The 69,215-nt window shown below is 51.6% G+C and overlaps 3 protein-coding genes across 3 annotated transcripts; all 3 read right to left on the bottom strand.

Annotated features, from left to right (window-relative positions):
• Positions 1 to 8,656: 8,656 nt before the first annotated feature.
• LOC111157422 (C-C motif chemokine ligand 17) lies at positions 8,657 to 10,996 on the bottom strand. The gene is made up of 3 exons (XM_022518808.1): positions 10,881 to 10,996; positions 9,604 to 9,721; positions 8,657 to 8,983 (listed from the first exon to the last, which is right to left on the bottom strand). Exons 1-3 carry the CDS (start codon positions 10,948 to 10,950, stop codon positions 8,872 to 8,874), a joined length of 300 nt encoding a protein of 99 aa, XP_022374516.1. The 5' UTR covers positions 10,951 to 10,996; the 3' UTR covers positions 8,657 to 8,871.
• Positions 10,997 to 26,889: 15,893 nt separating this feature from the next.
• LOC111157376 (C-X3-C motif chemokine ligand 1) lies at positions 26,890 to 38,300 on the bottom strand. The gene is made up of 3 exons (XM_022518738.1): positions 38,017 to 38,300; positions 31,754 to 31,874; positions 26,890 to 30,009 (listed from the first exon to the last, which is right to left on the bottom strand). The coding sequence occupies exons 1-3, from the start codon at positions 38,084 to 38,086 to the stop codon at positions 28,902 to 28,904; spliced, it is 1,299 nt and encodes a 432-aa protein (XP_022374446.1). The 5' UTR covers positions 38,087 to 38,300; the 3' UTR covers positions 26,890 to 28,901.
• A 7,094-nt stretch (positions 38,301 to 45,394) lies between these two features.
• LOC111157393 (C-C motif chemokine ligand 22) lies at positions 45,395 to 51,119 on the bottom strand. Its single transcript, XM_022518759.1, has 3 exons — positions 51,014 to 51,119; positions 49,792 to 49,915; positions 45,395 to 47,100 (listed from the first exon to the last, which is right to left on the bottom strand). The coding sequence occupies exons 1-3, from the start codon at positions 51,084 to 51,086 to the stop codon at positions 47,016 to 47,018; spliced, it is 282 nt and encodes a 93-aa protein (XP_022374467.1). The 5' UTR covers positions 51,087 to 51,119; the 3' UTR covers positions 45,395 to 47,015.
• Between the last annotated feature and the right edge of the window lie 18,096 nt (positions 51,120 to 69,215).

The raw sequence follows: 69,215 nt of genomic DNA, 5'->3' as shown, positions 1-69,215 counted from the left end.
CTTGGTGTCACCCCAGTGGGGTCAGTCCTAACTTTAGGGTCAGGGCCTCTCTTTATCTACTTAAGAGACCAGGGTGATAAGGATTTAAAGGAAAGCAGGACAGAAATCTGAAACAATAAATCTCTCTGACCAGGAGACCTCTCGTTCTCTTTGTTTCTCACTCACATAGACAGGAACTGATTTCGCCAAATAGTTGGAGAGTTTGTATGGATTTAAGAGACCAGGATGGGCGGGGGTGGGGGGTGCTGGCTGGCTCAGTCAGTAGAACATGTGTCTCTCGATCTCAGGGTCCTGAACTTGAGCCCCATGTCGGGCATAAAGATGACTTAAAAAAAAGAGAGACCAGGACTGGTATATTTTACCAATAAGTGGAAGTGAATGCTCATTGGTATTTGTCCTTGAAACTTGGCTCGATTCTCTTAAGTCTGCTTTTGCTTATCTGGCCCCTGCTGGTGGGCTTTCTGGGCGTGGCTGAGTTCTGTTTGACCTCCAAGCCCCTGTGGTAGGCAGGGTTCCAAGATGACCCCAATCCCCAACCCCTTGTGTCATCCCCTGCCCCTGAGTGAGACACCGACCCCCCTCATGTGAGCACGACGGGACATCACTGCTGGGATTGGGTTACATCGTATGGCAAAAGTAAAAGGATTTGGCAGATATAATTCAAGTCCCTAATGGGCTTCAGTTCAAAGGGAGCTTACCCTGAGTAGGCTGCCCTAATCAGGTGATCCTTTAAAAGAACCAGAGAACCAAGAGTTTCTCCTGCTGGGTCTAAAGCTACCATGTGGAGAAAAGGTCCTAGAGGGGCCCCTGGAGCTGAGAGCAGCCCCTGTCAGCCAGCCAGGAGAAGGGGCCCTCAGCCCTGCAGCTAGGGAGGCCCGGGGCAAGAGCCCAGCCTCACAACATCTGGAGTCCTGAGCCACAGAATCTTCAAGGGTAAATGTGTATGGTTTTAAGTCCCTAGATCTGTGGTAATCTGTGATGCCACAAGAGCAAACAAATTCAGCCCCAGACTACATTTCACATTTACAGATACTTATAACCAGTATTTACTGAGAATGGCTGGGATGCTGTTCGTTGCCTCCATTGCAGTTGCCAAAGTGAAGGACAAAAATCTCTTAACTTTCAGGTTGAGGACAGGAGATTCTGAACCAAAGACCTTCTTGGGTTGGGTATAGCAGAGCCTGGGGCAACTGTCACCAGCCCTTACTGACCTGATTCTTGATCTGCCTTCCTGTTGCTGCTGGCAAGAAGGATGACACTAGGTCCTGTCTGCTACATTTGGCATAGTTAAAGGTCCCTTGTTGGCAGCTGCTGGGCCACCCCCATGAAGGCTCAGAGTTGGGCCAGCAGGCTGGAGAGAGGCCTTGCCAATCAGCGGCACACACCTGTCCTTGGAGCTCGGCACAGCGAGCAGACACCGGCGGGGATCGCTAGTCACACCTTGTGACTTTGGAAGGCAACACTTCTGAAGGAGGTTTTAGAGCCAGAAACAGACTCAGATATCACTGACTGCAACCTCGGTTTACATCTGAGAACACTGGGTGGGACAGAAAGTGACCCGCCACCAGCCGGGGACCTTTAAAGCTGCAGGTGCCTGATACCCCTGGGCGTTCTGGGTCAGTCATGAGTCTTGAGATGGTGCTGGGAAATCATTTTTTTTTTTTTTAAACCCTGTAAGGTCTTTTGCTTAGAACTTCCTTCTCTCCCTGAAGTCACTCTAAAGCACAAAGAGGGAAGGACAGTGGAGCAAACCACACCTTCCTTGGTTGTCACGGGCTTCCAGAGCGCTGGGAGAGAGTGGGGCCGAAGGAAGAATCCCACAGAGAAGCCTCATGAGCAGGAAGCACGGGCTGTTGGGCAGAAGAGGGGTTTTGCTTTGTGACCATCCTACAGGCACCCGTCTGTTGTATGGGGAGGAAGGCGGGGCTACACACGGAACCCTTACCAAGAATCCATGAAGGTGCGCCCAGTTGAGGCCATTGGTTTGGACAGTCATGCCCTAGCGTGTCAGTTTCAACTCTGCTCGTAGGTTAGCATCCCTTGGGTGGCTTCAAAAAACCAACAAAACACCTATGTTTGGGACCCCTCCTTGCCAAAGACCAAACAAGTCAGTCTTTTCAAATCGGGCTAAGGGTGTCAGCGTCTTTGCAAAGCTTTCCCAGGTACTCATTTCTAAAGTGCCTCCAGGATTGAGAATCCCTGCCCTAGAAAAGTTCTTTTCCGCACACACCAGAAGACAAGCTCAAAAGTGGTCAAAGCAGCACTAACTGTAACAGCAAGAACCTGGAAATGGTCCAAATGGCCTTTAACAAGAGGACGGATGAACGAGTCATGTCATCGCACAGTGGAAAGTGGCGTGCTGTGGCCATGCATGTCAGCGGGAAGGGTCTCCCACGATAGCCACAAGAGCAAGTCACGGGAGAGCGTGTGTACACAGTGTCACCCCTCCCATAGAGCACAAGGTTTGAAAACACAAAATGCATCAATGGGAGGGATGTATATTATATATACTGTGTATACACACACATATGTGACAAACAAGAGGAAATCAAGGAGAATGATACAATTCAGCCACATTATTGTCTCTGGAGGTTGATGGGAAGATTACATTCTATAAAGAGAGGAAATGGGGCTTCTAAGCAGAAGGAAGTTTCTGTTTATTGAGCTGGCTGGTAATTATTCTATTATCGGTTTATATACCTTACATATATTATTACCTATTTTTGTATTTATAAGAAATTTCATTTAAAAAAAAAAAAACTAGGAAGGGTTTCCTGGGTGGCTCAGTTAGTTAGGTGACCCACTTGGTTTCGGCTCAGGTCATGATCTCAGGGTTGAGCCCCTGATCGAGCCCCACATCAGGCTCTGAGCTGGGCCTGGAATCTGCTTAAGATTCTCTCTCTCTGTGCCCCTCCCCCCACCTCTCTCTAAAAAACAAACAAACAAACAAAAAACCCAAAACAAAAACAAAAAACTAGGAAAACCCACACATAAAACCCTGGGGTTTAAGGAAAATGCCTGCCAGCCCAGAACACAGTCCTGCACCTCTCTAATGCAAACCTCCAGGAAATATTTGGCACAGTTAAAATTCCTTTCAAAATTGTAAATGTAGAACCAACGCTAACCTTAATCACAAAGCAGATGAATATTATCCGTGACCAAAAGAACTTGCTGCAGGTCATACGTGGATGGAATACAGTGCAGACATAAGAGCGAAAGGCGATGATTGACAAGGCTTAAAGAGGGAGGGATTCCTGCGGCAGAGCCCCGAAATGTCAGAGCTCAGGCAAGACTCAAAGAAACATAAAACCACGGAGGGGAAGCAGCCGTGGGGAAGAGCGCTAGAAAGAATGGAGAGTGCTAAAAACAGGGTCGGTGAGGACAGGAATAAGAGAACTAACCAAAACGAAATGGACATGAAGAGAGAAGGATCAGGAGACAAGAATAAGTCACAGAAGGTAAAAGAAACACAGTATCTCAGAATCATCTCATGAAAGAGACAATTCCAAAAAGTTTCCAGAAAGCAAGAGTAGACTCTATGTTGAAGGCAAAAGTAGTACAGAATGTTCAAGTCTAAAAATAATGGCTTTCTGGGGTGCCTGGACGGCTCAGTCAGTGGAGCTGCAGACACTTGATTTTGGCTCAGGTCCTGATCTCAGGGTCCTGAGATCGAGCCCCACCCAATAGGCTCCATGCTCAGCAGGGAGTCTGCCAGATTTTCTCTCCCTCTCTCTTCTCTCTCTCTTTCTCTGCCCCTCCCCCTACTCGTGCTCATGCACAATCAACCAATCAATCAAAATATTTTTTAAAAAGTACGTTTTCTTAGCTGTGGTGCCTGGACCTGTGCAGGCCGAGTCCCCTTACCTCTGAAACAAGGTGACACTCTGTGTAAGTAAGTGCAATGAAGATTTTTGTGGTCTCGAAAAGTTGCTGGCTTGTGCTCGTGTTATCTTCTCAGTTCCCTCCGTCTGTCCTTGCTTCTGTGGCTGTCCCGTCACAGTGACAGACCTGGCGGGCACTGGGGGAGAGCGATGGGGACAGCACCAGCTCTCTCTTCTCTCGCTGGACAGCGAGCTACGGACCCAAGTCTCCGCTGGGCCCTTGGCGGCCTCACTTCCAGGTGGTGCAGGTGTGGACTGAGCGCGGCTCACACCACCCACCGGCTGCTCCCATGAAATCCACACGGCCCCCCCACCCCGCCCCGCCACCCCCAACAACCCGGAAGCTGCGTGAGGCTGTGCGGGGCTCCAAGGCTCTAAGCCCCTCCCTCCCTTTCTCCCTTCTCCCCTGTTGACCACTTAAACATTTTTTCTTGTACATTACCGCGGTTTTTCAAATAGAGTTAGATATACTGGAATACAGGTGGATTCATTGTTTTCATTAAAATCAACTCTACTCTTTAATACATGAAGGGTTACAGCTGCTTATGCCTTTCCTTCCCTCCTCCGCCCTCCCCAGAGGGGTTCTCTCACCTGAAGCTGATGCCCAGCACACCCCCGCCTCTTCTATAGTGTTTCTCTGCAGAAAAGAGTTTATGTGATGCTTGTCCCCCCCTCTTTTTTCTGAGGTCAAATTGACATAACATAAAATGAGCCTTTTTTTTTTAAGTTTTTTTTTTGTTTTGTTTTTTGTTTTTTGTTTTTTGACAGAGATCACAAGCAGGCAGAGAGGCAGGTAGAGAGAGAGGAGAAAGCAGGCTCTCCATGGAGCAGAGAGCCCGATGCAGGGCTCGATCCCAGGAACCTGGGACCATGACCCGAGCTGAAGGCAGAGGCTTTAACCCACTGAACCACCCAGGCGCCCCTAAAATGAGCCTTTTTAATGGGAACAATAGTTCGTCAACAATGTTGTGCAACTCTCACTTTTGTCTAGTTCCAAATGTTTCCATCACCCCCAAAGGCAGCCCTGAACCTGTCCAGGAGCTGGGCTTTCTCCCCCATCTCCCCAGGCATCGAGCAATGCCCATCTGCAGTCTGTCTCTGGAGACTTGCCTATTCTGGGTGTTTGGTATGAATGGAAGCATACAGTGTGTGACCTTCTGTGTGTGGCTTCTCTCTGTGTATTTTCAAAGTTCATCCACCTGTAACACGTATCAGTTACTCCTTTTTGTAGCTGAATAATATTCCATTGTACGCATGAGCCACTATGTATCCATTCATTTCCCGGTGGGCATTGGGGCTACTTCGGTCTTGGCTTCCACCTTGGCTGTGGAGGATCGAGCTGCTATGATCACGGGCGTGTGTGCACTGAGCATGCCTCCGCCCCTTTTAAAAAAATTATTTATTTGACAGAGAGAGAAGTCATAAGTAGGCAGAGCAGTAGGCAGAGAGAGAGGGGAAAGCAGGCTCCCTGCTGAGCAGAGAGCCCAATGCAGGGCTCGATCCCAGGACCCTGAGACCATGACCTGAGCCCGAAGGCAGAGGCTTAACCAACTGAGCCACCCAGGTGCCCCATCCCCCCCTTTTCTTTAATGACCAAAAAGTTTTATTATAGAACTATCAAACACTTCAGTCTAAGGGGGGAGGGATGAGCAAGGGCTAACACCTAATAAATGAGGGAAACCTATTTGTTACATATGTGAGAGATAAGTAATTAGTCTTGATCAATAGGCAGGTTTACAAATCAATAAAATGTCAGTTCAATTAGGAGGAAACTGCAGGTTTTCTCAGACTCTGATCCTCTGCAGGCAACGTGGGAGCAGAAAAGCAGCAAACTGAGCCCTCATTCTCTTGACAGGGCACATCCTCAAGCCGCTCAGAGAAGGGTCCGATTTCATCATTTTAGGGAGAAACGGGCCCAGGAAGGTGGAGTGATTGTGCCAAGACCCCACAGCCAGTCAGGGGCAGAGCAGATACAGGGCAAGTCCCTGACCCCCATGTTAAAATGTACCTGTGGGGTTTTAGTTTACGGAAGGGACATTGACAGAGAGGTCAGTGCTAGTCTAACTGCTGACATTTCCCAAGAGAAGGGGCCGTGGGCCATCACTCAGGGCAGAGGAAAAGGGAGGAGAAAGCAGAGAGGCCAAAGCTTTTATTGGGGTCCCCATGGGAAAAGCACGGTGGGGGGGGGGTTGCAGGAGAAGCTCCTGAGGGTTAGCTAGTGTGAATAGTTCCGAAAGGCTTTGGGCAGGGGGCTATCCCTAGTGGTCTGGTCCCCGCCACGGGTGATCTGGGGCAGGGGACAGAGTGGTCTGTGGTGTGAGCTACAGAAAGGGGGCGTTTAGGGCAATGAGCTGCAGGTTGCTTGGAGAGTTTGTCGTGTGACTTTTGCTTGCCTTCCAAAGCTGGAACGCAGGGGAGGTGTAACTAGCTTCGGCCATGACTTCGGGCCTGTGATGACTGGAGGCCAAACAGGGAAATACAGAATCTAAGAAGACACAGAGAGAGGAGCCCCGGCGTGGTGCTCCAGGCGCCGGCCACCGCCCGGCTGGAACGCGGGGCACTGTACATCCCAGCAGCGTTTTTGCTTCTTCGTCTTCATCCGGCTAACCCCGGGCAGAGTGTTGGTGGTGCCTGTGCCTCTGCTCTCCTAGCAGGAGGGCTGGCCAGCTGCAGACACCCTCACCCTGGGCCCCTAAGCAGCTACCGTCGGAAGTGGGTAACCGGGTCCCTGGGACGCTTCGGAGGAGGCTGGAGGGCCTCTGTGCTCAGGCACCTCCCGCTCTATCTTTATGGGGGCGCCCTCTGCTGGCCAAGCGCAGAGCAACTCAGTTCTTGGCCACTTAGAGGCCAAGCTTGAAGCCCTTAATGAGGGTGTCCGCTCCTCCGGGATTTTCTCCGTTCGTGCTCCTCGTGAAGTTCAGCCCGGGGCTGGTTGATCAAGATGTGTAAATCGCATGCCCACTATGCGCAAAACACCCCCCCCTTATAAATAAGTCATGTACTGACTTGCCTGACCCAAATACCAGTGCCCGTGAGCTCACTGGCGCGACCAACGTGCAGTAAGTATAGTAAAGGGGGCAGTGTGGTAGAGGTGAGGCTGAGGCCGGAGGGGGTACTTGGCAGAGGGTCAGTGCAACCAAGCTGAGCCCCGAAGGGGGACTGGATTTCAGTCGAAAAAGGGGACGCCCCTTCCAGGTGGAAGGGACAATGTGATGCCAGCACCCCCACTGTTCTCTGTTCTCTGGTCACTGATCGGTCCTCTTTTGTGCCAGTCAGGGGAGTCCCCAAGTCACCGTTCCTTCAGATGGCTCCCTTTCAGAAGGACATGGTGGCTGATCCCATCTCCTGCATCTTGGCCCCTCCCCAATCCTGATGTTAAACATCCTCACAGTTCCCCACGAACTTCCACTCCTCTGAGCTTACAGATGGGCCCCTGAGGAAGATTTCACTCAAAGAGGTTTTGCTTCTTTTAAAATGCTATGCACATGGATGAAATGCGTGTCCTCTTGGGTGTCTTTAAGCTCCAAACTGCAAGAGTGAGGGATCTGGGCCCCCGCCCTTGTTCTCCTTTGCTGTCACAGGGGCTCCTTCTTGCTTCCCTCTATCTGGAAATCATCTTTCCTCCAATCCCCACCCCGCCCCCCACACATGGATCCTGAAGAACTCAGACCCCGGCTGCCCACAGGATTCTGCTTCCAAGGCAGTTATTGGAGGGATACTCCTCGGGTTCAGAGCCGGAGAAGAGCCCAGCTGCGATGCAGGAGACCCTGGGGTCACAGAGAAGCCAGTTCATTATCATCAGCCTCATTATTATTGTTGTTTGTCCTGTTTTATTCCTGCTTCTACTGTAACTGAGCTTGGGTCTGTCATCTGGCCTGTAATAAGATGACTGGCCACAAGGGGGCAACAGGAGGCAAAACTTTACCTGAAAATCACTCCTAATTGCAGCCTTCCCAGACTGTGAATTACAGAATCCTAGGAAGAGAAGGATCCCCACCCCACCCTCCCTCCCGCGTCGTCCCCAGACTGTGTCCCAGAGAGAGAAGCCACAAGGCCATGGCTGGTCAGAAGAGTGAGATAGAACTAGAATCCAAAAACCCTGCTTCCCCCACACCCAGCACACTATGGCTCAGGCCCTGAGGGGGGCTTGCTCAGAGGGGTCTGGGAGGAGGGAGTCCGTAAACTCCCTGTCCCCCATCCGTCTTAGGACTTAGGCTGTGGGGTGCTCAGGGTGGTTCATGGGATTCCCATCTAACGGAGGAGCCAGGACTGACCTACCCACACAGCAGTCTTCTGGGAAAACAACCCCATCACAGCGGGCTGCCCTACAGTTCCTAAGAGCAGGAGGAATCAGAGCAGGAGAGACAGCCCAATGGGCAGCTTCTTGCGGAAGGCCTCCTGGAGGCTGGGCTCATCCCACAGACACCCTCAGCTCCCCGGCCGGGGCTTCTCTCACCAGGAGCTTCTCTCGCCCCTCACATGTGTTCTGCAGTGGCCGTGCCCCCCTCTCAGCCTCAGTTTCCCTTTCTGGCCTGGACAGGACAGGACAGGACCAGATGTTCTTCCACTGTAACAGGCTGGGTGGGCAGAACACGCTGACCCAGACGAAGGTATGAAGAGAGAGATTTTATTTTTTTAAAAGTTTTAAAAAGATTATGTTTATTTACTTGAGAGAATGAACACGAGCAGAGGGAAGAGGCAGAGGGAGAGGGAGAAGCAGGCTCCCCACTGAGCAGGGAGCTCAATATGGGGCTTGATCCCAAGACCCTAGGATTATGACCAGAGCCGAAGGCAGATGCTTAACCAACTGAGCTACCCAGGTCCCCACGAAAAGAGAGACTTGAATCTGGGCTCTTTCTGCTATGATTCCAGTCTAGAAAAGGAGGCAGGGGTCCCCTTTGTCCGTGTAGGGCCTCCCCTGGACTCAGAAAGCTCGGGGCTAGAGTAGTGAACACTGAAGCTAGAGGTCTCCAAATGGTCCCGGCAGAAATCAGGATTGCTGGAGCCCAGGGTTGTGCATGCGTTTTAAATATCTGACTGCCTTCTTCACCCTGGTGTCCTTGGGGTCCGAACAGATGGGCTTGTCCTGGACACTTATAAGCCTACACGAGAGGGAGAGGGAGAAAGTCGTCAGTGGGTGTCAGGGCAAGAAGGACTTCCACAGCCCTGGGATCAGCCTTGCTCTGTAGCGACCAGGCCCCCGAGGCCCCCAAGAGAAGCAAGAGGTTGCCTGAAGTCACACAGCACCTCGGTGACAGATCCGGGACATCAAGTTTGTTGGCAGTGACTCTTGACTCCCAACGCTCCTGACAGTCCCTCCCGGGGAGCCAGGACATTCTGCCCCTCACTTCAGCTGGCTCACTCCCACCGAAAACCTAGAAACTAGGGGTGCCCAGGAGGCGCCCGGCTCAGGTCCAAGCCGTGGGAAGTGACCACAGCGGCCTCTGAGGGCCAGTGTGCCGGGGGGCTGCCCTGTCTCTCGGGGCTTCTGGTTCCCCATCAATTAGAGAAGAGGTCAAACTTCACAGCCCGAGGCCTTTGGGGTCTCACAGGGTGGGGTGCAGGAACCGCCAGGAGGAGCAGGGCTGGGGTGGGAAGGGGGCCATGAAGGCCCCACTCTCTCCTCTCCCCAGTGCCCCTTCTGCAGCCCTAGGGGCTGCCTTTTCCCAGACTCCTAGGAGCAAAGATGGTGGGGGAGGGGAAGGGGGCTGGGCACACTTACACGATGGCTTCCTTGGGACACTCCTTTGAGGTCCTGTACCAGGCTTTGAGCCTTCTGAGAGGAATGGCTCCTTTGAAGTACTCTAGGCAGCACTCCCGGCCCACATTAGTCCCTCGCGCTATGGAGAAAGGAGGCAGGAGTAGGTACGTCTGTGAGTGTCCGTGTGTGTGTGTGTGTGCGCGTGCGTGCGCATGTGTGTATGAACACATTTGTGTGTGTGAGGTCTCTCTGTGTGCTCTGGGGGGCCCTGAGTGTGTGTACATGTGTGCACGCATGTCTCTGTGTGTGTTTGGGGAATCAGTGCGTGTATATTGGTGTGCGTGTAGGTGCAGCTGTGTGTATCTGCATGTGTGTGCCTCTGTGTGTGCACACACTCAAATGCCAGCCGGGGAACCACCCAAGAATGTCCTCTGGACCAGGCTCTGGGCTGAGCCTCTGCCTGCAGGAGCTCATTCAGCCCTCACAGTGCACCCAGAGACAGGCTCCGCCACTACCGTATTTCACCGAGGATTACACAGGAGCCCTGGGCGCGAGGACACTTTCCTGGGCCTCAGCTTCCTTCTCTTGCACAAGAAAAAAGTATCCAGCACTTGCAAATAGGCCAGCTGGTGATGCGTGGCTTTAATCAATGCCACGGCTCACGTGTTTTCTAGGAAGCCCCCAGCTGTCCTCCGGCCATCCCCCAGGGTATAACTCACTGGGTTGGACTAACTCAGAGAGCTAACCCGACCTGCGTTTTGCAGAAGTGAGAGCCACGGGTGAAGGCTAGGGAGCCGTGGCCGAGTGGGGCGCTAGCCAGCTGTGTTCCCACATCGGCCGCCTTTCTCTTCCAGCTGCGGATAGACATCCCTCGATTCACGTGCTCCGGGAACCAGCGCTCCTGCCGGCATGCTGATGCTCTCGGTGTCAAGAAAGACCCGGGAGCAAAACAGACGCTAACCAGTGCTTCCGAGAATAGGTCATTTTCCACTGTCAAAACCCAACCAATGTCATTGCCTCTCAGTCACTGCAGAGAGAGAAGGGCCAGCACTTTGCTCCTCACTGAGCCAATCCCAAGCTCTGGGGTGGCATCTTCCCCACACCCCCCTCCTCCTCATCCTCATGCCTCCCTCAAAATCCTACTGCTGCCAGCCTCCCCCGTCCCTAGAGGAATCACCGGGCTGTCCCTAATGCATAAATAGTGGTCATCGCGGCTAATGCATAAATAGCGGTCATCGCGGCCGTGATCTTGGTGCCCTGCCCCCTCCTGTCCCAGGCCACCTCTCCTTGGCTCTCACCTGCATGCATGACCTGCAGAGAAGCCCCCAGGAGGAGCGTGACCAGGAGCAGCGTCTTCAAGGGGGTCATGGTGCTGCGAGCCCAGGAGAGGACCTGTGAGTGTGGGTCCTTCTGCTCAGGGGGAGGCGAGGATGACAGCCAAGCTTGGAGGTGACCTATTTAACCTCTTTGGGGATCTGCCCCACCTCCTGCCGCCTCCCCCATACATCCTTCCCTACACCCGTGGAGTCTGAAGATTTTGAGATGATTCAGCACAAGTCCAGTCCTGGAATGTTTGTGGCTTTCCAGAGAATGGGCACTCCGTTGGGGACAGAGGTGGGGTGTGTGTGTCCGGGGGCCATGACAGTGACACACTTCTCCTTTCACAGGGACATTTCTTAGTTCCTCTATTAGAAGAACAGAAGAGCCTCCCCTACAGGGGGTTAGCCTCTGCCCCGAGGCTGGTGAGCCTCCTTCATGCACCGTGTCCTGTATGGGTGGGTGGGGGGGGTGGCAGACAGCCAGGTAGGAGCCAGTGGGGCTGCCTAGCCTGTGCCTGGACGGGCTCCTGGGATCCTGGCAGGCCTCCTGGGTTTGGGGGTGTCAGCAGGCTGCATAAGCATGGGGGCATCTTCCCGGGGGTACCCCAGCTCCACTCATTCTGAGAAAGGCCTGAGGCCCAGACGACTTCGGTTGTGGGTGCTTCCCCAAGCTGGGCCCTAAACCACAGGAGACCAGAGCCTGGCAGGTTTTAATCATCATTTAGTCTAAATTGGCCCCCTGTAGATTGGGAAGCCTAGCTCCCCAACATGGGGTCCCTCATCCCGGGCTGCAGAATGGAAGGCAAGGATCTGCAAGGACCCAGTCTGCCATGGACACGTGGTCAGGTTCCAGTGTGAGCCCTGAACAGACTTTCCATGCACCATGGGCCAGAGCATCCCTGCCTCGGGCCCCTCCCCAGCCACCAGAGAAAACGACCAACAGTCTGCTTCGGGTTCCCCTGGGCCAAGTGGCAGGAGCCCCTTCCTGGGAGGAGAATCCTGGGCCCACTTCCAGGTGGCAGCATCTCAGCAGGGTGACCCCAAGCCCCGCTCTGCTCTGTCCCTGAGTGAACAGGAGCTCAGATGACACCCGGGCCCACACCATGGGACACACGTCTTCCCCTCCCCACAGCCGGCTCTGTGTTAGCCTGACACCACTGTGGCATCTTATTAGCAGGGATGATAACGGCAGCAGGTGCTGTCTGTGGAAACCCAACCCACGGAGGGGGAGGGGCAGTGCTTGCTGCCACCTTGCCAGTCCTCGCAGGGCATCTGGGAGAAGAAGCTATGCATTGGACAGGGGCGCTGCAAGACCGTGCTCCTCCTCCTCCCCTCGCCCCCACCCCAGGGCCACCTTGGCAGGCTGGTGCCACTTTGCATCCTGGTCAGGGAGGGGTGGGGCACGCCTGGTCCATGGCAGGATGTCTCCTGAGCAGGGTCCTCTGTCGTCACCTTGTTGTGTGACTTTGGGCAGCTCACAGACCCTCTCTGGGCCTCACAGCATCACCCATCAAGGGACGTCTGGACTGTCCCAGGGGCCTCACCAAAACAGCCAATCCGAGCCAACTGGGGTCCTCTCAGTGGATCTCACACCAGTTTTCCTTTGCTTCTCAGGTCACATCACCCACTCCTCAAGCCACCACCCGGGGGGTTCTTTGTCCTCAGCTTGTCTGGCTGGGCCCTTCCTCCTTTCTCTGGGACAGGCTGTAATTTGCACATGCAGCAGGGGTCCTCCTGCCTGTCGTCATCTTTGGCATCAGCTTCCTGCACAAGGTGGGGACAACCTCCACCCCAAACAGAGGCTAACCGAGCAGTCTCCATCCTGCGGAGTCAGAGGAGGCCAGCCTGGGCTGGGGAAGGGATGCTGGTGCCCTCGGTGAGCCCCCCTGGGAGAGGGCCACTTTGACCTGGAGAAGAGTCTGGGCTCGGAGGAAATGCAAACACCCCGAGGGGCTTGGGGGGTGCCTGGGTCCCGTGAGGGGCAGAGGTGGTCTCTGCTGATGCTGCCCCTCGTGGGTGGAGTGTCTCCTGACCCTCTCATCCTCATGCCCTCTGCCCAGTGGCTTCACCACCGGCCACAGGGGTCACGGAATGCTCTCCTGTGTTGGACAAGAGGGGACTGTAAGGATGATGATTAGCAACTTTACTAACAGCCAGACTGCCCGGCCCCTACTGCTGGGGAAAGTCCCTGACGGGGCTTTGAGTCCCCCTTGTTCTGCTGCAGACTCAGAACTTTTCTCCAGAAGGACCCAAATTCCCCTGTTCCTTCTAGGGAATTGGTTGTGACAGCAAGAGCAGAAGGTTCTGGACTAGCTCTGGGCTGGTGTGGGATGCCTGGCAAGGGAGGGAACAGAGGAGCAAACATGCTGTGCCCAGGGCTGTGGTGGGAGAGGAACAGGGCCCAACCCTGACGTAGGAATGTGCACGTGAGATAAAGGGCTGTCAGACCTAGAGCAGGGAGAGGTTCCTTCTGGCTGAGAGACCTTGGAAGGCTTCCTGGAGGTGGTGGCTAGGAATGGGTCCTTGTGACTGGGAGGATTCACACCAAGAGAAGGAGTGGTGGGAACTTCACAGAAGGGAAGCACTTAGCATGGGCACAGAGGAGGGAATGTGCAGATAAATGAGAGAAACAGGGGCACCTGGGTGGCTCAGTGGGTTAAGCCTCTGCCTGCAGCTCAGGTCATGATCTCAGGGTCCTGGGATCAAGCCCAGCATCGGGCTCTCTGCTCAGCAGGGAGCCTGCTTCCCCTCTCTCTCTGCCTGCTGCTCTGCCTACTTGTGATCTCTCTCTGTGTCAAATAAATAAATAAAACCTTTATTAAAAAAATGAGAGAAGCAGTGCAGAACTCTGGTGGGGGACACTGTTCTGATGTGACAGGGAGACTGTAAACTCCGTGAGGACAGGGAAACATCTGCCACCATGTGTGTCCCTAGCATCTCCACACTGTGGGGCTTTCCATGAGACTTGACCAAAACAGAGGGGACGGGACGAAGGACAAGGACAAGGAGCCCGAATCTGGGGAGAAGCACTGGAGTGAAGAGCCCACCTCTCCACCTCTCTTTGGAGGCAACACAGACCAGGGACATTTTTGAGGTGGTTTCCTTGCCAGGGGTTAACTGGTTCATTCCTCCTCAGGTCTCCCAGCTATGAAATGGGTTCCCAGGGACCTTCCAGATGGGATGTCCTGAGACTATGAGTCTGGGACTATGCTAAGGGCCTCAAGAGACCTTTACGGTGTTGTGCAGACTCTAGAGCTCAGAGGTCGGGCTGGGAAATCAGGAATGCTCCCTGGCGGAGGCAGTGGTGAGGCAGAGCTCTACAGAGGGCAACAGAGGAGAGGGTGGCCAGAGGAAGGGCAAGGTCACGGGTGGGAAAACAGGCCAGATGCAGGCCTAGTAGGACCATGGAGTTAAAGGGGAATTGGACCAGAGTGGGAGAGAGAGGTTGAGTGACTGCTTGTCTCAACACCTCTGACTCAAGCTGACCAGATATGCCACCCATGCGGAGGCCACCCTTGCTGCCCCGGGGCCAAGACCACAGCCGTGGGGAGTCCTTAAGGACTAGAGAAGATCAACATTTCCCCCACCATTGCTTGAAGCGGGTCTGCCAGCCAGATTCTGGGTACCTCGCCCTGAAAGAGAGGGAGGAATTTCTTCTGTCCTACCTCTGGCTCTGTTGTGGGCTGGGGCAGAATCAGCGATGCTGTTGTCACAACCCCAAGAACTTAGCCCTAAGCCATGGAACTGCACATGACAGTCATCCCTGAGGTGGCAGCCCACGTCAGCTGAGGCTCCAGGAGGAGAAGGACTTGCTGGGAGCATCCCAGTGAAGTTCTAGCATTTTGTCCACAGAAATCTGTCCTCTGACAGCTGAAACTAGACTTGTCTTATCCTACCCATGGTGGCTAAGATGTGAAGGTCCCAAATGTTATCTGCAGCCCCCAATCCCAAAATACATCCCACTGCCCTGTCCCGAGGGCCTGATGGGCTCACTGATGGGTTAGCCTTCCCTGACAGGTCGTCAGTCTGCTTGAGTCCAGGGGTCAGTAAAACAGGGGTATCCTTACCATGGGCTTTCCGTCCCCTCCCATGGTCAATGGGAAAGACTTGTTCAGCAGGCCGCCTGCATGTGTCTTGAACCAATCCCCTTGTCACCATCCACATGGCCAACCATCTCCATCTCCCTGCTGGACCCCAGCCCCACGCTCATCTCCCAGCCCCCAGCCTTGCCACTCCAATCTACCCTCCTCTCTAAAGCTCCGAGGTCTTTCCAAAACACAAATCTGAGCAAGGCTCTCCCCTCCCTCAAAAATCCTTCCATACTACCCCATCGTCCTTAGGACGAAGTCCAGATTCTCATTGACCATTCCAGCCTCAACTTCTGCCTCCGGCCCCACCATCTATCTCCTTTCTTTATTCTAGCCACATGGACCTTCTTTCAGTTCCTTGAAAATGCCAGGCTCTTTGTATAGTTCTTCCCCCTGTCTGGAACTCTCTCTCCTGCTCCCCCACAGCCCACTTCCTTCCACTCCTACCCTCCTCAGATCACAGCTTAAACCCTCGCTTCCTTCCTTCAGACCTCACCTTCCTCTGTGTCCTCACAGGTCCCTGGCTTCCCTCTCCTGCTCTCATCACATTACACTGCGATCACTGGTTTGTTTGCAGGGTCTTACATGGAAGATTGTGAACTCCTTGAAAACAGGATTTCTTCTGTGTTCCAACTTGCAGCTCTAGGATTTAGCACCCAGTAGGTCCTCAATAAAATATGTTTATTGAATGGGTAAGTGGTGGATGGTTGGATGGATGGATGGGTGGGTGAATGAATGAGTGGATGATGGATGAAGGATGGGTAAATGGATGGATGGGTGGATGGATGGATGGACAGATGGATGGACACATGGATGGATGGAAGAATATGCAGATGAATGAACGGATGGATGGATGGACACTTACTAATTTCTGAACTACAGCTTGGGCACAGCTTACATTCTAACCCAGGGCCTCCTTCACTCCAGAACAAATTATTTTTGTCAAGGGTGTCTCACCAGTGTCTCAGTATCATGAGACACACCTGAATTCTCCTGTCATGAATGAGGCAGAAGAGTCCAACCAAGGCACTCATTGACTCTTGCCCCATCTAGTTTATAACCTCCTTGTGGGTTGTGGCCATTTCCTACCTTCCGTCAAACCTGGATTTCTTTGACTGTGGCTTTGCTCTCATTCCTTCTTCATCCCAGGAGGTTCTCCTTCTCTCAGTTCCACGCCCACCTCCTAGCTCTTTGTGTTCTCCCTTCCCATGGCACCCTCCCCTCTGCTGACCACATGAGCTAGGGTCTCTGCTTCTGTAAAACCCTCTTTGACCCACTCCCTCAACACACTGTCCTTCTATTTCTCCTTTTATTCATGACCAAACTTCTCCAGTGTGTGGTCTGCACCTCCCACTACCATTTCCTCTCTGTTCGTGGGTGATTTAATTCTCAGCGCTATGGCCCTCACATTCTGGGGAAGCCACTTTGTCGGTGCCTCTCAGCTACCCATGGCCACTCTCTGAACTTCCCATCCCCTCACAAAGGGCAGTATGGGACAGTGGTTACCCACAGATGTTCTGAAAGCATTCTCCACAGCCCTGGGTCCCAGTCCCTCTTCCACGGCTTCCTTACTGTGTGATCATGAACAACTCTATGATCCTCACTGTCCTCATCGGAAAAATGGGCTTGTTGATAGATGCTCCCCCGTGACATTGCTGGGAAAATGAACTGAGATGATACGGGAAAACTTCCTGGTCTCCCAATGGGTTGATGATCTCCTTGTCATCACTAGGAACCTTTTCTCTTTGTGACATTCCTTCCCATTGGGATTTGGGAGAGGGTTCTTCCCTGAGCCTTCTGTGGGTTCCTTTTCTTGGTAACATTTCCAAGCTCTCACCACGGGGCTGGGCAGAGTTCTCAGCAATTACCCCTATTAGTTTACTTTGTTCTCACAATAACCCAAGGAGATAAGAATTATTATTGTCTACATTTTACAGATGAGGAAACTGGGGACCAACCACAGTGGTTAAGAAACTGGTCCGAGGGTCCACAAGGCTGGCAAGTGGCTGAAGCGTGCATGGGGCTCTGTCCTAGGGTTTGTTTTTGTCTCAAGCAACCCTTTCTCCCTCCTTTGACCTTGAGGTCAATGCTTCCTAAATCTCTCTCTCCAGCCTCTTTGGACCTCGCCCCATCCTCTGGCCTCCTCTTGTGCCTAGCCATTCTGGACTGTGGGCTCTTAAGAAGCAGAAATCTGTCCCTTTGTGGCTCGCTCAGTTCAAGAAAAGAAAGGCAGCACCAAGTTCCTCTCAACCAACTTCCCCCACCCCCCCTCTTTTTTTTTTTTTTTTTGGTTCAGGCTGGCGTCATTCTCCACCTCCCATCTGCCCCTCTGGTCTGAAATTGTACCCTTGACTCATCTCTCACCTGCAGGCCCCATGGTGCATCAGGCAGAGACCATGCCCAGCAATGTCTTCAGGGGGCACTCAGCGTCTTGACCCCCTCCTCATTCCCACTGGCTGGGAACCAGAATCCTTCCCACCAGGACGGTATTGACAACTTCCAGACCTATTTCCTCCTCTCTGGTCCTCCTGCATGCCTACCTCGGATGGGTCTTTCTCAAGGGCTGCTCTGACTACGTACAGCCTAAAAGAACCATCAGTGGTTCCCTAGTCCCTGAACCTTCCACTCAAAACTCTTCTGGCCAGTCTTTAAGCCCTATCATCCCTCCAGATCAGTCTCACCTTGAGGATCGTGGTGCTCAGGTTCTGGGAACATTGAAGGGTGCCCTCACTGGGGGACTTGGTTTGCTATGCCCTCCTCTTTTCCGGATCACCCACCTCCCTGAGCCAAATTATACCCACTTCTCATATAGGACATGCCATCAAAGATTAAACGGGGGGGGGGGTCCCCGGGGAAGGGAGGGGTTAGGAGCTATGACTCTTGGTCGGGTAACCCGGGTTTGAATTCAGCTCTGCCATCCATCAGTTGTGTGATGTGGAGCAAGTGACTTCTCTCCGAGCCTCAGTCTCCCCACCTGCAAAATGGAAATAATAACAGTAGAGTAGGTGAGCAGGTTTTGGTTCACATCCACCGCCTTCGGGCATATATCTGGCAAATAGTACCGTGTTCCTGACTTTAAATATCATCTATACGCCAAAGACGCCTAACTTTTTCTTACAAGCTCCAGACTTGTTGTCAGCTGCCTCCTGAACACGACGAGCCGGCGTCTCAGAACCCTCAAGTCCAAAGCCGACTTCCCGATTCCCATCCGCCCCCACACATGGTCCCCCCACCCCCGCCCCCTTTCTTCCCCAGCCCTTCCTTCCCCGTTACTTGGACCAGAAACCTGGGCACCATCCTGACGCCTCTTCCTCTCCCCCCACTCCTTGCCACCATCTGTCAGCCCCTCTCCTGGCTCCGCTTCAGAATCCCTCTGGAGCCCACCATCCCGCCCCTGGATCCCGACATCGGCTCCTGGCAGAGTCCCTGCCTCCATCCTTGCGGGATATGCTCTATTCTCAGCGCAGTCACTGGGGGAATGTGAACCTCCTGCGCTCACACCCCGCCCGACTCTGCCCTACACCCTGGAGGAAAGGCCAAAGACCCTGGAGCAGCCTCGAGGCCCCGCCTGGCTTAGGGCGCTGTGGCCTCGGGGAGCCTCCACCGTGCCCGACGTCCTCCCTCCTGAGGACGCTCCACAGACCGTTCTTCTGGCCTGGAATATTCTTTCCCCAGATACATGCATGACTCACTCCTTCACCTCCTTCCTTCTCTGCTTAAATGTCACCTTTCAGTGAAGCCTACCCTATTTAAAAACGCAGCCCACCTCACCTCTTCCTCGGCTCTATTTTCTTTTTTTGCGGCAGTCCTCCCCACCCCCTAATAACGACACCGTTGACATGCTTCTTCCACCTGCGGCTTGTTGCCCGTCTCCCCCTGACACCCCCACTGGAACATTAAGTGCCACGGAACCAAGGCCCTGTCTCTTGTGCTTCACATCATCGTGGCACGTGAGAGGCCCCCAGTATACAGGGGTTGATTTCAGTGACTGGACGGCTAAAAGGCTGGTATTGTTCTCGAAGCCAAGTCCATAAACACTTCTCATGGAGTCTCACTCTTATCCGTGGGCTTGTCTCATCTCTCTCTCCCTCTCTCATGTCTGGGGCTCAGCTCCTCCCCCTGGGCCCCCACCTCAGCCCTGTAAATCAATTACTTTCACTCACTGCTAAAGTCCAACTCTCTCTTTCCAGGGAGCCTTTGCCCCTGGATCCAAGTATCTCACCGGCAGGTCTTTGGTTTCCAGACGGCACTGGGACAGTCCAGGGTTGAACTGCCAAAGGCCAGTTCAAGGCTCACCCCTCATGGTGCCAGGATGGACCCTTCCTTTAGATATGAGAGGTCTGCTGCAGCCTGTTCCAAACCTGGCATCCTGCATGGAGGCGGGGGGCGGGGGGAACTTCCTGACACACAGGACCTTCTCTTCTCCCAAGGAAGGTATGTTCGACGCCAGGGTCAGCACCAAGAGCCCAGCATCCTGGAAGCACGCACGTCTAGAAAGGCACCTTTTCTAAGGAGCCTGGTGGATCTGGGTCCTTTAAGAGGCTGAAGCTCTCCCCGCTTTGTCGTCCAGTCTCACGGCAAATAAGCCAGCCCGGGGCCGGGCCAGTAGTATTCAGCCATTTGTGACATGACACAGTCCTACCGGAGCCCAGGGTATGGAAGGGTGTGGCCACTTCTGAGCAAGGTCCAGACCTGGGAAGCAAGTGCCTCTGGAGGCAAATGACTTCCTGCTCTCTTTCTAGAAAGAAGCAGGTGCCTTGGCAGCCCTCCGGACCCAGGCTAGAACAGGCCAGGGCTTGTCCTTCTGCAGGTACGGGCTTTCTTCTTGAGCCCACCTGGCTTAAGGGTGCTCCCTTCTTCCTGCTCTGCCTGGGCTTCGTACGGCAGTCGGGACTTGTTCCTTTTTTTTCCCCCAGTGAAATGAAAACTACCTAATCTAGCTCCAAAAATAATTTGGTGTTTTTATTGGCATCAGGTTGACTCTAGAGACTTCTTGGGGAGCTGTTCTTTCTATCGATTCCCATCTACTCCTTGAAGTCCTTCTCACTTTCCTACCCCTCCCCACCCGCCCACCAGGGACTCCTTATTTAACTGGACCCCACAATGGGCTGCAGGCTGGGAAGCACGGGGACAGGCTCTCTCCATTGACTGAGGTTGGGTTCATTATGGACACACTCCCGGGGGAGGCGGGGAAGAACAGAGGAATGAAGTCAGAGAAGGAAGTGAAGCCCAGTAAAGGTGTGACCTCTGGTTAGTCCCTGGGGGTGGCTTCCTCCTGCCCTCACAGGGGCTCTAGAGCTCCAGTTAGAGGGGTGCTGGGGTGGCTCATGCATCTGACTTTTTTTTTTTTAAGATTTTATTCATTTGTCAGAGAGAGAGAGAGAGACAGCACAAGTAAGGGGAGTCACAGGCAGAGAGAGAAGCAGGCTGCTCCCCAACCAAGGAGTCTGATGCAGGACTTGATCCCAGGACCTTGGTACCTACCATAACCTGAGCTGAAAGCAGATGCTTAACTGACGGAGCCACCCAGGTGCCCCCTAGCGTCTGACTCTTGATCTCGACTTGGTCTTGATCTCAGTGTTTTAAGTTCAGGCCCTGCACTGGGTTCCATGCTCTGCATGGAGCCTACTTAAAAGGGGGGTGGGCACGTGGATGGCATCCTGGGATTAAGCTCTGTGTCAAGCTCCCGGCTCAGCAGGGCGTCTGCTTCTCCCTCTGCTCCCCACCCTGCCTGCCCCTCCTGAGCTCTCTCTCAAGTAAATAAATAAAATCTTAAAAAAAAAAGTGTCGGTACTAAAAGCAGCTGAAGGGAGTGGGCTCTGGGTGGGCCACTCGAATGCACCCAGTACTGGGTTAAACGGTAAATATTACCCTCCCTGAGGCCCATGTGCCTCTCCTAATCCATCCCTCCACAGACTGAAAGACACAGAATTGGGCAGACGTTAATCCCAAGCATTTCTTTATCTTACTAACTGCACGTGCGCGTGAGCGTATGTGTCCTTAAACAATGTACGGCATTGTTTGTGCATGTTCTTAAGATTTATATTAATATTATTAATATTATCGAGAGCATCTTACTTGCCCATTTTGCAATGTTGAACTTAAGAGTCATGTGTGTCTGGAGGAGTCAGCGTATTTCTTTCTGGTCACCATTTATGCGATCCCGTTCAATGACTATACCATACTACAGTTTACTAAAAAAAAAAAAAAAAAAAAAGGTGGGATCTCTAGTGTGGGATTGCCTGATGGCCTAGGCACTTACTAACTCTGTGACAATGGGTAAATTCCCCAGTCCCCCAGCGCCTTGGCACTTCTGTGTGGAAAATGGGACTCCTATGACTAGAACCTATCTTAGAGCTGGGGCAGAAAATTCATTCAAAGGTTCCCGGTGGTGTGTGATAGGGACAGTGACCTGCACGAGGGGAAGTTTAGCGTCTTATTCATCTCTGGCGATAATGGAGTGACTGATTCCTCCCTCTCCCCCTCCTTCCCCGTAGGGACCCACTCCTTTTGCCCTTGATACCTTGGGAAAAGGACTGCACCCCAGTCCTCACGTGGACGGGACCACGATCATGGTCATGACTATATGGAAAAACTGGGAAATGGGCCACATAGGTACAGATGAGTCCCTGGGGGTGGGGAGGAGAAGGGGAGACCCAGGAAGATGTCTAGGGGGGCAGAAGCTCCCACACTCAGAGACCCCGGAGACCCTAGGGCCATAGATTCCCCGTCTGCCTGCTCAGTCCTCTAGAGAATCTGGGGGACCATCAGGGCCGTGACCCAGGCCAGGCTTCCCACGGGTCTTGGCTGGGCCTTGGGAGCAATTTCATGACCAAGATGTGAGGGCGGAGGGTCGGAGGGGTTCAAGGGTGACTTGGATGCACCTTCGCAGAGGACCCCTTTCAGTCTCTGAGACTCCTTTGAGGCAATTCAATATTTTTTGCCAGGAAGTGCCTTAAAATGCAGTGCGCACACACACACACACACACACACACACGCCACAGATCGATGGCTTTCCATCAATCAGAAAGCCATATAGTAGGGGCACCGGGTCAGAAAGTGCCCATGGGACCCAGATGGCAGTGGGTGCCGTCCCTTCCTTACTTTCACGTCTCCTGAGACCACGGTAGTCCCTGGGGCACAACGGGGAACAAGACGCACACATCCTCGTCCTCATGGATCTTACAGAAGCTCCGTGAAGCAAGTAGGCACGCCCAGGTCATGTGAGAGTTACCATGGGTGCAGGTGTTCTGAGTACCCACAGCAGGGAGCCTTCGGGAAACCAAGAAGTTAGGGAAGGCCTCCTTGTTCCAGGCAGGGGACTAGCCAGTGCAATGGCTCAGAGGAACAAGAGTGAAGATTGACTCGAAGATGGAAAAGGATGTGTGGCCAAAGGCATTGCCGTGGGGAGTGGGTAGCAAGACCAGGGGAACTGTATCAAGAGAGCCAGAGGGAGGGCCAGCCAAAGTCCTCCAGGAAAACAAAGACACTGAACACGCCCTGGGTCCCTGTGAGTGTGCAAAAGCAGCCCACTCCTGTGCCAACAGGTCCAGGTTACCCTGGTCGGGCTGCTGGGCTTACAAGGTGCACGGAAGACTGGTTGATCCGTATCCGCTGGCCAACAGCGGGCACTCAGTTATGTTCATACTCTCCCCATTTACTTCCTAATCTGCTGAAGCGATCACTGGCATATCTGAGCCAGGTGAACTCCTAAGCACCAGCATATCTCAGAGAAACTACAAAGCCCTTCTTTCTACCGCCACTGGGAGAGAATTCCAGATAAGCCCAGACAGCTAGCCGGCCACCGTTGACCATCCCCTGGGCGAAGAGAGAGAAGGGAGAGTGGCGAGCTAGATAACTGAAAGGCTGCTTATTCCCCATTAAGGGAATGTTTTCAAGCCTTTAACACCATCACGAGGTGATTGGCAAGTCATTCCTACTCGGCAAGTAAAGACATACTTCTTTTTCCCGATTGCTGTATCCATCAGGATGGGCTAGTTTGTGTTGCAATAACCAATGACCTCGAACTTTCCCTAGGCTTAAAACCACAAAGGTTTGTTTCTTCCATGGAGTTCAGGGGAAGCTTTTCATCACTCTGAGACCCAAGGTAATGAAGTGGTCACTTTCTGGAAAGCTGGAGAGGTCGAGCCAGAAGGATTAAAAGTTCTGGAGAGTCTCTCAGCAATTCAATGTTTGAGTCTAGTGATACGCATGACTTTCCCCTCCCAGCTCACTGGCCAAAATGGGTCATGTGGGCCCATGCACCCTAAGGAGGCAGGAAAAACAGCCCTCCCCTGTGCCCAGCGGGTAGCCAGCCAGAAATATACAGGGACAGGGACAACCCCAGGCCCACAGACTTGAAACTCACTAACTTCTCTTTCTTTCCAAGTGTGAGATCAGATGTCTTGCTAGTCTGGTATCAGTTAATTGGGATTCATGAGTTTTGACCTCATCAAGTTCAAAAACAATTTGTAGGAGAAAAGCTACCTCAACTTGAAAGGCATCTATATAGTTTAGGAAAAAAAAACATGCAAATTATAAATTACTCTTATCTGCTTAATGGCACCATAACATTTCTTCACCTTACTCTCCTGAAAACCAAGAAGACTACTTTTCTTTGCAGGTTCTTATAATTCCACAGTCTTGCTTGGGTCTCCAAGAACAAAAGTGAATAGAAATAAGTTGTTTCAAACCCTATGGAAACACCTACTACGTGATCATAGGTTCTTTTTACCAACAGCTCACTATGGGCCATGGAGAAAACTGAGCCCAGAGAGGTTAAGCAACTTGCCCAAAATCACACAGCCAGAAATCTCCATGCTATATTCTGCTCCTGTATCGGTAAAACAAACAAACAAACAAAACAAAACAAACAAGCAAAAATCCAAGATGTTCATTGCAAATAATTCTCCTCCATCCTTTGGGGGCAAGAAATCCCTTGAATTTAAGAAAGGCGTATCTCTTCCACCAGTTTGGGGAGATTAAGATTGCCCATGGGTCCAACCACTGAAGTTGCAGTCAGTTTAAGAGAGTCAGTCTGGCGCTAGATCTTTTCTTAAATCCCAACAGCTGTAACATTCTTTCTCCAGGAAAGCATATGACTAAGCAGAATTGAATGGGACATGAGTGCTGGTCCCCTTAGCTCCTGCACACATAGGAACAGCAGGGCACACACGCATGGCGCAAACACACACACACACACACACACACACACACACACACACACACACACGCAGAGGAGCAGTTACCAGGCCCCATTATTCAGCCTCACCCTGGAAATTCCCGGCCATTCATTTCTTTGTTTTTCTGCCTGGCCTCACCCATTCGGGGAATGTACAGAGGGTACAGGGGAGGGAAGGGGACTTGTGGTAAAGAAAGGGCAGAGAGTGAGGAGTCTGTAGGTAGCTTCTGCCCACAGGACCCTGCAAGCCTTGTGGGGGATGGAGTGAGTGGGCCTGGTGCAGGGGTGGCAGGGGTAGGGGGGTGTGCTACATGCCAAATCCCTAATTTAGAGGACAGTGCCAGGCAAAGGAGGGTAGACTGGAGAGGAAAGGGGGTGGGGGCAGGGACAGCAGCCTGAAGGTGCAGACCCCCAGCCCTCCCACCCCTGGAGTCTGGGTGCAGTAGCTCTGAAGTGGGATCGGGCATCTATACTTTTAAGAATCTGTGGCTTGGGGTGCCTGGGTGGCTCAGTGGGTTAAGCCTCTGCCTTCTGCTCAGGTCATAATCTCAGGATCCTGGGATGGAGCCCCGAGCCCCACTTTGGGCTCTCTGCTCGGCAGTGAGCCTGCTTCCCCCTCTCTCTCTGCCTGCCTCTCTGCCTACTTGTGATCTCTCTCTCTGTCAAATAGATAAATAAAATCTTAAAAAAAAAGAATCTGTGGCTCATAACTTCAGGAACAGCGGCTAAGATTCAAGTGCTGCGGGGTGCGGTGGATGGGGGGGCTCAGTCGTCAGTTGTTAGGTGTCTGACTCTTGATTTTGGCTCAGGTCATGATCTCGGGGTCCTGGGATGGAGCCTGGGGCTCCCTGCTCAGTGGGAAGCCTGCTGTTCCCTCTCTCCCTCCTCTTGCTTGTGTTCCATCTTTCTTTCTCAAATAAATAAGTAAAGTCTTAAAAAAAAAAATCCAAGTGTTGGAGAAAGACTCCAGGTCACATCCCGTCTGCCATCTCTGCTCTGTGACCCTGGGCAAATCACGTGAGCTTCGAGAGCCTTACTTTCTTCACCGCTAAGATGGGGACGTCCTTGGCAAAGAACGTAGCGCACTGCCAGGCACGGGGTAAACGTTAAATAAGCCTTGACTATTATTATCCGCCGATGGTGCTGATTGCTGATGACAGATCAGAGACCCAACAGCCCAGTTGAATATTTCTGAGTCTTCGGCAAATTCTACGTGAATCGGCATTACCTGGGCTGGAGCTTGGCTCCCTGTAAGCAAGAGAACATGGACCGCTCCAGGATCCCTGGGGAACTGCCCCGACCTGAGCCCACATACAGGTTTCTCCCACTTTCCATCCTCTTGCAGAGCATGAGGAATACAAACCTTAAGGATGCGATAAAAAAAATCAACAGAGGAGAGACACATAATTTCACTGTAAAACCTCTGGTGGTGTTCCAGGGGGATTGGGGAGAAGCTGGAGGCCTGTGACCTCATCTCTGAGCTCCTCGTTGGGGGTGGAAATGGGCAAAAGCAGGAGGAAATGGGCTGGAGGGGGCATGGGGAGAGCTGTGGCTTGCTGCTAAGGAAAATACTAGAATTTACAGCTTACTCAGGGGCAGCAAACTCAGACTCCCACAGGAACCTCAAACCCACGTGTCTATGGGGTTTGGCAGGTAGTAAAATGAAGGAGGAAGCCAGCAGGGTAGAAGCAAAGTCATGTGCCCATCGTGATCTGTTTTCCCTTGTCCTACTTTTGGTGGAGACTTGGACTGAGACAAAAACATCCTTGCTCCAAGACAAACGAGAGAAGGGTGATCATAAATGGCACCTCACATGGCCATAGGCTCCAGGAGCATGAAGGGGTGGAGGGGATGCTAGAGGACGGCGGTCCCATCCCCACCTGGCCCCATCTCCAAAGGCAGCTGCTGCTTGGGGCCCGCCCTGTTGATTAAATTATGACAAGCCTTTGATTGTTAGACAAATCCCAATCCCAAAGATATCCCAATGTGGAAAAAATGCACACCTTTGGATCCACGAAATACTGTAATAAGAGCCTGGACCTGCCTGTGCCCCCTGGTGCAGTTTCCAACCTGTACAACTGTACATAGCAGCTCTTAGGATGCCACCCTGGGACACTGGAGGACTTGGGGACCACCAGGAGGTTAGTGTTTGGGTGTTTGGGTCATATCTATGAACATCCAAGCCCCTTGAGAAATAATCCCTTTTCGATCTTTATCTGGACCAGCAGTGAGTCAAGGCAGCAAAGAGGACAATGTAGCCCAGTTTGCTCCCATGGGTCATCAGATCGTTAATGGTAATACCAAGGCCCCTGAGATGGTGCTTTAGAAGGTATGGGGAAGGGCAGGGGTGGCTTCATACGAGATTCTGATTCCTGTAAGGGGCGGGACCCACTAGGAGAAACCTCACATCTGATTTTACACAGCTCAGAGAGAAAGGCCCTGCTCAGTGTCACACAGCTGGGCTGAACAGAGCCAGGCCAGGGGCTCAATCCTCCTCACCCCATCCCCAGTGCTGCTTCTCCTGCTGACTGTAGAAGTTCCCACCACTTGGCCCCAGGCAGGCTGCACCCAGAGATTCTTGGCCGCTCCTTGTTCCATTACCCGTGAGGCTCCCGTTGCTGAGCCTACCTCAGAAAACCTACGTTATTTGATTCACAAGACTTTTCCATTTTATTAGTAAAATACAAAATGGCACAGACATTGGTGATAGGGTTGGAAAAGCAAAAGGATCAACCAACTCCTTCCGAGGTTCCCCCCCAAATTGTCGATGTCCATGTCCTGCTTGGGAGAACTGATCAAATCCGTGGAAGGGGGACTAGCTGCTCCCAGCTGCTTTCTCACGAAAAGTAGAGGAACCCCGTCATGGGGGCCCCACCCCTTGAAGGCTCTCCCACCAACCTCAAGGAGCCCAAAAAAGTGCATTCAGACCTGCTGCCAGCCCTCTGAGCTGTCGGAAGTGGCCCCCACTAGAGCCAGGCCCCGACATCCCAGTTCATGCCCAGTAGGGGGTGCAGGAGGGCAGGGAGGACCCACGTGGCTGCCCCCCTCTGTGGACCAGAGCTGTGTCTGCTTCCTCTAAGCATCTCTCTGCGGAGTGTCACCCACCCTGGCCTGTGGGAGGCTCCCCGTGTGGAGGAGGGCAAGGTTCACCCACGGGGACCACGGAGGAAGGTGGGGTGCTGCCCCCAGGGACCCTGAGGGGTGAGGCCAGCAGCCAAAAAGGGAACCCTGACTCTGTGCCCACAACTTCCCTCCCCCGAGGATGGCGTGTCTTTCAGAGGTAAACATGAAACCTCAGGTTTCAGTGGTGCATTCTGATCTCGTGGAAAAATGTCCTGGAAATTCCTGGCCCTGCCTGTCGTGGGCAGGAAGGTGAGGGAAGATCCTGGAATGGGGACAGCAGTGTTTTCAGAGAGCGAGAGACGGGGAAGGGGAAGCCAGGTCACAGGAAAGAAACAGCAAACAGGGGGCCCAGGCCCTGACTCGGACATGGGGCTGCTTCCTGCTGCCTCCCCACCCCCCGGGGGCCTTTCCCCCTGAGCACCTCAGCCTTCCTGGCGCCTGGAGGGTCCTCCCTCCTCCTCAGCCTGTCCCATGTCACTTGTCCCACTGTTCTCAGGTCCCTGCGAGCCTGGTGGATGCTGGGAGGGCTGCTCTCCAAGCTGGGCATGGGCCTGCCCCTCAAGCACCCCCCACCCCAGTCCCCACTCAGGGGGGCCCACGGAACTGACACCCTCCCACAGAGCAGGACCTGCGCTTTCAGATCCCTTCCGTGCACACCCCTCGTCCCCCCCCACCCCTGGCAAGGCACAGGGCCCACCAATGTGCCGGGCTCCCCAATGGGTGAAGACAGGCTAAGGTGTTCTTTTGTGAGGCTACAACCCGGGTGTGGGAAACCGGGTCTGGAACAGTGAGTGAGGACCATCAGGGTACAGGTTACTGTCACACATTTGCCAAGTCTCTTTCCTTCTGCAGACGGCAAAGCAGAGGTACGAATGCTTTGCTGGGTTGGTGGCAAACCGGGCACGAGAACCCCAGCCTTCAGACGCACAGCCGAGGTTCCGCCAACGCATGGCATTGGCTGGGGAGAAGAAAACCCACCCAAGCCACCAGGTCACTTCATGTCCCCTTCCCACAATGCCTAACGGAGGGCAGAGTCTTCCCAGGAGCCGTCCCAGGGAACACCACACTAGGCTCATGCAAGAAAAGACAGGTCCCCGGCTGGGTGTGGGCTCTGTACAGGGGAAGGGGGGAGATAGCACCGCAGGTTGCCGGGGTGACTGGCGACTGCAGCGGGTCCAAGAGACAAGAGGAGGTCTGAGGGAGTGGGCAGAGGGGGCCTGGCCTGAGGCTCATTTGTGAGATGGTGTGACCGTGGGCCACCTGGGGACGTACCAGAGGGGCTGGGCGTTTTCCAATAAATAATTGCTCATCGGGTCTGGGACGGTGTCAAAGGGAACCTCTCACCAGCCAGCAGCAGAAGTTTCCTGACTTGGGGACGTTGGGGTGAGTTGCACAGGCCACCACTTCTGTCCCCAGGGGGTCAACAGTGATCAAGAGGGGTCTCCTGGGCTATGCCCAGGAGCCAGGAGCCATTGTGTGTGGAAGATCCTGCCTCCTTGCTCCAATCATCCCAGCTCAGGTCAGGCCCTTGGGGACCAGTGGGTGTGAGGACGGGGGACCCCAGGCAGCTGTCTGAGTCGAACAACTGGAGGCAGGCAGGTGGGCAGCTCACACCGGCACCAGGACATAGGAATTGCTGCCACAGCTCCGGGGGACATAGCGAAGCCCCTCCACCATGTCCCCTGCCAGCTTGCGGGGGCAGCCCTGGAGGCTCTGGTAGGCAAACATGGCCACCCCCAGGCAGAAGAGGAGGCCGAGGAAGGCCAGCAGCCCTACCGCCTGTCTCCGGGTAGCTGCCTGCGAGTCGGGGACAGGAGTGATGAGGACACCCAGCCTCTGGGGGTCCATGGTGGCATGGATGGGCTCCTCCGCCTTGGGGGTCCAGCTACCGGAGGCTACTGGCTCCCTGCTGGGAACCCCTTGAGAGGAGACGGGGACTGTGGAGAAACGGGGAGTGCCTTCAGGCCCCCCAAAATCATCTGTTTGAGCTGAAATAGGACCCATCTCCTCAGGCTCTAGAGGGTTCTCTGGTGTGGGATCGTCTCCCGTGATCCACGCAGGTTGGCTTTCAGGGCCAACACTGTCCTCTGAGGCTCTGTGTGAAACGGTGGGGACGTGGGCAGAGAGAGCCTGGGTAAGGAGGGTCTGGGTGGAGGGGGCCTGGGTGGGGGGGGCCTGGGTGGAGGGGGTCTGGGTGGAGGGGGCCTGGGTGGAGGGGGCCGGGGTGGGGGAGGCCTGGGTGGGGGAGGTCTGGGTGGGGAGGGCCTCAGAGGCCTTTCCCTCAGTCCAGAGGCCTGACCCGGGCTTGTAGGCAGCGGAACTCTGCCAGGATGTTGCGGTGGTGAGGGCAACAGCGTTGAAAAACTCAGTTTTCTGGGACCCAGCTGGTGCTCCTCCATCTGGAGCCTTGGGAGTGGATGGGAACCTGGTCCCCCAGGAATCAGCCACTCCCGCTGGCAGCTCTGGGGAAGTCCCCGAGGCGCTCTGTGTCTCCTGGCCACTGTTTTCCTGGGTGGCTTTGGGCTCTGTGACTGCAGGACTGTCCATTCCCACGGTGGCCGTGGTGGTCCTGGTCTCACCCCCACCGATCTGCATCGCGAACCTGCCGCCATCTCGGATCGGAACAGAAGTCTGGCGATCTAGATGTGTTATGGCTCTCCGAACCCATTCCGCCTCTGGATCGGCACAGAAGATTCTGTTCTTTTTCGTCCTCAAGCTACAAGGAAGGAAAACAGGGACCCAGTGATGCCCAGATGCCACGTGGAGTAGAAGCACCATATATAACGCTCTGCCAGAGAACAGACCCAGCTGGAAACCCGCTCCCACCACTCAGGAGCTGAGAGCTGGTTAGCTCCGGCTGCTTGCCTCCTTGAACTTGGGTGTCCTCACCTGAGAAATCAAGATCGCATACCTACCTCCTGTAGGGTGACCAGCCTCCCCGGAAGAGCTGGGACTGAGCGGGGTGGGGGGGGATCCTCAAGATATAGGATGTCTTGTGAAAGTCCCAGAAAACTGGGCCAAGCTGGTCACCCCACTTCAGTGTTATTGTAAAAAAAAAAAAAAAAATCTGTAAAGCATCTGGCTCAGAGTAACAGCCAAAAATGATAATAATGTTAATAATAATGTCTTCACCATAAGGCAGGGGGCTCTGGCCTGTGTCTTCTGATTGGGGGGAGCTGTCCACTGGTGCTCCCTGCTGGCAGGTGTGTGACTGGTGAGCTCTGGGGGTGGGGGTGGGGCTCCTTTCTCTGGAAGGAACTGACTCAAATGTCCTCTTTCCCACTCCCTCAGTTACAGGCTGCCCACTGGACCTCTGCCTCTTAGTGTGTATCCTCAGGCCAAAAGCACACTGAGTGAGCTCCGGCCACATCTATGGGGGTCCCGCTGGGACCCCGAGTGCCATCCAAATCTCGAGCTTCTTCCGAAGCTGTGTGTGGCTGGCTCTGTGCCGGGAACACAGCTCAGAGCTGACAGGAGCTTATGCTCCACACCGCTGTGTTAGGCATTTTGCCTATTTAAACTTCCCACCCAGGAGAGGTGACTACCACGACCATCCCCATTTTACAGATGAGAAAACCGAGGCTCAGAGAGGTCATGTGAAGGTGCATGGCTCTGGTTCGCTGGGGAAGCCAGAGAAGGGCAGGAAGCAAGCATAACCCTTCAGGCCCCCAGAAGCAAGGTGTAGCCCAGGGTGACGGCCCCCTCCCTGGGGCTCCCCACTTCCTCTTTACCTAGAAAACAGAAGCAAATACATGGGGGAGTCTGGGGGAAGTAAGCCTCAACAGCAAGGGGAGAGGTCAGGGCACTAGCCCCTGAACCCTCTTAGCAGCTGCACCATGGGTGGAATGAAGCACACTTCTTTGCTGAGCCCTGTACTTCGAGAACCTGCTGGCCATTTCCTGATGAGATGACAGGCCTGAAGGCCAGTCTGTAGACTAGCCCAAAGTTTCACACGGATCCTGTTTCCTCCACGGTCAAGTGTGGATAATAATCTCTGCCTTTCCTATTGCAACAGCTCCCAGGCACCCTGACAAGCTGCTTATTTGCATCATCCCCTGTCATCTTCCCAACTACCTATTTCACAGATAAGGAAACTAAGGCTCAGAGGGTAGATAACATCCACAGAGCCACCCCCGCCCCCTGTAAGTGATGAAGCCAGGATTTGCACCACATGGGTTGGAGTCTGGAGCCTGCGCTCCGAGGCCACCATGCTTGACGTCCTCAAGAAATCCAGCAGCTTCGACAATCACCTGAAACACACCCCCTCAGTAGCTGCCCCAGGCCCCAGGCCTTTCAGGAAGCCGCTCCCAACCTTTACCCTGGGGGACAGATATTAAGGTCAGTGAAGGGCCAGGAGGCCAGGAGCAAGAGGAGCAATTTGCTGAGGCCCTTGGCAGGAGCCCAGATGAGGAAGAAGGATGTGGACGGGGATTGGCAGAGGCCCAGAGGCCAGTACCTACATGATGGCAGGCTTGCCGCAGGATTCTTGATTTCGCTGGTAGTGGTCTAGTAAGGCCACGGGGATCTCCGAGGTCATCTTGTTGCAGGTGACGTTGCATTTCTTCACACCATGGTGCTGTCCTGAGCCCACAGAGGCCCCCAGTCAGCAGGACTGTCCAGGGGCATCTGGCTTTCCAGTCCCAGGCCAGCTCGTGCCAGCCACACCATCCAAGCCGCGGCCGCTGCCTTGCACAGCCTGGGTCTTCAAGGCCCTTGACCTCAGCTCCCCTGCCCCACTCCTCAGCAACCCCCACCAAAAACAAAAACAAAAAACAAAAAGACCCCCACAACTCTTTATGCCTCAGTTTCCCCACCTGTACATGAGAGTATCTACCTCATAGGGATGTTATAAAAATTAACGAAAATAGATTCTTATTTAGGAAGTTTCTACTGCCTGGTTAGTAGTGAGGGTTTAATTTTTAAAATTAAGTTGTCATAGTTGGTCAGTTGTACAGAAAGGAGGACAAGCCTGAGAGGGACAGGGATCTGCCCGAGGTCACACAGCCAGCAAGTGAGGAAAAGGGCTCTCCTACCAGGCTGGGCTCTGGTCCCTTCTGGGCCCATGGCTCTATGCACCCCCAACCCTCCCTTTACCCCAGTAAGTCACCTTCTCAACTCTCACGCCCCAAAACCCTCTGCCCACCACATACACACCCCCTTCCTCCCTGTCAGGCTGATGATATTTGTGGATTTCCATGACCTCTGAGACACGTCATGTGCCCCCATGCATCCACATGCACCAACAAACGGAATGGCACATATGTATCCCACCGCCCCCCCCAAAACCACATAAGGCATAAGGAACAGACAAAAAGTATTAAATGTGGAAGTACAGCCACCTTCTGAGGGGGCTGAGGGTGCGGTCTGCTGAGCAGGGGATCCTCCGTTCTGCCGGGGAGAGCCAAGACGAGTTTAGCAGCAGTTGCTGAGGGGAACCAAGGGGGCCATCTGGAGTCCCCTGGGCAAGCTAGGGGGACAGAGGTCAGGAGGAGGGGTGGAGATGGGGCTTGTTCACGGAGGGGGGGCAGAGGAGGATGGCTAGGGGCCTGAGGATGGCACGGAGCCAGACAGAAACCCCAGAACAGGATGGGGGGGTGACTCAACAGACAGTTGAGAACCCAGATTTTTAAAAAAGATTTATTTATTTATGTGAGAGAGAGAGAGAGAGAGAGAGAGAGAAAACAAGTAGGGGGAGAGGCAGAAAAATCTCAAGCAGATGCCCTGCTGAGCCTGACAAGGGGCTCAGTCTCACGACCCTGAGATCAGGACCTGCGCCAAAGTCAAGAGTCAGAGGCTGAACCACCCAGGTGCCCCAAGAACCCAAATATTTCATATAAACATCTGAAGTTGTTTGCATTGCTTTTCCTCCTTCCTCCTTCCCCTAAAATGTCCAGGAAAATGTATTCGACTTGGTGTCAGCTCAAGAGGGGTATGTGAAAAATAAGGAAGAGCTTGAGTTTCAGCTCTGGGTCAAGGTCTTAGCAGCAGAAGCAAGACCCCAGAGGGTTTTGCAAAATTCTAGAGGCCAGGACTTCCAGGGCGGTGGAGTCCAGAGAACTAAATGATCTTCCCCAGCCAGGCAGGGCCTGGGAGGCCCCAACTGATCCTTATGGCTTGTGCACAAGCATTTACATGGATGTGGATGTGCAAACATGCTCTGCCTTCCTGAATACAGGTGCAAGTACACACACACACACACACACACACACACACACCCCTTCTAGAATGTGCCATCTCCTCTGCCATCGCTTCCTCTTAGCCTCAGCCCACTCTGACTATGGAAGTGGGGATCGGGGCCTGCAGGGATCTCTGAGATCTGGGCCATCAGGGGCAGTTCTAGAAGCTCCCATGGTAGGCAGAAGCACTCTGGTGCCTGGTGCCTGAGTCACGGGCTGCCTTTTCTCTCTGAGGAACCAGTATATGAAAGTTACCTTGCTGCCTTTCACCTGCCTGCTCCCCCGGAAGGACTTTGGAAAGACTCAGCTGCACCCTCCCATTGGCCCTACTGAATAGAGCCAGGAAGCCGCCCCTGGATTGGTCTGCAGGAGTTTTAGGCTACCTGGAGCCAGCGGGAGGCTGCCAGTGGGCAGGAGGGGTAGTTAGGCATGGTCAGTCTGCGCTCTCAACTCTATGTTGCAGGGTGGAGAAGGCCACTGCTCACATGCAGGGCTTTAAAGACCCACAAAGGCAGCCTGTCCCCAAAGTCCCACCCTCTGCCATGGTGCCTGCATACCCTTGGCCAGTCTCTGTTCTTGGTTTTGCATGGGGAAGGGCTATGTAACTAACCTGAGGGGGTTTTTCTTTTCTGAAGTTTCTTTTCCGTAATTGGAAATAATGCCTCTAGCCAGCCATTTACTGTCACATGAATTTCAGGAAGGCAGGGCCCTTGTCAGTGTTGGTATCACAGTGCTTCCCAGCACAAAGTGGATACTCAGCAAGTAGTCATTGAGTGAAATAATGTCTCATTCTACTTACCACTTCACCTACCTCTCCATCTACGCATCCATCCACATCCATCCATCCATCCATCCATTGGTCCGTCCATCCATCCATCCATCCATCAGTCCATCCAACCATCCACCCAACCATCCATCCACCCACCCATCCATCCATCCATCCATCCAACCATCCATCCATCCATCCCTTTCCTAATTCAGCCAACACTTGTCTGAATTACCTTTGAGTATCTACAAAGACCCAGGCTCTCTTGTCCTTGACCCTGAGATCTTTCTCCCATTGGTGCTGAGCTTAGGGAGAATACTTCAATCCCAATAAACACCATCAGCTTGCAGTGTTTATTCTGTCAACCAATAAATGCTGATGTTCCCTCTTGCCTGTGCTGGGTGCTATGAGGCATAATGAGATGGAGGTCTGTCTCTGCCCTCAGAAGCTCTCAGCCTGAAGGGCAGCCAAGACAGACCCACAAAGTACCAGAGCTCATCTTATTGAGCATCTACTGTGTACTGGCCTGTATACTTAGCACAGGCACAACTGCTCTCATTAATTCCCAGCGTCCCTGCAAAGGGAGTATTGCTACCTCAATTTAATTGATGCAGAAGCTGAAAATCAGAGAGAAATAAATGACTTGCCCAAGGCCACACAGCTGCTTAATGGCAGATTTTGTTTTCCTCCCAGCCTCTAGGCATCCCAGTGTTCTAAATAGCCTTAAACACCAGGTAAAAACACCATGTTCCAGAATAGACCCCCAAATGTGCTGAGATTTGCACAAGGGAGAGACCACTTCCCACTGCAAATAATCAGGGGAGGCTTCTTGGAGGAAGAATCCTTTAGGCTGGACCTCAAGGGCTGGTAAGAGGCTTACAGGCAGGAGAAGACAAAAATGTTCTGGGTCTCTCCGCAAGGTGACAGAGAGAGGGCTTGAGCCATTGCTCAGGTGTGTGTCCTGGACAAGTCACTCAGACTCTCTGAGCCTCAGCTCCCTTACCTGTAAAATGGACATGATAATATCTGTTTCACAGGGGGGTTGTGAGAATAAAGATTTTTAAATATCTGGACCCTTTGAGTAGGGTTCACTCGACAACAACACCATTGACATTTTGGACCAGATCATTCTTTGTCCTGGGAACTGTCTTGTGCACTGTAGGACGGATGTTTAGCAGAATCCCTGGGCTCTACCCACTAGGTTTCTAAGCATCCCCCCACCAAAACTGATGGGACATCTGTAATAAGAAAAATGTCTCCAGAAATTGGCCAAATGCCCCTGAGAGGCCAAATCACCCACTGAAAACCACTGCCTTCAAGATAGCCACAAGGATCTTCCCTCGCCTCCCTCAATGTCCCTTTCTCCGAGGGCCTTCCCTGACCCTTACTTAAAATCTCAACACCTCCCCCTACAACCTTCTCTCTCCATTCATTTTGTTTTTAAATCACAGCCTGTTTTTCTGTTCTTTCTTTTTTTTTTCCTTAAGATTTTATTTCTTTGTCAGAGAGAGAATGAGAGAGAGCACAAACAGGGGGAGCAACAGGGAGAGGAAGAAGCAGGCTCCCTGCTGAGCCAGGAGCCTAACGCAGGACTCGATCCCAGGACCCCGGGATCATGACCTGAGCCAAAGGCAGTCACCCAAACGACTGAGCCACCCAGGCGTCCCACAGCCTGTTTTTCTAAAAGACCAAAGCATTTACTAATTTATTTTCTGTATTGTCTTGTCTTCCCCAGTTGGTTCTCCACACTCTGAGGTCTGGGATCTTGACGCATCAGCTCCTCCAACAGTGCCAGGCACGTAGCTGATATGTCCACTATTTGTTCAATGAATGAACAAAATGCACAAGGAAGTGCTTTGTGACATGTAAAATGATAACCAAGGAAGGAACAGAGGAATTTTTATTTAAATTCTATGGGGGCCTGGATCTGACGCTGGTGAAGTTCGCCTTCCCTGCCTTCCCCATCCGCCTCCACGGCTGATCAGGGGGCAGACTACAGTATCTTAAAATGGATTTTTTTTTCCCTCTTTCTTGCTGGGGCTTGAGTAGGAGTGAATGCGTCAGTGCTCTAGGAGAAAATTCTCTGCTCTGACTTGTCTCTGCGGGCTGGTTATATAAAGCAGAGGAGCCTCCCGCCTCACACGGCCCCGCAAACCCACATTTGGGGACTGACGCAGCCGCCCTGCACCAGCTAGAACCCCCGCTCCCCCCACCCCCCCCACCCCTGCACCACCACCCCAGGGCCTTGCTGGGGACCGCCCCCTCCTGCAGGGGCTCCCAGGGGGTCTCTCAGAGCCACAAAGGACGCCAAGGTGGGCCTGGCCAAGTGCCAGCAGGAGGAGGCAAAAACTGAAGCTCAGAAAGGCTGAGATAGTGTGAGTATCTTCCAGTGAAGTCAGTGACCAAGATTAGGGCACAAACCTGATATCCTAAAGCCTCAGGCTAATCCACAGAGTGTCCCCCTGCCCCCCCCAAACATCCCCTCTTCATCTTATCATAGAAACCCTTTCCCCCCGCACCCACCGCCAGGTTTCCTATAAGTAATCCTTCTCCTCCTACTTCCAAAATGCCTTCACAGGAGACCCACCGCACCAGTGGCAATGGCTATATTTAAATGTGCAGCACCTGGGACCAAAGAAGGCAAGACCCCACTCAGGGTCATGGTTATGGCAAAGCAACCTCCATCTGACTCCCCGTCTTTTAGTGCTATCTCCAAATACCTCTGGCTTCAGGGTTCAGACCCAGGAGCCCTTGGCCCCTTCTGCAACCCCCTCCACCCCCCGACCTGCTTGCTGGCGTGCTGCTTGGTTTTCCACCCCATAGAGGGACTCAAAAGGCAGTGTGTTCCATGGTGGGGGGGGGTCCTGGAAGCTTGAGACAATTTTCATACTCCCAGACTTGCTGTGTGCCCCAAGGCAGGCTCCTAAGCCTCTCTGAGCCTCAAAATGCGAGACGGTCTGGCTCAAAGAGTTCTCAGAGGCCATGTGGCCCACAGAGGTGGTGAGCACGCACCCAGGCTCCCCCCTGCCCTCCTTGCTGTCTCTGCGTCCTCAGGCAGGTTTCTAGACCTCCCTGGGCCTCCATTTTAATCATGTCAGTGGGATGAACGCACCCTGCCTTACAGGTTCTGGGCTCTGGAGAGCCAGTATCGGGAGGTGAAGCATTTTCTGAGCTGTGCTTGGAGGAGGAGGACGGCAGCATGGTCGAGGTACAGGCAGAGAGACTGGGACTACAAGACCAGAGCAACAGCAACAAGCCCAATCCGTGATCTGCAGTGACCTTGATCTCTACTGGTCCTAGATCCCCTATTGGAAATCAGGGCAGAAGAAAACCCTGACTGTGACTTGAGACTCAGGAGTCAGGGTTTCAGGTTACACATTAACCCCGGGAAGGGAAACCCAGCCCACTGTCAGCCAGGGCCTCCCACCCAGTGCCCAGCAGGAGCCTCCTCAGCCTTCGTGGTCCCCCTCCCCCCAACACCCCCTTTGTGCCTGGCACCCTTGTGCCACCCATACCCCCCTTTGCGCTGCCAAGCAGTAGCCGCCTTGCTCACGGGCCAGGAGGCAGTCCCTGGAGACTGGAAATCTTTCTAGCGGGAGGGGCAGTCCCGAATCTGGGGTCAGGGAAGAGCCCAGCCCCCTCCACCACACTCTTCGGAAGGACCTACTGTGGACCTTACCCAGGTTGGGTCTGGGGGCCCCCTCCCCGGTATCGGGCCGGAGGGCAGGAGTGGGGCCGGAGGCTCCTCGACCTAGCTCATGCAGGAGTCCTCCCCACTCACCGGCCAGCAGCATGGTCAGATGGCAGAGGGCAGCCAGGCGGAGCAGCCACGAGAGGGGCGGAGGAGCCATGGTTCAGGGCGGGCGGAGGTCCGTGCAGGGGTCCAGGCAGGGCCAGGCCGGTGTCTGAGCTAAGTGCTGTCCCCTCACTGCCTTAGCTCTGTCGCTTTTTATAATGGCTTTTTATAATGGGGCTTGCTGCCGCTGCCTCTGCCTCCGCCTCCAGCAGGCAGGCGGGTGGGAGGGGAAAGGAAGGGAGCCAGTGTGCAGCGGCTGGATTCCTCAGGATGTTGCCAAGGAACGGAGCCAGCTCAGGCTCTGGGCTTGGGCCTGTGGGGGGGAGTGGGGGGGTGGAGTCTGGACCAGGCCTGACAGCATTCAGAGAGCCTTCTCTCCCCGCATGTGCATGTACGGGGGCCACCTACCTCGGGAGCTGGCACCTGGGGCCCTAGCCCTATGTGAGCCACAAAACAAAAGGACAGGATAGAGAGTGCTGGCAGCCAGTGAGCCAGGAGGGACTCGGGACCCTGGAGTCTGGGTCTGACAAGCTCTCCTTTGGTCTGGAAGAAGTATCTCTCCCACATCATGAAGGACCCCCCCAACCTTTCCCCCTTGAAGCCCCAGCTCCTAGGGGGACCTCATTCGTCCACGTATCCCTTAGCCCAGCATGGAGCCTGGCAAAACAGTAGAGGCTCGATCCAGTCAACATTTGCTGGAAGAATGATCTGGCCCAATTTCAGAGGGACAGATGGGGAAACTGAGGCCCAGAGAGGGGGTAGGGTCACCTCAGTTCATCCAGATCACCAGGGCAGAGAACAGACTAAAGGCCCACAGGGACGTGTACAGTTTAGGACACAGAAAAGAGCCCTGGCCTCCCGGCCTCCAGCTCCTCTACCTCTCCTTTCCACCTTTGTACCCACAGCAAGCCCTTGCTCTGGCCCCTGCAAGGCATGTCAGGACTGCCAGCCCCACCCTGGGTCACTCGGGGCCTCACAATTTGTCCTTGACTCCACAGGCACCCTAGGGAAAGTCCTGCCTCTCCTGGGTGCCTCAGTTCCCTATCTGCGCAGGAGGGAGTTGGGCTCGTCCACAGGGGAGGGAGAGCTTTGCAGCTCTGACTTCTCAGCTCCTCTCCCTGTTACAGGTATCAGGTTCCCCCTGCCCCCCCCACCACAAGACCAGGCAAGACCAGCCAGTTCCCACCAGACCCGGGGATTCACCTGCAGGGGTTGCAACAGACAGCACAGCCCGCTTTCACGCCGCCTTCCCCAAAGACAGTGGCCACAATCCCTGAGACTCCAGAAGACTCAGCAGTCACCTAGCCCAGTCTAGTGCCCGAGTTAACCATGAACCCACCACTCCCATCTAGGTGTCTATGGCAACACGCCAGCCGGAAACCAGTGTGCCTGTATGCCACTGCTCCAGGCTATGGAGCCAACTGGTTTAGAGCTCCCCAAGGCCAGAGGCTCCCTCTCTAACCCAGCACCAGAGACCTACTGGGGCATGGAGGTGGGAGGCTGGACACTCCTTCTTGATGGGGAGGAACACCCCTGGCATGGGCCAGTTGTATTCAGGCTCAGAGATTCCGTCCCATCCCATGCAAATATAAAGCAGGTGACCTTCACATTGCCGTTGTCCAGCCCCTCATCTTATATCTGGGAAAACTGAGGCCCAGAGAGGGACAAGATGTGATAACACCTGCAGTCCAAGGTTCTTTCTGCTCTGTCCATGGAGGCAGGAGCAGATGAAGAAGGGGGCAGAGGGAAGGGGAGAAAGAAGAGAGGGAGGAAGGGAAGGGAAGGGAAGGGAAGGGAAGTGGGAGAAGAAGGGACAAGGGACAGAAGGGGCTGGGGAGAGGAAGGCGTGCAGGGAAGAGAAGGCGGGAGAGGCAAGGGACAAGTCCTGGGAAGCCCCGCACTTCATGAAGGCCAAGAGCCAGGTCGGGCAGGGATTTGGAGGGTTAAGACCCTTGTTCCTCTGGCCCCAGACTCTGCTCCAAAGAAGTCTAGAAGTTCAGAAAGCAGGGGCTTTGGAATCCGATGGTCCTGGCTCTGGCAATGCTGTGTGACCTTGGGCAGCTTCCCTACCTCTCGGAGTTCACACTTACTCTGAGACAGGCACTATTTTAAGTGCGTTGTGTGATTAACTCGAGTTACTATGACCTGGCGTGTGAATGAAACACCACTATCATGGCCCGTTTTATGGATGGGGAAACTGAGGAACACAAGAGTTAAGTAATTTTCTGAGGATCGCCAGCCAAGAAGTGGGGGAGCCTGAGTTTGCCCCGGCCCGCTGGCCTTGGAGTCTGAGCTCATGACCAGGAGTCGATACCACCTCCCTCCATCCCCACTGTGAGGACGGCTGAGAACGAAGTGAGTTGATGCCAAGAAGATGTCAAAACACCAAGTACAGCTCTGCTTTTCCTTGTTCAGCCCTTGGGGACATCCCCTCCCTCTTCCAGCCCAGCTCCCCACGCCCCTCCCCTGCAAAATTGGAACAGTCAGCCACACTATCTTATCAAGGCATCAAGAACTGAGTTTAGATGATTCAGTTTGGCCATGGTAACTAGGCTTTCAGATCAGTCAAGACCTGGAGGCAAACGTGACCCCACCACTTAGAAGAATCACCTTTGGCAAGTTATTTAACCTCTCTGAGCCTCAGCTTCCCCATCTGTAGAATGGGATGCTAATAGCCATGTCACCAGCTCACTCACTGGGGGAGTTCATAAAAGGAATGACTTTCACAGTGCCGGCTCGCAGGGGCCATTAGTGTTTGCCATTAAGCCCCACTGTGTGCCTGGCGCCATGGTGGGACCGGGGACCCAAAGGCAGATACATCGGTTCTTGCTCTAACGAACCCCAGCTCAACAGGAGAGAGAAGTCCTACCAGAGACTCTGAGGCTGTGGACCTGGGAGAGGGAGAGAGGCCTTTCTTCTTATCCAGGAATCAAGGAAAGCAGGAGTGGAAGATGACATTTTGATCCAAAGAAGGGCAGACTTTTGCTTTCTTTCTTTTACGCTATTGTCTTGAAAATTCTAAACTGAGGTGTCCAGGTGGCTCAGTCAGTTAAGCGTCTGGCTCTTGATTTCAGCTCAGGTCATGATCTCAGGGTCCTGAGGTCAAGCCCCCCGTCAGGCTTCGTGCCGGGTGTGGAGCCTGCTTGAGATCCTCTCTCTCTCATTCTCCCTCTGTCCCTGCTCATGCGCGAGCCCTCTTTCTCCAAAAAAATTAAGAAATAAAAATAAGTTTTTAAAATGATAAACAATAAAGAAGAAGGAATGCAACAAAGACCTTTCATATCTCTGGCACCTAAACTCAATGATTAGCATTTTCCCATATTTGCTTCATTTGTGGAGGGGTTTTTGTCTTCTTGTTTTTTGGTTTTTGGTTTTTTTTGGCCAAGCCATTTCAAAGGTGTCTGAAACTTTGCCCCTAAAGCCTTCAGCATGTATCTCCATAGTATGAAGACGTGCTCTCTCACATAAATATACTATTATCCCACCTAAAAAAATTAACAATAATTCCTATACGTCATGTAACATTCAGTTAATAATTAATTTTCTCCACTGTCCCCTAGATGTATTTTATAGCTTCACCTTCTTTACTCTCCTTCTTCTTTGTGTGTCCTTTCCTTCTCTCCTCTTCTCTTACTTTTATTTTTTGAACCAGGATCCAGTCTGAGCTTTATGCCTTGCAGATGGTATTTCTTTTTGGTCTACAGCGACCCCCTGCTCATTTTTCATGGCATTGACTTTCTAAAGAGCTTCAAGACTATTGTCTTTTTTTTTTTTTTTTCTGGTCCCAGATGTATTGAAGATATTAAAGAACAACAGAAGAGATTTAACTGCTAGGAAAAGACTATTGTCTTATACACTGTTCTCATTCTTAATTTGTGTAAATGGCTTTCTTGTGACATCATCCAAGTCATTCCCCTAACCTGTGCTCTTCCTGTAACCCGGAGTTAGATCTACAGACTCGATTAGACCCTGGCTACATATACTTGGCAAGAACCTGGTATGAGTAATACTGTGTAGTTCACGGTGCACCTTACATCCACCACGGCAAACAGGTTGTCCCGCCGCTCATGGGTAGGTTGATGCACAGCCAACCCTAGATCTCTGGGTGGAGAAGGGTCAGCCCCCTTGTGATTTGTAAGTAACCTGACCTGTGTAGACGGGCTGGATTTTGACATACTGTTCCAGGCACAGGGCAAACCTAACCTACCTTTAACCAAGGTAAAAAGGGAATGGGGAATGGTCTGATGCCATGGGCTCTGAGGGAGACTGTCATTGGACACCTGGAAGCTGGAGTGAGGAACGAGAGTCCTGTTCAGGGGCAGAGGGGAGCTGGGGAGGTTCTGAGCTGAGGACTAATGAGAGCAACAATCAGAACAACCCTGGGCAGCAGGACAAAGCATTTCCTCCGGCACTTAGTAGAGAGTAGGGGTTGGGGCATCTCCGCCCACACCTTTCTTGGGCAATCTGCCAGCCTGCCTGGGTGCCCCAGGGAGTAGGCAAGCCTGCATATTCTTGTGGGACGTGAGGGACTCCCCTAGCCCCTGAAGCAGAACAGAAACAGCTGTGGGGAGCAGGGAAGAGCCCCCAGGACACTCCTGTGGGGCCCCAGGATGGAAAGAGGGACAGGGTGACCAGTGAGATGGCCACCTCATCCCAGAACCCCTGGGGGAACCGTCCTTCCTAATTCTTCCCCGCTTCACCCCACTCTGCTCAGCTCACCTCTTTGGTCCATAAGGAGAGCTGCTCACATGCACTTGGCCCTCCTCCCTGTCTGTGCACCTGCCTGGCCACACCTTCTTTTATACTGTGGTAAAATATCTGTATCATGAAATTTACTCTTTGACCATTTCTAAGTGTTCAGTTCAGTGACATGAAGTATATTCCAGCATGTGCAACCATCGCCATCAACTGTCTTTAGAACTTTATCATCTTGCCAAACTGAACTGCGGGACCCATCAAACCATTAACCGCCACATCCCCCTTCCCCCAGCCCTGGCAGCTGCCAGTCTGCGTTCTGTCTCTGAGACTTTCCCTACTCTAGGAATCAGACAGTGTTTGTCTGTCTGTGACCGCCTTAGTTCACAAATCATCACGTCCTCAGGGCTCACCCATATTGAAGCAGGTGCCAGCATCTCTTTCCTTTTTAGGGCTGAATAATATTCCTTCGTACGTGTACACCATGTTTTGCTTCTCCATTCACCAGTCAGACACTCGGGTTGTTTCCACCTTTTGGTTATCGTGGAGAATGTTGCTGTGAACACAGATGTACAAAGGTCTCGTCAAATCCCCGCCTTCAATTCTTTCCTGTCTACCCCCAGGAATGAGATTCTGGGGTCACATGGTAATTCTACCCTTAATTTTTTGAGGAACCGCCGTTCTGTTTTCCACAGTGACTGCCCCCACTTTACCTTCTCTCCGCCAGTAGGCAAAGGTTGCCATTTTTCCGAACCCTTGACAATCTTGTCTTTCTTTATTTTCAAGTCATCTCTATACCTAGCGCAGGGCTTGAACTTACAGCCGAGATCAAGAGCCATGCTCCTGACACCAATTGATTGAATTTACATGAAAATAAATATAATTTTAAAAAAGACTAAGGGAAATAAAACTTTTTTTGTCTTTTTTAGAATAGCTTCACATCGTAATGTTTTTTTTTTTTAAAGATTTTATTTATTTATTTGACAGAGAGAGAGATCACAAGTAGGCAGAGAGTCAGGCAGAGAGAGAGGGGGAAGCAGCTCCCTGCTCAGCAGGGATGCTGAGGCAGATGTGGGGCTCGATCCCAGGACCCCGAGACCACAACCTGAGCCGAAGGCAGTGGCTTAATCCACTGAGCCACCCAGGCACCCCACACCGTAATGGTTTTGATTCACGCTCTCCTGATGATGAGGGATATGGAACATCTTCACACGTGCTTCTTGACCATTTGAATATCTTCTTCGGAGAAATACATATTCAAGCCTCTGCCCATTTTGTTAGTGGGCTGTCTGTACTTTCTTATCTGCTTGGATCCTCACCACCTTGTGCACGGATACCTGCTTTTATCGCCCTCTGTTCACGGAGCGAGAGATCGAGGCTCACGGGGACTAACAAGCTTGCTCCAGACACCAGTCAGTGAGAGTTCCTGCAATTGTCTGAATCCATGACGCGTGCCCTTCCCGATGCTTGTCCCTGCCTCCCAGACAGGTGCTCTTGGTGTCTGAAGCCACTGCCTTAGAAATACCTTCATAAGAGGGGTGCCTGGGTGGCTCAGTGGGTTAAAGCCTCTGCCTTCAGCTCAGGTCATGATTCCAGGGTCCTGGGATCGAGCCCCACCTCAGGCTCTCTGCTCAGCAGGGAGCCTGCTTCCCTTCCTCTCTCTCTCTGCCTGCCTCTTTGCCTGCTTGTGATCTCTGTCTGTCCAATAAATAAATAAAATCCTTAAAAAAAAAAAAAAAGAAATACCTTCGTAAGAGCCAGATCTAAAATGGAGCAAAGGTCACCAATGCAAATATGTCTGCGGAGCGATGTTTAAATTGACCTAATAAAGACTTCCCAAGGACGGAGGAATCCTTTTCTGTTGTTTTGGCAGAAAGAGCTATGTCTAGTCCAGGAAAGTGGGCCCATTTGAGAGTCCAGAGGAATCAGCGCTCCCCATACTCACTCCCTCCTTCTCCCAGACACACGGCTTGGCTGTACTTCCCGGCATCCCTTGGGGCCAGGGTGGCCACGTGACTGAGTTCTGCCAATAGCAGGTGGACTGAAGCCAGGAGCCCCGTTCCCGGTCTGGCTCCCACCAGCCTCATCCTCCTGGAGAGGAGTCCAAGTCCTGGAGGAGGGCGGGGCCATGAGAAGGAAAAAGCCTGGGTCCCTGAATGACCACATGGAAGGTCACCCACAAAATAGTATCGGATGTCACAGGAGAAGAAAAAAGCTCTTATGGAAATGAACGATTGAGATTCGGGACTATTTATTGTAGGAAGCAGACTTTCCTGACTAATACGCTCTCCTCCTCCTCTGTGCTGATGCTTCAAGGGGGAGGGTTGAGGTTGGGTTATTGAATCCGTGACCAACAAATGAATAAATGAATGAATATGCGGCCTAAAGCTCTAGACTGGGGGACTGAATGAGTGACTTCATCAGATCCTCCCAACAAGAGGCTCGGCAGGGGCCTGGCCTGGCGGACAAAGTCTGGGGTTTGGCACCTCCACAGCTACTCCCCGGGTCCTCATGTCTAGTCCTGGCTCCTCATTGCCTCTCAGGGTGACCTTGGGCAGGCCAGCTTACACATCAGTAACATCAAGGGCTTCCCCGTTGGGAGTGAGGGGGTGACGGTGCTCCCCTGCCCCACCTTACCAGGCCAGCAAATGCCAAGGAAGCAAGCAGATACTGTTGTAGAGGATTTATTTTTTCAGAAGGCCTGAGGGACAAGGTCAGGACAGGAAGGGAGGGGAAATCCCAGGATGCTGGAGGGCACTATGCATGGGACGGGGGTAGGTTAGCATTTTATTTCCCGTGTCCTGGACCTAACCCCACAGCCCCCACAGAGAATGGTATTCTCATTTTTAAGTGAGGCTCAGAGAGGTTCAACGGTCTCAGAATTCCAGAGCAATGACCCCCTCCTGCACTGCCCCAGGCCACCTCAGAAAGAAACAAGCTGTGTGTAAAGTTTCTTTCTTTTGTCTGGTGAATCTGTGGTCCCCAAGAAAGTGCAGATAAACCCCAAATCCCAGTCCTTATGCTGACCCCTGCCACCCAAGAACAATCTTCACCCAAGGCTCTTCCATTTAACTATGCCTGCACACTCCCAGGACCAGAAAAGCTCCTCCTTGTCCCCCTCCCACACAGTTCCTAAAATTCCTCCATTCATTCAGTTGGCCCCTTAAACATTTTTCCCTCTTTTCTTATAGAAATATAGCTAGAGCTTGTTAATACCAAGCCAAGTGTAGTCATTCACACCATAGTGAAAATTAAGTTACTGGTTATTAGGGAAAAGAGAGAGGGAAAGTGGGGGGACTTTGAAGAGTTCAGGCCTGGGTGTTGGAGGTTCAAGGAGCAGTCAAGACTAGAGAGAAACAAGAAGAGTAAAGAGACCCAACACAAAACTGAAATGGGGACGAAAGGTGAATCTGGGCAAATTTGAGGCTTCCCAATTGACTCAGCTGGCTGCTTTCTAGATGAACTTGAGTCTCTGTATTGATGTGTGAGGGTCTTTGGGAGGTGGGGGTTGGGAGCTGGAAGAGGAACATTACTTTTATTAATTCAGTCTATCGCCATTCGTTGAGCCCTGATTCTGAGCCAGGCCCTGTGCTCTGCACTCGGTGTTAGAGGCCAGGAGACAAAGTAACTCAGGCATGGGACCTTGGTCCAGCCAGTGGGGCTGGAGGGCAAGCCCCCAAGTCCTGAGAATTCTGGGCAGACTGCAATCGGGGCTGTTAAGAGAGGGCAGAGGGTCAGGGGACATCTGAAAAAACAAAAACTAAAACAAAACTCAATCTCTGGCTGCTTGGGCTGTGCAATGCCTCAGAGGGCCGGGAGGGTTGGATATGTGCAGGTGATGGGAAGACATTCTGGGCATCGGGAGCAGCCTTGAGAAAGACCTGGACAGCATATGTACAGCATGAGTTTGGAAAACAGGGAGCTGGATCCAACATGCGCGAAGGGAAGTGAGGCAGGGCTGGAGACAGGTGTCAGGCTCCCCAGTTTTCACCACAGCCTGGGGCAATGGGGAGCCGTGGGAGGGTTTTTGAGCCAGGGAGTAACTGAGCAGGACTGTGGCCTCTCTGGCTGTGGTGGGGTAGAGGATGGGTTGGAGGCATAAGAGGGGGGATGAGGGACAGTGTGGAGGCTCGTCTGAGTGTGATAGCTTCAGGGGCAGAGATAAAAGATGGTGGAGAGATTCGTTGGCACGGGCTTGTGTTGGGGGACAGCTGTGATGGCAGGGATGTGGGGCTCTGTGAGCCTTCCCGGAGGAGCCAAGGCCACGGTCCTCAGGGCAGGGCCCTTCCTCATGCGCTCAGTTTCTGGAGAATCTTTTTCACCCAGGGCATTCTGGGGTCAGCACAGATCTCCCGGTCCTTGACAGTTAGGAAGCTGGAAGGAGGAGGGAATGAGGGAGCATTAGCACGCAGCAAGGATGCTACAACTCTTCTCAGGAAGCTTAGCATTTATGAGTCACTTACGGTATGCAGAGATGACCACCATACAGAGTCGCTTAGCATTTATGTGGCCCTGCCCCGGGCAGGAGTACTTGCTACATAGAATGTCTCAACTTTTATGAGGCCCCTGCTGTATGTAAACACACTTCTTCACGGGGAGAGGAGGAGACAGCGGCTAGGACTTCCCGGACTCTCAGTTCCTCAGCCCCAGGCTTGAGTGCCAGGTCAGGTCAGGGAATAAAATGCCCAGGAGTCTCACAACCATTGCTCACATCACCTTGGGGGAGAGGACATTGGGTAGTAACCGAGGAACTTTGGAGCCTGCTCATCTGGGTTAAAATCCTAGCTCTACCATTGCTGGCAAGTCCCTCAGTTACCACATCTGTAAAATGGGGATGATAATCGTGGTCCTTGAATGAAGATTAGATAAGTTAATACAAACTGATGGGCTCAGAGCAGCTCCCAGCAGAGAGGAACTGAACTCTTAACAATGATTTTCTTCATAAATCCTATGGGGCCCTATTATTCTACCCATTTCATAGGTGAGGAAAGTGAGGCCCTAGAGGGTAAAGCAGCTTGCCCGAGTGCCAGAGCTGGTAAGATCTGATTCACTACGCCCCCTAGAAGCCCAAAGCACAGAGAAGAGAGGTAGGCACTGATCCAAGATCACACAGCAATCGCAGGCTAAGTCTTCCACCCTCACAGCCATTGTTGGCAGAAATGGACTTAAAGCTGGCTAGAGGTTAAGGACATCCCCACAGCCCTACTCCCTTCCTGCCTCTCAAGAGCCTGTCCATGGGGCCTAGAAACTCCAAGCTCCCCTACTTCTCAGACCTGCCCCCACCCCACAGACAACCAGTGAACAGAAAGAACAAAGAAGGCAGCAATGTTGATGTTGGCCACGTGGGCAGCCTGCCCTGGCTGCTGTGTGACACTGGGCAAGACTCAGCCCCCTTCTGAAACTCCATCTCCCCATTTGTCAGGACATTCTTTCTAGAGCGCCTTCTGGCTCAAAATCCACTAATCACGTGTGCTGTCTTTTACTGAACATCTTTATAGGCCAGGGACCAAGCATTACACGTTTCACTTACTATTACCATGCCCTGTGCCGCTCAGGAGGTTCCACAACCTCTCTGTGCCCCTGGCCTTGCCTGGCAAAAGGTGATCAGAACAGCACCTACAACATAGGGTTGTTTCAAGGATTAAATGAGTTCTAATTTATAAAGTGGTTGTAAGTGCCTAGCATTTAGCGAGCACTCTTTACAGATTTGATAAATAAAAATAAATGAAGGAGGGCTGTCTGGCTGACTCAGTGGGTGGAACGTGCGACTCTTGATCTCGGGTTTGTGAGTTCGAGCCCCCCATTAGGTGGAAAGATTACATAAAAGTCAAATCCTTAAAAACGAAAAAGAAAGTGGGGGCGCCTGGGTGGCTCAGTTGTTAAGCGTCTCTGCCTTCAGCTCAGGTCGTGATCCCAAGGTCCTAGGATCAAGCCCCACATCCCCGCAGAACACGGAGCCTGCTTCTCTCTCTCCCTCTCTCCCTGCTTGTATTCCCTCTCTCACTATGTCTCTCTCTGTCCAATAAATAAATCTTAAAAAAAAAAGCCTTAAAAAACAAATTGATAGATAGATAGATAAATGTGATCGCTCCTGTTATACTGATAGGGAAACTGAGTTTCAGCGTTGAAGTGACACAAACCCACTTCAGCCCTCTTTGTTATTCACCCACAGACCCCTGTGAGGGATGGAAGATGAGTATGGAGGAGGAAGGTGAGAAGATGATGGAGCCCCAAAGGGGGTCATGAGGCCCCAGGCCCAGACACCCCACTGAGCGGGTTGACAGGTGGCAGCCTACAGGGGCGGCCCCAGGGACAGGCCACCTCATGCGGCCAGTGGCAGGTGCAGGCCCCAGGCTCCAGGCCAAGGAAAAGGAAGCAAAGACATGGAGAGACAAAGGCAAAGGAGAACAAAAACCTCAGGAGAAAACCCTGAGCGGGGGCACCCAGGAGTTCTGATTCGAGCCTGGCAGCCTCGAGCAAATCACTCCCCCCACCCAACTCCCTGCACCTGTTTCTCCATCTGCAAAATGCAGATGACCGCACGCCTTGTAGGAAGGCTGTGGGGTGACCTGAGTTCACACAGGAATGCTCAGAACCGTGCCCGGTTGCCTGGCCGTGGGACACTCTCTGTTGGCTCCGCACTCCTCGGGGAGCAATGGGCTGCCTCAGATAACTCCCAGGGCGCTGGGGAGGATTCCAGATGCTTCTGCTAGGAGCATCGCTGCTGACTCAGAGGCTCTGGGCACACTGCCGGCACGCTGCTCCCCACGCTACAGCTCCGCACGGCCCACGCGAGCTCTGCCGTGTAGACAGACAGCCGGCGCCTGGTTCATTCAGATCCGCACCCTCAGGACCCGGCGCGCCACCCAGCACCTGGCAGACACCCCATTAGATTTGTTGAATGACCACAGGATTTCTTTTCTGAGCCATTTCAAGGACGGATTGTACGTCCCCCATCCCTGGGTCTGTCCCCCCCCCCCCCCCCCCCCCTCTCCCGGACCCTCCTGGGCCAAACCCGCCGGGCTCTCCAAGGCCAGGCCCTTGCCTCCCCAGCTCCACACTCACACCACGCCAGGCCTCCGGCACGAGTCTGAAGTCCAGTAGAAAAACCTGATCATGCGCAGAGGCAGAGGGTGACGGAAGTACTCCCGGCAACAGACGCTGTCTTCCACGTTGGCGCCATAAGGACCTGGAGGAGAAGGTTCCCCAGCTGGGCATAGGCAGGTCACCCATGGCCCCAACCTCTGAGCCAGCACTTCTGTTCTCACGTGGAAGGTTGGTGCCAGGGGGACTCTGGACCCTGAAAGTCCCCAAGCTCAGGGTCTCTGAAGGGCCCAGTCTGCGTAGGTCGGCTCCAGGGAGAGGGACTTACAGTGACTGAGAATCAATGAAGCCCTAGGCTTCTAGGTGGGACCTGAGACTCTGCACAGGAAGGAGCCCAACTGTTCGAGGTGAGGCCAGTGCACCGGCACCATCAGCAGCACCTGGGGGCTTGTCAGGAACGCCCGGCACCCGGCCCCAGCCCCGCTGGGTCAGACATGCATTTTGAGTCAGATGAGTTCCTAGGCAATGGCAGAGGTTGGCTTCACCTCACACCTACTCTAACCTTCGAGGTGTATGTGGGGGAAGCTGAAGCCCAGAGAGGTGGATGTCTTACCCAGAGTCACACAGCATGACTCTGGTGAGTCAGGATAAGGTCTCAGGCAGAGTCCAATGGTGCAGACCTGGGTTCCAGTCTTGCTCTGCCCTGTTACCAGGCCACCCTGGGCAAGTCCCACTCGCCTCCCCCAACCAGAAGGGTGATAACAGTACCAAATCAATGGGGACTTTAATGCAGGAAGAGTTCCCAGGAACCCCCAAACCTGAGTAAAAGAAGGTGGGGACTCAGTGTCGAGGGCAGGCTCTGGAGCAAACAGGACCCGCTTTCCAAGGGAATATCCCTTACCCCAGCTCCTGCCTTTTCCCATCCCAGACGGCCCCATTTGGTGGCTCCTTCTCCACACCCCAAGGGTCCTATGCTTGAGTTCTCTGGTCTCCAGAGGACCCCAGGACATGCCCACCACAAACCCCCAACCCAGCTGAGACAGATCCTAGGCTCCAAGCCTTTGAGACTACACATTTCACAGATGCATAAACTGAGGCCCAGAGAAGCAACATGACTAGCCCAGAGCCAGAAGTGAACTGGGGTCATTTTCTCTCGGTCTGGTGCTCTTTTTGCTTCCTAAGGAAGAGACTGCAGTGTCTGATCCTGGCCTCTGCAGGGAGTCCTCCCTCTCCCCAGCCTTACCCGCCTCAGTTGTTTGAAGTGTCAGAGCAAGAAAGACAAGGGCAGCCAGGAATGGAGTCTTCAGGCTGGCCATGCTCTTGTCCTTTGTGTCCCAGTTCAGGTGTCTGTAATCACCGGATGACAGGGAGGTCTGGTATTTAAACACTTGCTACACCCACAAGCTTCAGACACTCTTAGTCACCGGTGGGCTCAGAATCTCTGACATTCACATTATGAAAGAAGAACTCCCGCTTCCTCCAAATAAAAGGAAATTCTCTGTGGCTGGGAATAGCTCAGAGGGGACCCCCAGTCTGCCCGCCTCTCTGAGTCTCAAGAGACTTGCAAAATCCCCCGTCAGCTGGGTTTAGAGGCCTGTGCTCTCCAGGGTCCACTGACTCGATGGCCTTCACCATGTCACTGGATGTCTTTGAGGATCAGTTTGCCCATCTGGAAATGGGGGAGATGGCTTCACAGCCCTACCTATTTACCTCCGTGGTTGTTTGTAAGGCAGTGCACATGTGGGCAGGGGCTGAGCAGTCCTAAACCCTCACCTTATAGCCTTGATGATCTTTATCACTGATCTCTCCTCAGAAGGAGAGGCCTGAGAACGCACGGGGCTGGTTTCTGCGCCCTGCATCAGCCTCTTCTGCCGCTTCTCCCAAAATCCCAATTTGGGCCAATGCATGATCCCCTCAACAGTTGCAAAGAGCTTCCACACATTTCCCTCCTGCCTGTTCTTCCTTCCCAGCTGTCTCCGGTCTCTTCCTCATCCACCCCCTTCTCGATCTCTCACCATATCCCACTGACTACTTCCTACATTTCTCTTGAATCTGTCCCCTCCCTTCCAGCCCCATGGTCCCTGCCCAGTCCAGGCCACCTCCACCCCAGGCACCCTACCCCAGACCAGCTTCAGCCCTCAATCCCCTCTTGGGGTGGCTGGAGTGGCCCAGATTCAAAGCTGCACAGGCCTCTCTCCTGCTTCAAAATCCTGCTGTGACCTTTGACCCAAGGGCAGAGCCCAAGCCCAAGCCCCTTCAAGGCCTCCTTCCCAGACACGCTCCCTCCCACACTGGCCACCCTCCTCTGAGGGATCACGCCACAGTCCTCACACTTCCTCAAAGAGCTCTGCAGTCTGTCCTTGGGCATCAATGCCCTTTTTACTTCTCTACCGCATAAACTCCTACTCATGCATTAAGAGCCATTTGAAATGTCACCTACTAGGTAAGCACACCCCCTCAGGACTTGAAAGTTCTGCAGGGTGACCTAGAACATGGCCTTGAGCAGATGATGTCAAGTTTTCCCTTTCTCAGACCCCTTCCCAGAAGCCAAACTCCATGCTCTTGGAAGACAAGGGTCTGCTTATGTCTGTCTTGGCATTCCCAGTGTCTACTGAGAGTGGGGTCCCCAGTGGGCACTCAGGACACATGAAACGAAGGAGGAAACTGAGGCTCAGAGAATAAGGGGACTTGCCCAAGGTCACACAACCAGTTAGTGACTGAGCTAGCCTAGAAATTCAGGACCCAGCACTCCATTTGCAAAGGGCCCCACCCATCCATTTATCATTCATTCGACAAATATTTATTGAACCCCGTGGTAGACGAGATAACAGTGCCCGCAATGTGTCTTATTTCCTGAAATATGTGCATATGTGACCTTACATGGTAACTGGGACTTTGCAGATGTGTTTAAGTTAAAGACTGTAAAATAGGGGGTGCCTGGGTGGCACTGTAGGTTAAAGCCTCTGCCTTTGGCTCAGGTCATGATCCCTGTAAAATAGGGAGGTTGTCTGGTTTCTCCTGGTGGGCCCAACAACTTCACGGAGTCATTATAAGAGTGGGTCAGATTCAGAGCAGGAGAGGAGATGGAATGATGGAAGCAGAAGTCTGGGAGATGTAGGATCATGAACCCGGGAATGCAGACAGCCTCTAGAAGCTGGAAAATGCAAGGAAACAGACACTCTTCTGGGACTTCCAGAAGGAATATAGCTCTGTTGATGCCTTGATTTCAGTCCCACTGAAACTGTCTGAGGACATCTGATTTCCGGAACCACAAGAGAGTCGGTTTGTGTCATTTGAAGTCCCTACATTTGGGACCACGTGTTACAACATCAGGAAGGAACTAATACGAGCCCCCATCATGGGCCAGAGATAGTACCAGGATCTGGGATGTGACAGTGAACGCATCCCTGCTAGCATAGATTTTACCCTGGAGACGGACGATAAACAGGCAAATACCAAACAGGGTAATATCAGGCGATCGTGGGTGCCGTGAAGAAAATCAAACAGAGGAAAAGAGACTGTGACGATAGGGAAGCAGCTGTGGTTGGTCAGTAAAGGCCTCTGTGAGGAGCTGAAACACACAAGATACCAAGGAGCCTGCCAGGGAGGAAAAGGCAAGTGCGAAGGCCCTCGCAGGGCTAGGGGCACCTGGGTGGCTCAGCCACTGGGGTGTCTGACTCTTGATTTCGGCTCATATGTCATGATATCATGGGTCATGAGATCAAGCCCCATGTCGGGCTCAGTGCTCAGCACAGAGTCTGCTTGAGGATTCTCTCTCTCCCTCTCCCTCTGCCCTTCTCCCGCTCACAGGCTTGTGCACCGTGCACGCTCTCTCAAATAAATAGGTAAATATAAATAAATAAATAAATAAATAAGGCCCTGCCAGAGGGCAGAGCAGCGGGGGCAGAAAGGGTGGGGGAGCAGGAGGCAGCTGAAGGAGAGGCAAAGAAGTACACAGCACCCCCTGGGAAGACCTCACATCAAGGGGCGTTACCCAAAGCCAGTCACTGTGTGACTGTCACTGTGTGATTCCACTTCTGTGAGGTTCCTAGTCATCAAATTCATAGAGACAGAGAGTAGAAGGATGGTTGCCAGGTGCTGGAAGGAGGAGGGAATGGTTGGCTAGTGTTTAATGAGCCCAGAGTTTCAGACTGGGAAGATGGAAAAGTTCTGGAGATGGTTGGTGGTGATGGGGCACAACCACCTGAATGTAATTAATGCCACGCAACCATCAAAAAACCATCAAATAACCATCAAAAATGGTTAAAAATGGTTTATTTGATGTTGTATATATTTTATCAGTTAAAAAAAAATGGCTCAGTTGGAGGAGTGTGATCTCGGGGTTGTGAAATACATACATATGTATGTATGTATGCATGTGAGATCACATACATACATATGTTTAAAAAAAGAAGAAAGAAAACAAAAGTATATGGAAAGATACTCCACATTGTATGTCATCAGGGAAATGCAAATTAAAACAACAGTGAGGTATCATGACACACCCATTGCAACGGCCAAAATCTGGAACACTGACAGCACCAGATGCTGGCAAGGGCGAGGACCGAGAACCCCAGTCCACTGTTGGTGCGGATGCCAAATGGTCCAGCCACTCTGGAATACAGTTTGGCAGTTTCTTACAAAACGAAACATACTCCTAGCATGGGATCCAGTGATCACGCTCCTTGGCATGTCCCCAGAGAAGATATTTATGTCCACACAAAAGCCTACATTCATTTTCATAAATGCCACAACTTAGAAGTAACCAAGATGTCCTTCAGTAGGGGGATAGATCAACTGTGGCCTATCGAGACAATGGAATATTCTTCAGTGCTAAAAATGAAATGAGTTATAGTGAGTGAGTTATCAAGCCATGAACAGGCATGGAGGAATCTTCCATTTACTTAAATATGACTAAGGGAAAGAAGCCAATTTGAAAAGGCTGCATATCGTAGGATTCCAACTCTGTGACATTCTGGAAAAGACAAAACTATGGACACAGTAAGAAGCTCGGTGGTTGCCAGGGGTTGGGGGGAGGGAGAGATGAATAGGCAGAGCACAGAGGACTTTTAGGGCCATGGAAATACTCTGTATGATACCACAATGAGGGATACGTGTCATTAGCGTGTTTTTCTCCAAACCTATAGAAAATACAAAGCTAAGAGGAAACTGTAAGGTAAACAATGTGATAAGGGTGTATGTGTGTGTGTGGGTGTGGGTGTGTGTGGGTGTGGGTGTGGGTGTGGGTGTGGGTGTGGGTGTGTGTGTTGACCAGTTGTAACAAACGGACCACTCTGGCTGGGGATGTTGATAATGCGGGAGGCTGTGCACATGTAAGGGCAGAAGGTACAAGGAAATTCTCTGTAGCTTCCTTTTAATTTTGCCATGAACTTAAAGCTGCTCTAAAAAAATTAAAGTCTTAAAAAAGGGGGGGGCACCTAGGTGGCTCAGCCGATTGGGCATCTGCCTTCGGCTCAGGTCATGATCCCAAGGTGTTGGGATCGAGCCCTGAATCAGGCTCCCTGCTCGGCGAGAAGTCTGCTTCTCTCTCTCCCTCCTGCTTGTGTACTTGCTCTCTCTCTCCCTCTATCAAATAAATAAAATAAAATAAAATAAAAAAGGAGGAAAACTTGTTACCCAGAATCTAATCAAGCTTCTAATCCTAACTTCCAGTCTGTAAGAAATACAGAGGCTAGAAAAAGATGAATGACCCCATGAGAAGACAGACATCTCCGGAAGGTGGGTCCTTCCAGTGCCTCTACAAGATTACTATCCTGGGATCAACAAAAAGTCAACATTGTTTAAAAAAAAAAAAGTGAATAGGGACATTTAAGGTTAAAGAGATGTAAGAGACATCACAACCCAATATGTGGACTTTGGGAATCCTAGTTTTGGAACAACTGCTACAAAAGACAATTTGGGGACAGATGGGGAAATTTAAATATTAGATGATATTAGGGCTTTATTGTTGATCTTAGGCGGAATAAAGACTTTAAGAAGATGTAGGAGAATGTCCTTATTCTTTTTTTTTTTTAAGATTTTATTTATTTATTTGACAGAGGTCACAGGTAGGCAGAGAGGTAGGCAGAGAGAGAGGGGGATCCCCGCTGAGCAGAGAGCCCGACTCGGGGCTCAATCCCAGGACCCTGAGACCATGACCCAAGTCGAAGGCAGAGGCTTAACCCACTGAGCCACCCAGGCACCCCGAGAATGTCCTTATTCTTAAGAGACATAAGAGACGCACGCTAAAGTGTTTAGGGGTGAAGGTCATGAGGACCTTACTTTTGAAGAGTTCATGTTCAGGGGAAATATGTGTGTGTGTGTGTGTGTGTGTGTGTGTGTACATGTGTAAAGGTAAGTGTGTGTATATATAGATGTGTGTATGTGTGTGTGTATGTGTATACATGTGTGCTTTTATCTGTGAGTATATATAAGTGTATGTATATATGCTTATATATGTATGTGTGTGCATATGCGTGTGTGTGCATATATATGGTTGTATATGTCTATGTACTTGTATATATATACAGATATCCCAGAGAGGGAAAGAGAGAGACAAAGCGAATATAGCCAAATATTAACAATGTTGGAGCTAGGTGGTGGATATGCTAGCCATCACTGAACTACAAAATTCCTGAGCATTTAAAGTGTTTCATAATAGGGGCGCTTGGGTGGCTCAGTCATTTGGGCCTCCGACTCTTGGTTTCAGCCCAGGTCAGAACCTCAGGGTCATGGGATGGAGCCCTCCCTGCCTTGGGCTCCGTGCTTAGGGGGGCATCTGCTTGAGATTCTTCTCCCTTCCCTCTGCACCTGCCCCTGCCTCTGCTCCTCCCCACTCCCCTCCCCTGCCCCACACTCACAGGCACATGTGCATACATGCACTCTCTCTCTCTTTCTCTCAAGTAAATAAATAAAATCTAAAAAATAATAATAACAAAAATAGTAATAAATTGTTTCCTAATAAAAACATGAGGAGAAAAGAAGAAATACTTTTTAAATGTGGAAGTCATCCTGTGGAAAATTAGCTGTCATTGGAAAAATGCAAGTGACAGGCAGAGAACCGGTCTGGTGGTTCTTCATCTGAACTTGGGGTTTTCTTACATGGAGGCCCTCCGGGGCAGAGGCCCCTCCATGGGTGGACTCAGGGGCTGCCCCTGGAGAGCATCTGTGTCCCCAGGGACTCAGCAGGGCCCCAAGGCCCTTCCTGCTGGCTCAGCCTCTGCCACTCCATCACCCCACTTCCCTGGGGCTTGGAAGGAGGGTAAGTCACAGGTGCAGCCAGCCAGCCTCTGCGCTCCAGGGCTCCTCGGCCTCCCTGGAACAGGAGCCCAGGCAGGTACAGTGTTCAAGGAGCCCTGAACTCCCAGGCAGGACTCGGGACCAGCTTTCAAAGAAAGGAAAGGGGAGTTCCTCTTGGGGCTGAAGGTGGGAATCACCGGCGGTTGCCCACAGGGCTGTTTTCTCCCATCCTAGGGGGTGGGTGATGCCGCCCCTATCCTTCTGAGCTCACTCTGAAAAGCTCCCAGATCAAATCCGCTTTTCTCCAAACTTCCTTCGCTTAAATGAATTCTTGCATATTAAAAGATACACAGAAGTGGAAACAACTCCAATGTCCACTGACAGACGAACAGATAAGCAGAACGTGGTCCGTGCCTACAGTACAATACGATTCAGCCTGAAAAAGGAAGGAAATCCTGACAAGTGCTACAACAAGGATGAGCCTCCAGGACATTAAGCTCAATGAAACAACCCAGACACAAAAAGACAAATGCTGCAGGACCCCACTCAAAGGAGGCACCTAGAGGCAGTCACGTTCACGGAGACAGAAAGGGGGCTGATGGGTGCCAGGGACTGAGGACTGGGCTGTTTGACAGGATGGAGTTTCGGTTCAGGAAGTTGAGAAAGTTCTGGAAGGGATGGCAGTCACACAGCATTGTGGATGTACTTCGTACTACAGGGCTGTGCGCCTGAAGCGGTTAAAACGGGAAATTTTAGGTTAATGCGTATCTTACCTCAATAAAAATATATGTGATTACATACAACTGTGTATTCACACCCATACCTAGTTTAGATCTTACTGGTCATCCTGGAGGCAGGGACAGGGTAGTGGGTGGGGGCCGGTGTTCAGAGGAGGGGAGACTTAACTTTCCACCAAATAGCCTTTTGCATGGTTTGAAACTTTTTTCCCTTGTGCATGATGGACTTTTCAAAAAGATAGCATTTATAATGTATGCACACAAAAGCAGTAGACTGAGAAGTAATTCTCCCACTTCTGACCACCAGCCCTCCGTGGATCATTTCTTTTCCTCAGAGAAAAACAGGATGAATGATTTCTTGTTTGTCCTTCAGAAACAATGTAACCATATGCAAGCACATATATAAAGGTATTCCTTTGAAAGTAATAGAAGGGGGGAAAAAAAGAAGAAAAAAAAAGTAATAGAAGGGAGGGAGGGAGGATGGGCAGGCAGTATATAGTAAACACGAAAATACTGTTTTGCACTCTGCTTTGTTGACCTAAAATGCGTCTTGGAAGCAGTGCCCTGTAGTACACTTAGACTGGCCTCATGCTTCAGTGGGTGTGTGGTTCTCCACTGGGTGAATGGACCAAAATGTATATAGCCAATCCCCCCAATTGATGGATATTTTGGGTTTTTCCAGTCTTTTCATTTAAATTTAAAAAAAAAATGCCGAAATAACTTTCCTTGAGCAAACTCACCAAGGGGAATGCAAGTGGTGGATAAATTCCTAGAAGTAAGATTGTCTGGGCTTTTGCTTCCAGAGAGATGCAAAGAGAAAGTCCCTGCCCCAGACAGCTGCCTCGGAGCTTCCCCTTTTCAGCAAATGCAGGAAGGGGGGGGGTGTCCCAGGAAGGGGCTCCACGTGGGGCTGTGGGGACTCACCAGTCCCCTGATTTTGGAGCAGCTGGGAGCCCCACTCCATTCTGAAGCCTCCTGGAGGGTATCCTGCCATCCCCCGGCACCACTTGGCTGGGTGAAGATGAGCACCCCGGCTTTCCCAGGAGCTGGAAAGAAGGATGGGCACATTTAATTGAGGACAGCAGGCTGGCAAGTCTGGGCGCTTGTGGGCAAAAAGAATTGGTCAAAAGCCCAACCAGGAGGCAAGGTCTTTGAAGGTCCCGACCACCCCTTGGGCCAGACAAGCAGACTATGAGGCGAGTGGGAAATCCTGATATGGGGAGAGAAGGATGAGGAGGAAGAAGTAAAAGACTTTGGGGCTAACTGGCCACAATAACCAGGATGACAACAGAGATGCCAACTGGTTCTTACTGAGTGCCAGATGTACTCGGTCTTGGATTTTACATTCACTAGCTCACCATCTCCCCATAGCAACACTTAGAAGGGGCCACTGTCATCATCCCCATTTCTCAGATGAGGAAACTGAGGAGAAGGTCAGATAAGGACAGAGACAGTCCCCAGAGAGTGGTGGGGCTTATACTGGTGCTCAGGCCTGACCCCAGAGCCCAGCTGCACCCTAACTGCTCACCCTTTTCAGCCAGGGTCAGATTAGGCCCAGAGGCACCAGAGAGAGTGACAAGCCACGTGTGGAGTCCACAACAGACTGAGTTACCGATGCCTGATGGCTTGGATGAGGAACCAAGGCTCAGAGACCGGAAGCCATCTGCTGGGGCCACAGTAGGGAGTCTGGGTTGAATCCCAGGGTTTGTGCATTTGTTTTTAAGATACATTTCACATACCATAAAAAGTCACCCCTTTAAAGGGTAGATAATTCAGTGGTCTTTTAAGATATTCACAAGGCATGTAACCACTTCACTATTTCATTTCTGAAACATCTTCATCACCCCAGAAAGAAGCCCTGAGTCCAGCAGCACTCACCCTCCATGCCCCCCTGTCCCCAGCCCCTGACAACCACGAATTTACTCTCTGAGTTGGCCTTTTGCGGGCATTTCACAGAAATGGAACCACGCAAGATGTGGCATTTTGTGTCTGGATTCTTTCGCTGCCTAATTTCTCTCAAGGATCACTAGGGCTGTAGCATGCTTCAGTAGTCCGTGCTTGCTTCCGACTGAATGATGTTTCCTAGTGGAGACCATATTCAGTTCATCCATTCATCTACTAGCAGTCTACTACTACTAGCAGTCATTTCCACATTTTGGATATTCTGATGATAGCCAAATGATAACATGATGTCCACGCTCTTGTGTGAGTGTCTGTTTCCAACCCTTTGGGGTGTTTAAGGAGGAGTGGAATTGCCAAGTCATAGGCAATTCTATGGTTAACTGATTTTATTTATTTATCTGAGCCCCCCGCCTTCCTGCATTTGCTGCAAAGGGGAAGCTCCGATGGATAGAAGGAGGAAAACTCGCTGCTGAGCAGGGAGCCAGATGCGGTGCTCGATCCCAGGACCCTGAGATCATGACCTGAGCCGAAGGCAGATATCTGCTCAACAACTGAGCCACCCAGGCACCTCTCTATGGTTAACTTTTAAAGAACCTGTCAGGCTGTTTCCAAGGAGGCTCCCCCAATTTCCATAGCCACTGGCAATGAAGCTCCAATCCTTCCATTTCCATGTCAACCCTTGTTACCATCTGGATGTTGATTACAGCTCTCCTAGTGCGCATAAAGCGGTATGTCATCGTGGTTTTGATTTATGTTTTCCTAATGACTAATGTTGCTGAGTATCTCATCACGTGCATATCTGTTCTTTGTATATCTTCCCTGGAATGTCTATTCATGTCTTTGCCCTTTTTCTTTTCTTTTTTTTATTAAAGATTTCATTTATTTATTTGACAGACGGAGATCACAAGTAGGCAGAGAAGCAGGCAGAGAGAAAGGAGGAAGCAGGCTCCTTGCTGAGCAGAGAGCCGGATGTGGGGCTCGATCCCAGGACCCTAGGATCATGACCTGAGCAGAAGGCAGAGGCTTTAACCCACTGAGCCACCCAGGCGCCCCTGCCCTTTTTCTTTTTTAAAGATCTTATTTTCAAGTAACCTCCACATCCAATGCAGTTTCAAACTGGCAACCCCAGGATCAAGAGTCGTATGCTCTTCCAACTGAGCCAGCCAGGCACCCCCATCCTTTGTCCATTTTTAAATTGGATTGTTTGTCAGAGCACGGGGTGGCGGGGGGTGTGGCTCAGTCCATCAAGTGTCTAATTTCGGCTCAGGTCATGATCTAAGGGAATCCTGGGACTGAGCCCCTTATGGAGCCCAGCAATAAGCCCTGCATGGAGCTCCATGCTCCATGCAGAGTCTGCTTCTCCCTCTCCCTCTGTCCTTCCCCCGCCTCTCCCCCTGCTCCTGCTCTCTCTCTCTCTCTCAAAAAAATAAATAAAATCATAAATATATAAATAAATAAGTAGGGTCTCTTGTCTTTTTGTTGTTGAGTTGTAACTGCTCTTTGTGTATGCTGATACCATCTTCTATTTTAATTCAATTAATTAACATATGAAGTATTATTGGTTTCAGAGGTACAGGTCTGTGATTTGTCAGTCTTATATACGCTCAGTCCTCATCACATCATGTCCCTCCTTAAAGCCCATCACCCAGTTACCCCATCCCTCCACTCTTCTCCCCTCTGACAACCCTCAGTTTGTTTCCTATGATTAAGAGTCTCTTACGGTTTGTCTCCCTCTCTGGTTTTATTTTATTTTTTCCTCCCTTTCCCTATGCTCCTGTGTTTTGTTTCTCAAATTCCATGTATCAGTGAGATCACATGATAATTGTCTTTCTCTGATTGACTTGTTTTGCTTAGTATATGTTGATTTTGGATCCTTATTTTCTCCCATTCTTTGGCTTGTCTTTTCACTTTAGTGATAGTATCCTCTGGAGCACCAAAGTTTTTAATTGTGATGACATCCAATGGATCTGCTGTTCCTTGGGTTACTTTAGGTGTCATTTCTAAGAAACCATTGCCTTATCCAAGGGTGTGAAGACTTATCCTTATGTTTTATTCTAAGAGTGTTACAGTTTCAGCTCTTTCTTTCAATCTATTTTTTTTTAAATTTTATTTATTTACTTGACAGACAGAGATCACAAGTAGGCAGAGAGACAGCCCGGGGGGGTAGGGGAGGGAAGCAGATTCCCTGCTGAGCAGAGAGCCCAATGCGGGACTCCATCCCAGGACCCTGAGATCATGACCTGAGCCAAAGGCAGAGGCTTTAACCCACTGAGCCACCCAGGCACCCCTTTCATTTAATCTTTGATCCACTTTGAGTTAATCTTTGTATATGATGTGAGGTAGGGGTCCAACTTCATTCTTCTGTCATTGTGCCAGCATTATTAGTGGAAAAGACTATGCTTTCCCCCATTTCAATGTCTTGGCACCTTGTCAAAAGTCAATTGTCTGCGCTCATTTCTGGACTCTCAGTTCTAGTTCACTGATCTTCACACCCATCCCTATGCCAGTGCTAGGTCGTCTTGATTACCGCACTTCACAGTAATCCCCTCTGGGCTTTTTAATCTTTAAAACTTTCACACTGAAACCTTCCAAACATACAGAAAAGTAAAATAAGTCTTGGGACCCACAACCTAAATTTAATGGCAGTTGGTATTTTGCTATGTTTTAGTTTGTAGTGTGGTTCATCTTTCTCTTTCTGTTTCTTTCATTAAGAAATAAAATATTTTCGATACAACCAAAGCTACCTTACCCCCACCCTTACCCATTTCCCCTCCACCGTTTTCCATGGGTAACCACAAAACCACCATACTGAAGCTGCTGGGGGCCCCTCCCAAGGAGGTCATTATCCTTTTATAGCTTTATAAATAAAATATAGTATTGTTTTGTGGGTCTTAGAGAGGTAGCATCACACTTGACGGAACGTTTTCACAATTGCTTATTTCACTCAAGTTCACGTTTATAAACTTTATTGATCCACATGGGTCTGGCACATTTTGTTTTCACTGTTGAGTGTAGCAAATTCTATTTTAGACGAATCTACTGTTTATCCACTCCCCTGGCTATGGACATTTAGGTTGTTTCCAGATGTTCACTATTACTAAGAGTTCTGTAATGAATGGACATCCTTGTCCGGGTCTTCCTGTTGCCTTCATCTTTTTGCTCACTTTTTCATTCTAAACTTGGTTCTCCTCTGAGGACCCTGGGTCCCTGTAGCTTTCTTCGCAGTAGCCATTATCACCATGGGGCCAGGGGTGGGATAAGCATCCTCCTCGTTCTTCAAAGCTATTTCCCAGTCAGCCATTCTTCCTCTCTCCTCCCTAAAGCCCCTAGATACTTTGAAGTGGATGTGGCCAGACGGTACCACCCCTTAACAAACTCCTGGCTACAGCCCTCTCCACCACCCTTGGCTGACAATTTTAGCTCCCAGCTCATAGTCACTCTCCCCAGTGTGATTGTGTCATAATCCTGGTAATTTCGATAACCACCCTCTCAGTTCCATGACCTCCTCTGTGTTGATGAACTTATCCTCCCCCTACCTCACCTCCTCCATCCCAAGGTCATACCCTTGACCACATCATTACCCATAACTGTGCTTGCATAATCTCAATTTCAAAGACCCCTCACGAACCGCCACCATCAATCAGTCCAGCTTACTACTTGAGTATCCAATTCCAACAACCCTTTGACCCCACCCAGATTGATCCCGTCCTCTTTCCCTGTCCCTTGCTACCCCCTCAGGTCTTTACTTCTCTCCTCACTCAGTTCAACTTCCACAGTCTTTCATTACAAGCATTGTCTGCCTATGCCCTCAACTCTCTTGACCAACTAACTTCAACTCCCATTCTTCTTGCTACCTCCTGGCACAACCATAACCAGAGTGAAACCCAACACTCCACTCAGTGCGCCTGCACCCGTGCAGCCGGACATGGCTGGAGAGAGTACCAAGTCACTCCAACTGTCCATTCAAGATCACCAGTCTCCCATGGTCCCTTGGTGCTGCCCAAAAGTCCTACTACGTCTCCTTGGCTCGTTCACCCTCCCCTTCTTCCAGACTATTCCATCCTCTCTTCCCTCCTCTCAAACTTTCAACCCTTCCTCCCTGATCCAGACTCTTAACCGATGACCCTTATTTCCGATTTTCCCAAGAGAAGGGAAGTTATCAGAAAATGCCCACCCGCAGCTGCAGTATCTGCCCACAGAAGTGCATCTCCCTTGCTCCTGACCTCTCCGAACTCAAGAGAATTCTCATTCTCCCATGTCTTCCCGGCAGCATCAATTTCCCCCCGGACTGTAGCAGCTCATCTGCATATATTATCCTGCTGTTTCTCCTATCATAAGAAAACAGTGCCTTGACCTCCCATCTCCTCCAGATAACCCGCCGACCAGAATCTAGACACGTGGCCTCACCTGACTGCTAAGGGAGGCAGGAGCCATAATCTGGCCGAGTGCCCAAGAAGAGGAAACGGGTTTGATGAAGAGTCATTTACCAGTCTTTGTAAATGATGAAACATGAAAGTCCTCCAAGGAGCAGTGGCCAGATGAGGAGAAGATGGTTTATCCTCCAGTACCTTATTCTGAATGAAGAGCTAGTTCTGGCTTACCATCAGAGAGCAAGCCCCATTGCCAAACCATCAGTGCTTTTTTTCCTCTTAGAAAAGCAAACAGTCCTACACATTCCATCCATCCCTTCAGCCATTTGCTATGTTTTTGCATTTCCAATCTGGCTTTTCACTGCACCATAAAATGAGAGGCACCTAAAAGCTTTAGGATGTGTCTCCTGTGGCTATCCCCTAAAGTTCAGAGATCCTGACTTTGGCTCGGCTCCGGCACCAACTGACAGTGAGAGCTGGGCTAAAAGCCTCATACTCCTCGGGCTCAGGCTCCAGTTCTGTGAAATGGGGATTTCACCACCAAATTGTTTGAGAACCAAAGACTTGTTCATTTTCTGCTTCAAATGGTCCTCACCACAGCCCTTTTGGGGTTGAAAGAGCATAATGGCCATTGCTCATTTCACAGATGGGGAAAGTCTGAGCTAGAGAGATTATATGCCTGGTCCAGGGAAATCCCAGTAAGCAATCCCCAGACAAGAGGTGGTGGCTGGAACTATAAGGGGACATGACACCCTCCAAGGAGGGAGGCAGAAGAGGGTGAGGAATGATGTGGAAGGAGGAGAGGAGAAAACCCATGGAGGTACATCTCCAAGTTCAAGGTTCTTTCCACAGTGGCGCCTAACCCTCACTTGCTTGTCACTTGTTTGCCCTGATGCCCACCGATCTGGGTCGGGAGAGAGGACTATGAGAGGTGGGGGAGCTAAGAGTACCTGGAATGCCCAGGAGCTTTCAGGTAGGAGGATGACTGAGGTCCGTATCTCTCTCTCCAGAAGGATCCTCCAAGACCACCCACGAAGGAAAAGGATGCTCTCCCTGCATCTTGTATCCTGAGCTCCAGAAAGTGGCTGCCCTGGGGATGCTGTCTCTGCCCCATGGGCCAGGATGCCTTATCTGGAAAGAGAGAATGATTTAAAAAAGAAAGGTAGCAAAATGTTAACAATGACTCCTGGTGGCGGGAATACAGGAATTTGTCATACTGTTTTTGCAAGATGGCTAGAAACTTGAAATTACTTCAAAACAAAAAGTAAAAAATAGAAGATTATCAGCACTCAGAAACCCCCTCACGACCTCTTCCAACCACGAGCCTCTCAAGGGAAGCCACCTTCCCAGCACCTCTGCCAAGACCAGTGTTTTGTCGATCTGCACCAGGCAGAAAGCATTCTTTCGTAGGTGCTTTCTTTTCTCCACACGGTGTTTGTGAGATTCAGCTACGTGGCTCCTTTTCCCTTCAGTGCATTTGTCCTTATGCCTAGACCATATTTCACTGTAAGAATTTACCATTCACAGCTGGGATTTCTGGAATGACTGACAAACTCTGAAAACACTCCCCACCAAAGAACAATGATAAAACAGTGCAAGGTAGTCAGAAAGAACCAATCAAAAACTGGAAATTGGGGAATGCAAGCTGGTGTGGCCACTCTGGAAAACAGTGTGGAGGTTCCTCAGAAAGTCGAAAATAGAGCTACCCTATGACCCAGCAATCACACTACTGGGTATTTACCCCAAAGATACAAATGTAGTGATCTGAAGGGACACGGGCACCCTAATGTTTATAGCAGCAATGTCCACAATAGCCAAACTATGGAAAGAATCTAGATGCCCATCAGCAGATGAACGGATAAAGAAAATGTAGTGTATATATATATATAATGGAATATTTATGCAGCCATCAAAAAAAAAAAAAAAACACAAAAAACAAAAACCCGAAATCTTGCCATTTGCAACGACGTGGATGGACTGGAGGGTATTATGCTGAGCGAATTAAGTCAGTTGGAGAAAGACAATTATCACATGATCTCACTGATAAGAGGAAATTGGGAAACAAGACAGAAAATCACAGGGGGAGGGAGGGAAAAGTGAAACAAGACGAAACCAGAGAGGGAGACAAACCATAAGAGACTCTTAATCTCAGGAAGCAAACTGAGGGTTACTGGAGGGGAGGAGGATGGAAGATTGGGGTGTCTGGATGATGGACACTGGGGAGGATATATGCTATGGGGAGCGCTGTGAATTGTGTAAGACTGATGATTCACGGGACGCCTGGGTGGCTCAGTTGGTTAAGCAGCTGCCTTCGGCTCAGGTCATGATCCCAGTGTCCTGGGATCGAGTCCCACATCGGGCTCCTTGCTCATCAGGGAGCCTGCTTCTCCCTCTGCCTCTGCCTGCCATTCTGTCTGCCTGTGCTTGCTCTCTCTCCCTCTCTCTCTCTCTGACAAATAAATAAATAAAATCTTTAAAAAAAAAAAAAAAAGACTGATGATTAAAAAAAAAAAAAAAAAAGACCTGTGCCCCTGGGGCAAATAATACATTATATGTTAATAAAAAAACAAAAACAAAAACAAAAAACTGGAAATTGATCAAAGTCATATACAGTAGACAGATTCACGGCCTCCCAGAAATGCTCATGTCCTAGTCTCTGGAACCTGGGAAGAAGCCACTCCATGCGAGGGGAGGGAATTAAGCTTATTAATCAGATGGCCAGACATTAAAGAGATTATTCTGGATGATCTGGCTGCGAAAAGCAGCAGACCAACAGAGGAGCCAGAAATGGAACAGGGAGGTCAGGGGAATGGCACAGCCGAAGCGGACAATTTTATTTTAAAAGATACAAAAGAATAGTGGGTGGCTCAGTCGGTGAAGCGTCCGACTCTTGATCTCAGCTCAGGTCTTGATCTTAGGGTCCTGGGATCCTGGTTTCAGGCCCCACATAGGGCTCCAACACGGAGGCTACCTTATTTAATTCTTTTTAAATCTTTAAAAAAAAATTTTTTAAGATTTTATTTATTTGACAGAGAGAGAGAGATCGATTAGGGCTTGATCGCAGGACCCTGAGATCATAACCTGAGCCCAAGGCAGAGGCTTAACCCACTGAGCCATCCAGGCGCCCCAAAAGGGAGCCTACTTAAAAAAAAAAAAAAGTACAATTGAATAAACAGTGAACATTTCTCCATCCCAGACTGGTTTCTTTCCCCAGAGGCAACCCCTGTTACTGATTCCTCACAGAGCCCTGCAGAGTATTTTCTGCTTCTGCAACCGGATGTATACAGCTCCCTCCCCTCACCCCTCCTAATGCTGCAGTCTTCTCTGCACACTGTTCTGTTCCTTTTATCCCCCCACTGTACAATATAATCAGTGGCTTGCAAAAGTACATTGTTGTTTTATTTTTGTTTTCAAAGATTTTACTTTGTGTATGTGTCATATTTATTGAAATTCAATTAATTAACATATAGTATATTATTAGTTTCCGAGGTAGAGGTCAGTGATCCATCAGTTGCATATAACACTTGGTGCTCATTATTTCTTTTTTAAAGATTTTATTCATTTATCTGACAGACAGAGATCACAGGTAGGCAGAGAGGCAGGCAGAGAGAGGAGGAAGCAGGCTCCCCGCTGAGCAGAGAGCCCGATGCAGGGCTCCATCCCAGGACCCCGGGATCATGACCTGAGCGAAGGCAGAGGCTTTAACCTACTGAGCCACCCAGGCGCCCCCTCAGTGCTCATTATTACATCAAGGGCCCTCCTTCATGCCCGCCACCCAATTACCTCATCCCCCCCATCCCCACCCCCAGCAACCCCCTCCAGCAACCTTCAGTTTGTTTCCTAGAGCTAAGAGTCTCTTACGGTTTGTATCCCTCTCTGAGTAATTTCTACAACCAGCATGAGGTTCAAACACATAACTCCGAGATTAAGAGTCACAGGCTCCACCGACTGAGCCAGACAGATGCCCAAGAGTACATGGTTTGCAAGAATACATGCATACCTGTAGAATCAGTTCATTTCACAGAAGGGGAAACTGAGGCCCAGAGACATCTAGAACCCTCTTGCCTCCTGTTCTGAAGCCCTTTCCTCAACAGAGAGGGTGAAATCAGCAGGGAAAAACTGCCCCTGCTGAAACATATTATGTAAAACAAATCATTCACTGAATGAAATAAAACAAACAAAGCTTTATTTGTTTGTTTTGGGAGCCTTTGGCTTCTCAGAAGGAGGAGAGGAAATCAGACCTTCCCAGTACAAACTGGAAAATGGCATCCCCCTTCCTGGGGGGTCATCTGAGAGCCAAGGCCTGCCCCTGTCACAGACTGCTGCCTCCCAGCCCAAACTGGGGCCAAATCTGTGGAGGCCCTTTCAGCTCTGCCGCAACAGCTGTGTGGCACAGAGCAGGTCACCTTCCCTCTCTGGGCCTTCGGGCCAATCTTCTCCAAGGAGCCCCTCTCTCAGCCTCACCAGCTGGAGTTTGTTGCTCTTCAGGGCTCCCACACACATGATTTACAACCACCCTCCCTCTGCCCCCACTTCCCCTCTCTTAAATAATCTTTAATTAACTGAACACTTTGAATGTTCTGGGTCTACGCCAAGGATTCCTCATGGGCTGGAGTCGCAGAACAACACTGAGAAAAAGGGAGAATCTGGACACACTTGATAGATAAAGAAAAAGAGTTTTCAAGAGGTCAAAGAACTTCTCTTCTCTTTGTCACATAGCTGGTTACGGTTAGGGACAGAAATCAGACCAGGTCAGCTCTGCCAACTGCAGAATGACTCTGGTGACCTACCACTCACTTGGGTCTTGATAGTAAAGTGTCAGCTAAGACAACTTCACATCCACCCCCAGACAAAGAGGGCCAGCCCAGAGAGGGAAAGCAGATTGCCCAAAGACACACAGCCACTGAGGTAGGGCTAAAAGTGGAACATTTCATGAGGTCTTTTGGATATTTATCATGTGCTCAATGTTGCCAACGTGGAGGTGAAGAGAACACCTCCTGTTTGGGGCGCCTGGGTGGGTGGCTCAGTCAGTAGGGCGTCTGATTCCTGATTTCTGCTTAGGTCATGATCTCAGGATCATGAGATCAAGCCCCGTGTGGGGGTCCATGCTCAGTGCAAAGTCTGCTCAAGATGCTCTCTCCCCTATCCGTCTGCACCCCCACCCCCACTCTCACTCTCACTCTCTAAAGAAAATCTT

The sequence above is a fragment of the Enhydra lutris genome, unplaced genomic scaffold (genome assembly GCF_002288905.1).
Source record: "Enhydra lutris kenyoni isolate GAN:26980312 unplaced genomic scaffold, ASM228890v2 scaffoldscaffold54, whole genome shotgun sequence".
NCBI classification, from domain to species: Eukaryota; Metazoa; Chordata; class Mammalia; order Carnivora; family Mustelidae; genus Enhydra; species Enhydra lutris.
The sequence above is the reverse complement of the archived record's forward strand: the minus strand, read 5'-3'. Positions and strand labels throughout refer to the sequence as shown.

Excerpts from the sequence above, each read along its gene's own strand:
- LOC111157393 (XM_022518759.1), bottom strand. The coding sequence starts at position 51,086 with ATGGCCAGCCTGAAGACTCCATTCCTGGCTGCCCTTGTCTTTCTTGCT. Across the intron at positions 49,916-51,013 it reads ACTTCAAACAACTGAGGCGG|GTCCTTATGGCGCCAACGTG; the intron begins GTAAGGCTGGGG and ends CTTCTCCTCCAG. Across the intron at positions 47,101-49,791 it reads TGCCGGAGGCCTGGCGTGGT|CTTCCTAACTGTCAAGGACC; the intron begins GTGAGTGTGGAG and ends TCCTCCTTCCAG.
- LOC111157376 (XM_022518738.1), bottom strand. The coding sequence starts at position 38,086 with ATGGCTCCTCCGCCCCTCTCGTGGCTGCTCCGCCTGGCTGCCCTCTGC. Across the intron at positions 31,875-38,016 it reads TCTGACCATGCTGCTGGCCG|GACAGCACCATGGTGTGAAG; the intron begins GTGAGTGGGGAG and ends CTGTGGGCTCAG. Across the intron at positions 30,010-31,753 it reads TGCGGCAAGCCTGCCATCAT|CTTGAGGACGAAAAAGAACA; the intron begins GTAGGTACTGGC and ends CCTTCCTTGTAG.
- LOC111157422 (XM_022518808.1), bottom strand. The coding sequence starts at position 10,950 with ATGACCCCCTTGAAGACGCTGCTCCTGGTCACGCTCCTCCTGGGGGCT. Across the intron at positions 9,722-10,880 it reads TCTGCAGGTCATGCATGCAG|CGCGAGGGACTAATGTGGGC; the intron begins GTGAGAGCCAAG and ends CTTTCTCCATAG. Across the intron at positions 8,984-9,603 it reads TGTCCCAAGGAAGCCATCGT|GCTTATAAGTGTCCAGGACA; the intron begins GTAAGTGTGCCC and ends CCTCTCGTGTAG.